The sequence below is a fragment of the Ceratotherium simum genome, chromosome 9, assembly GCF_057802395.1.
Source record: "Ceratotherium simum simum isolate JZ-2026a chromosome 9, ASM5780239v1, whole genome shotgun sequence".
Taxonomy (NCBI): domain Eukaryota; kingdom Metazoa; phylum Chordata; class Mammalia; order Perissodactyla; family Rhinocerotidae; genus Ceratotherium; species Ceratotherium simum.
In genome coordinates, this window is record NC_141908.1 from 11,595,106 (window position 1) to 11,666,939 (window position 71,834).

At 47.5% G+C, this 71,834-nt stretch overlaps 1 protein-coding gene across 1 annotated transcript; it reads right to left on the reverse strand.

Moving 5' to 3' along the window:
- Positions 1–25,366: 25,366 nt before the first annotated feature.
- On the reverse strand, positions 25,367–57,563 carry MARCO (macrophage receptor with collagenous structure). Its single transcript, XM_087434936.1, has 15 exons — positions 57,455–57,563; positions 46,378–46,479; positions 45,303–45,524; positions 43,966–44,001; positions 43,035–43,079; positions 40,808–40,852; positions 40,407–40,514; positions 36,963–37,061; positions 36,821–36,856; positions 36,234–36,332; positions 36,084–36,146; positions 29,217–29,261; positions 28,147–28,245; positions 26,844–27,020; positions 25,367–25,651 (listed from the first exon to the last, which is right to left on the reverse strand). Exons 1-15 carry the CDS (start codon positions 57,561–57,563, stop codon positions 25,521–25,523), a joined length of 1,416 nt encoding a protein of 471 aa, XP_087291062.1. The 3' UTR covers positions 25,367–25,520.
- Between the last annotated feature and the right edge of the window lie 14,271 nt (positions 57,564–71,834).

Below are 71,834 nucleotides of genomic sequence, written 5' to 3' on the forward strand. Positions count from 1 at the left end.
AGCATGGGGGCTACACGGCAGTAGGAGGGTTTGTGGGGGGGTTGGAAGATGTGCCAAAAAGAAGGTAGGTGAGTGGAAGAGTCTCCTACGGTCCATCACAGGGGTCTGTCTTTAGCCAGGCTCTGCTTGACTTAAGAGGTAGACAGGTGAGCACAGAGGTTAAAAGCAGTTTTTGACTTGAATGAACTTTCTACACTTAAATCTTGGCTCAGTCACTTAGCAGGTGTGTGGCCCAAAAACCTTACTTTATTTCCATGAGCCTCAGTGTCTCCATTTGTAAAATGGGAGCTAGCTCTACATCTACTTGCAAAATTATACATACATTCACACATACATGCACATGTGTGTGTATGTGTGTGTATACACATGCATACACAAATATACATAATATGTACATTTTATATATGTATATACACACACCCTGGGCACAGGTGTGGAGTGTCGTGCGTACTGAACCAGTGATTGTTGGGTGGTTGCTCATCTGAGCGCACCCTCACCTCTTCCTCCAGGAGGCAGGGGCAGGAGCTTACGTCCTTGGAGGGCAGGTTTGGGTGGCCCTCAGGGCGTGAATGAATAAGAACATTAAGGACTTTGTGAAAGGGTAAAATTTAAGGTTGGAATAAGTCCAAAACAAAATAATGAATCCTGAACAGATTTGCTAAATGAGAATGCATTGCGGCGCTCTGGCTAGAGGGAAATTTAGGAGTTAGTGCAGCAGTTACAGCCGCCCAGAGTTATAAGGTGCACCGAGAGTCCTTAACCGATGCCCTGAGCCGGAAGAGTAATTCACCAGGCTGGGCTGGATGCCTAAAGGGAAGCCCTGCTCAAGACCAAGTGGTTTTTCCTTCTAGATTGAAAAGCAATTTACACCCCTAAATCACAAGCTGCTGAGTTCTTGCCCCCACCACTATGCAAATCTTATTCTATAGGCAGATAGATGGAGACAGCAGTAAAAAAAATCCCTGCTCCATACATTGAAACCTCTCTGCTCTCTGCTTAGGACAGAGCAGGATGCATGCCCCCACCCCTGCCCACACAGCTTCTGGAGCCCCGCTGTATCTGCCCCGTTCACTCAGTCCGTTCACATGCTGGGCATCTGCAACGTCCAGTCCCCCGTCTGAACTGCTGGCTCAGTACGGGAAGCAGAGAGCTAATTAAGTCCCAGGTGTTCGGCTGGATCCCAAGGAAGAACTAGGTGATCTTAAAATGACATGGAGGAATTTAACAGCTGTTGAGCATCTATTACGCATTATGGGATCTTGAGTGGTGATTGTCACAGAAGACACCCAGTCAGTATCATTATCCCTGTTTGACCAGTGAGGATACTGAGCACCAGCGGGTTGAGAATTCTTCCAGGTTCAAGTGACAGGAACCCAACCCAACCCAGAGTAGCTTCAGCAGGAAACGGGGTATAGAGGAAGGATACTGGGGGAGCTCACAGAAAGGCAGAAGAGCTGCGTGAACCCTGGTGACTGGAACCCCAGAGCCTGGACTGAGGGAAGTGTGTTCCTGGGACCCACCTTGCTCTCTTCCCACCCCTTCGGGCTGTCTCACTCTTTGCACGCTCTTGGCACCCTCCACCTCACTGCTCTGCTTTCTCTGGTCCGCTCTGATTTGTCCAAGTTGGATCACGTGCCCACCCTCTGCACCCCTCATAGCGGTACCTTGATTGGCAAGCAGGTGGTGCAACTGCAATGACGAAGAACAGTTTTCCAAAGGAGAGTGTGCACATGTGTATGTGTGGGGGGGTGGGTATTGTCAGGAGAGAGGAGAGGAGAGCTAGGCAGCCAAAGCCGCCAATGTCACTACATGTGTCCAAAGGTCCCTGCAGCCTGCGGGGAAGACCCTCCCCCTCATATAGTGAAAAAGGGGCAAAGGTGTCCACATGGACCGCTGGCATGCGGGTTGGGCTAACGTGGTGTTTTTTAAAGCGTGGTCCAATGACCGCCAGCATTGGAATCACCCGGGGATGCTTGCTAAGACGCAGGTTCATAGGCCCAACCACAGCCCTAGAGAGTCAGAGTCACTGGGGTGGGGCCCCGGGATGTGTCGGTTTAACGAGTCTCAGAAGGAGCAGAGGAATATGTCCGTAGTTCAGGCACAAAGGGGCTGAGACACGTTTCGCCCACCTCTTTCTTGTCCCCCTAGATGGTCTTTAGGTGGAGCAGAGCCCTGTGACTTTCAAACCAGGACATCCTGAGGGTACCACAGGCCTCTAAGAACATTCATTCATTCCTTCTGCACCTGTTGACCACCTATCACATTCCAGGCACTGTGCTAGGTGCCACGAGATAAATAAGACCAGATTCTCGACTTCAGGGAGTCTCAGAGGCCATGAATTACGTGTGCTGATGTTTAAATCTTCCCAGAGAGCCTAGTAACATATTCACAGATCAAACTCTCAGTAGTTGAGAATGAATGAATGAATAAATGGAGTCTGTAGGACCACTAAGCTTTCATTTACTACCTGTAAAGCAGAAGCACACTCTAAAGAATTTAAAGAAGAACATAGAAAATTGCAGAGAAGAGGGGCACACTATAGATACATGCGTAGAGGGACTTGTCAGTTGGCTGAGGTTATCGTCTCAATTGTGTGAGCATTTAAAGCTCATCTGAGGCCAGCCAGACGCTGCTGGAAAAGAGCTGGCCAGCTGCTGGGTCTACAGGGGGCCGTAGGGCCGCACACATCACAGATCTTACTATGGGACTCTGGTCTATATTGTCAACAAAACCCTTCTGTTAAGTGCCCAATTGCCTGTTAAACAGGACACTTTATCTCCCTCCCTCCTGTTTATTTGCAGCCTACAGCTCATCATGAGGTAGAAGAGAGGGCTTTCAAAGCCACCACATTTTATTACCCTCTTTGTCTAAGAGAAGCCAGGAGCGAGCAGGCTGGGGAGGAGCAAGGAGGGGAGTTGTCTTCCACCAGGGCAGGGAGCGAGCTCTGCAGGAGGGACCCAGTGTCTTCACTGCCCATGGTGGAGGGCGTGCACTCCAGAAATGCTGGCTGAGTGTGTGGCTGGCAGTCCTATCAGCTGACTCCTAATGGGGCAGCCAACCCACCTGGCCAGTCCAGAACCCCAGCCTGGAACCAGAGGCCCCCACCCTGGGTACCCTCCTTCCCATCTGTCTTGCTGTCACCCAGGCCCTCACTGAGCTGCAGGAATCTGCTGAGTCCTGGGTAAGAAGGTGAAAGAACCTGCAGCCATGGCCTCTCCCTTGGGCGGAGCACCTCCTCTGGAGCACCCCAGCTCCCTGACTGCTTTGGCGCCTTTGGCTTTGCAACCCAGTCTCTCAGGTTCTTCCTGGAGGGAGCTGATTCTGACTGAGTATCCAGCCCCTGGTGCCCGCCCCCTGCCAGTCCCCTCCCACATGAGGACGCAGCCCCTCAAGCAGCGTGGAAGGTGCTGCCTGGCTCCAGACTATCTCTTCTCTCTGTGGCCCGATGAGCAACCTGCACATCCGTCACCAGCCAGATGTCACCCATCCACCTGGGCCCCGTCCTGTGCCAGGGGCTGCAGTTTCCAGAGACTGAGAAGACAGAGGTCTTCCCTCGAGGAGCTGGGAATCTCTTTGGGAGACAAAGTCTAGGCACAACCAAGCCATTGGAGAGGCGTGCGGAGCAGTGTGGACTGCAGGCGGGCGGGCTGAGGTCAGGAGGCTGAGGGTCCTGTGGGATGCCAGGTGACAGCGGTGCTAATGTAAGTGGAAATTCACAGGCAGGTGAGAGGGTGGTGTTGGAGCTTGGAGGAGGGGCGTTTGGGAGGCCTGGGGACGTGTCACGCTCCACCACCTACATCTTATGCTCAGACTATGTGCATGGCCCCTGGGACTACACGTGTCTCCCTCTGTCCAAGCCCCTTTCCTCCTGGAATTCCTTCAGAACCCTGCAAGGGGGCCTTCTCTCCAAAGCCCGCAGACTCACTCCTTCCTGTACTACCCCACTCCTCTGCCATTTGCTGCCCTCCTTGAGGACAGGCCACGTCTTACCTTCTCATCTCTGACCCCCAGTGCCCAACACAAGGTCCAGCACACAGGATGTGAGCAACACATGCCAATTGGATCAAACTGAGACCCTGGCCACACTTAACCCAACAGCCTCTCCCATCGTGAATGTGCCCACTCTGTCCAGATGCTGGTCCTTTCCCCTCGTGGCCCCGCGTCTCTGCCCCTGCCCTCCAGCTCTCTTCAGACCCGGCCCCTGGGAGGCACTGCAGTAATGGGACACCCCGATCTTCAGAGTTGGATCTGGCTCTGCCACTCACACCCAGTGACACCTGGGCCACTTGCTTCAGCTTTTGGGCCTCAGGTCCCTCCTCCAGGTCAGTTTGTCATAATGAGATCTCCACACAGAGTTGTCATGATGCTTCTGTGGCCCAGTGCCTGGCACCTTGGAGGCCCTCGAGAAGCATCCCTTTCTCTCCCCATTGCCTGGTTCCCTCACTGGCCCCTGTCCTTCTCCTGCAGCCCCCATCCATCTCCTTCCAGCCTGTCTTCCCATCGCTGACACCTCTCCGTGGCCCAGGTGAGCCTTCCAGGGGCTGGCTAGGCTGGCCCAGACTGGTGAAGCTTCCTTAGCAGGATGCTCTGGCATATTGGGTTAATAGGGGACAATACACTCTGGCAGAGGGAAGCTGGAGTATGCAAAGGTGGGAATGAAGGCTCAGGGAGTTGGACCCCCAAAGAGGAAAACACTGGCTCAGCCAGCACCTCACCCTTTCACTGTTCTGAGGTAGCTTTGTTGTGGCTAGAGGAAGAGGGTCTGCCCAGTCGTGGACACTCCAACCCCACTGAGACCTAACAGAGACTGAGGACAGGGGAACGTGACAGTGGCCACACAGGTGCTAGGTCAAATCCTGCTTTGGCCACCTACTCAGCTGTGTGACTTCCAGCAAGTTAGTCTACCTCTCTGAGCCTTACACTCCCCAGGTAGAAAATGAAGATGGTGCTAGAACTGTCCTCAAAGAGAGTGATATGAAGATGAAATGAAATAATGCTAACACCATGCTTAGCATGGTACAGGGGACATGGGAAGCATGAAATAAATTATATAAATTGGTAAATATGTTCATTTTTACGGCTTGACCAAGCCCAAAGAACAGAACAATCCTTAGGGTATGGGCCCCCAGGAAAACATTTGATTAAAAATGTGTTATAAACTCCATGTGCAGTGTAATGATTTATTGATGAAGATTTCAAATAATGGGCAGAGAAGAGGAATGTGATTGTTTGTTTACTGTCTAATCAGTGTTCATGAAGATTCTTCAGAGTGCCCAGGCACTGTCTCTCCCTGTTCAGGTCCAGGAAACATCTCTCCATATTCTTTATTGTCAAATGCACTTCCCTAGCTAATTTCATATTTCCCAATGCAAGGAAAAGGTGGCCACATCATGTTAACTCACAATGCCTGCTCTTCAGAGCCTGTAGGTATTGAAGCCGTGTAAATCTCTGAGCCTCAGCAGTTCCCTCACGCTGTTGATTTAACGCTGCTTTGCATCATTACTCGTGAAGCTGCATCAGCCATTGTGCCGCCCATGAGACCTGACTTCACTGACTTAAGTTGTTATCGTGCTTTATTACTGATGACCACAGTGCAAGACTTGCCCGAAGACTGCAGGGAAAGGGGAACAATAATTCGTTTTCCGGTCATGTTAAATTTGTCACTTGGAATTTTGTAGCATAAACGTAAAACAACACATCTTTCACCCACGTCTTCTCTTGAACTTGTTAGGCTGTAATCACTCAAACCTTGAACGTGATGGCTTTCACTGAGGCCCAGGTCCCTGGCTTCCACACACAGCCACTGGCGTGGAGGACAGGCAGGGGGGCTGGCGCATTTGCACAAGGAACGTCCCTCGCCTCGCTGGCCTGTCTTAAGATGGGCTGGGGGAGCATGGTGTCACCATGCCCCTAGGCCGTAAGAGAATGCATCAACAGGAAAGTTCGATTGGCATTTCTCCAAAGCCCTTGGCGGAGACAGGCATGGCCACCCCCAGGAGCTGTCTGACTTGGAGCCTTGGGAGGAGGTCTGAGCACCATACTGGGTGCCAGTGGGGGAGCACACGGGGTGAAGGAGGCCTGCCACCACTCCCACCACCCTCAGGTGCTGTGGACCTGGGGTAGCACTGTGTTGGAAGCATGCCCAGAGAGCACCAGCACAGGCCACACAGTGGCTCAGGCCCAAGGTCCATGGTGGGCTGTGGGTAGCTCAGAGCCCCACATTCATCCTCTGTCTGGCGTGAATGGAGGTACCCCAGCCAGCATGTCAGCACCATTCTAGGGGCCCAGGCTTGTGCCATCCAGTGAAAGAGATACCATGCCAGCCAGAGGCTGCGATCCACTCTGCAGACCCCCCTCCTGGAAGCAGGGCCTGGCCTAGGTTGGTCCCAGGCATGAGTCCTGGAGCTCCTTCAGTTGTCTTATAGACCCCACTGCAGGGTAGAGGGTCTGAGAGCACCTGGAGAAGTAGGGCCGGAGGCTCATGCCGCTCTAGGTCTGGACCGGGAGTGCCCTGCACCCATGCCTCTGCCCACCCTGGAGGGTCTCAGCTACTGGAGGGGACCTCAGCAAGTTTCAAGGAGGTGTGTCTGGAACCTGGGCCATGCCCTGGTTCATGCAGGCCCTGCTCTGGGCCTGAGTGCCTGCTGACACAGAACTCCCAGCCCTGACTGGTCCCCACTACCCAAAGGGGACTCAGAGAATTTCAAGGAGGGTACCCCAAGGTGGGGCCCCCTGAGGTACAGGGCCAGGGCAGGGGTCTTCTTGCCTAGACCTCAGGGAGATATTTCCAAAGAAAATATTAAATGAGATTTTAAATCTAAGGTTGATGAAAAACTGAATGACTTAGGAATTTCTCTGCCCTGCCCAGTGTTCACCCGAATTGTTGCGGGCCTGGCTGGGCTGCAGAGGGGCAGATGGGCTTGGCCTGGCTGGAGATGGACTGGGTCCCCCAGGCAGGCTGCTGCTTGCAGAGGGTGACTCAACAGGCCGGTGCTTCTCTCTGGGCCTTTCCCTCCTGGGCCAGGACAGGGTTCTCAACCTGGTTGCACTTTGGAGTTACCTGGTGATGCTCCTGGACCCATGCCAGACCAGTTAAATCAGAACCTCTGGGTGCTCAGGGAATGGATGAAGAGAGGGGATGAGAACAGCAAGGGCTTTGGGATCAGCTGGTCTGAGTCCAAATCCTAATTCCTCCACCTACAAGCTGTGTGACTTTGAACAAATTAATTAACCTCTCTGAGATTCAGTTTCCTCCTCTGTAAATGAGATCCTTATGTCTCAAAAGACTGTCACAAGTGCAGTGACTGAGACTATGGACTCTGAGCTCAGGCAGGTGAGCTTCTGCTCTTTACTGGCTGTGTGTCCTTGGGCGATTACCTAACCTCTCCTGAACCTTCATAGCTCTGTTTTTTAAGTGGGCATCATAGTATTACCTCCCAGGGCTATGGAGATAGAATAGGATAGAGTGTTTTAAATACCTAAAATAGTACCTGGCACATTATAAGGAATTAAAAAAAAAAAGATTATTCTCTTGCCTGTAGTGTACACCTGCATATGAGGAGTGGATGATCCACATCCCCGTCCAGCTTCCGCTGTCTCCACCACTGCCTTCCCGTCCGCCTCCGCTGCCCCCCTGACAACGCGCACCCCATCAATCCTCCTCTCCCCTAACTGCTCCAGTCATATTAATCTTCCCTGTTCGTTCTTATCGCTGAGCCTTTGCTCCTGTCAGTGCAACAGAGTGATCTTCTCGTTCCTCTCTGCCAAACCGGGACGAGCACTCCATTCACGCCTCTGTCAAATTAAAATTTCCTCCATGGCAGAAAACGCTGTGAACAAAGTGAAAGGACAGACCGAAGGAATATGTTTACATATTCATAGCAATGCAGTAGGGAGAGCGCTTACAAATTAGTGAAAAAGAATAATAACTCAATTAAATAAAGAAGGAACGAGCACGTATAGGCCGTCTACAAAAAGGGAAATACAAATGGTCAATAAACATACGAAAAGAAGCCCAGACTCACTTGTTATTAAAAAATGCACATCAAAACAACGAGATGCCATTTTTCACAATTATAATGGCAAAATAACGATGACAATATACACTTGGATAAGCGGATGGGGAGAAAGATACGGCCGTGTTCTGTTAGTGGGAATGTAAGCTGGTGCAGCCTCTTTGGGTGACGGTTTGACAAATTTACCAATATTTTAAGTGCTTATCCCCTTTGAGAGGGCAATGCCACCGCTGGGAGCAGGTGGGATTGCCCTCTCAAATTTCACAGCTGTAATCACACATGCATCTCTGTTCATTCAACAACTCTGTAGTGAATTCCTACTGGTGCTGCTCTTGGCACTGGGAGACAAGGAGGGGAGGGCCAAACACAGCCACGCTGGGGTAGTTTTCTCTTCCTGCTGTAACAGATTACCATCAATGGAGCGACCTGGAACAACATGGATTTATCATCTTATGGTCTGGAGGTCAGGAGTCCTACAAGCAAGGTTTCAGCAGGGCCGTGTCCCTTCTGGTGGCTCTGGGGGAGAATCCATTTCCTTGATTTTCCAGGTTCTAGAGGCCACCTGCATTCCTTGGCTTGTGGCCCCTCATCCTTTCTCTGTCTTCGACCTTCCTGCCTTCCTCTTATAAGGACACTGTGATTACATCTCGGGCCCACCTGGATCACCCAGGATGATCCTCCCATCTCCAGACCTTTAATTTAATCACATCTGCAAAGTCCCTTCTGCGTATTCACAGGTCCTGGGGCTTAGGTCTTGGGCATCTTTGGGGGCTGTTCTGCCCACCACACAGCCTCATGGAGTTAATATTCCAGTGACACCTATGCACAAAGATATGCATGGCAGTGTTATTTGCAACAACAAAGAACTTGAAAAGCCTAACTATTCATTAATAGTGCACTGGTTTAAATTGGTTATGATACATCCATTTAGTGGAATCCCCGGCTGCCAAGGATCTGAACATGGTAGAACTGTATGTAGTCACAGGGATCCGTCTCCCAGACACTTTGTTGAGTGAAAAAGTGACTACAGAGCAGGATGAAGAGTAAGCCAACAATTGTGTTGAACAAAAAGCACATACGCTTTTATACGTATAGAAGATATTTGGAACGATACGCAAGGAACAGTTAGGGAACGGGCACTAGGGTTTGAGTCAGGTGAAACTTACTCTTCATAATATATCCTGTTGTATTGCTTTCCTTTCTTACCATTAATGAAAGTAACTTTTCAATTAAAAAAAATCTAGCTAAGGAAAAGACAGAAATGAGACCTTCAGTGTCTCAGCTATAACCCCCCATCTCTTCCCGAAAGTCTATCCCCATTCCCTTTGTACATGACCTCCCCTCCCAGGCGTCCTAGGGCAGGAAGCTGTTGGTCTGCCCAAAACTGGTGTAGCAGATGCTTCCATCCTGGGAGGGCTGGGTGGGTGCTCAGAACCCTCGGGCCGAGGCAGCGGGCAGAGCACAGAGGTGGGATCTGAAGGGAAGCAAGGGCAGGCCGAAGAACAGCCAAGTATCCATTCACTCATTCATTCAACAAGTATATGTAGGAAGCCAGAGTGTGCAGGGCCTGAGTCAGGGCCCAGGAGGGAGAGCTCAGAGATGTCCCTGGGGAATGAGGAGCCCCATGTCTTAAAGTCCTCCTGCCTCACTTCAGACCCGCAAACATTTGTCAGACTGCCACTCTTTGTCTGGTCCTGGGCTGGAGTTTTGCCCCAGGGAATGATGAAGTCAGATTTGAATTTCAGAAAACCCGTTGGGCTGCAGTGGGGCACAGAGATTGGAAGGCACAAGAATTGAGGCAGGCGACAATCTGGAGGCTGGTTCAGGGGAAAGAGGACAAGGCTCTGGATTAAGACAGTGGCTGCTGGGAAGAGGGAAAGGATCTGAGGATGACTTGGTGACAGAACTGGAAGGACAGGGGGAGTGGAGTGAGCCCCTTTGTTTCCTTTCTGAGAGACTGCATGGATGAAGAGGGAGAAGGAATGTGACGGGAAAACGATGGTCCCAGTTGGGGACTGTGCAGCTGAAGGCACTCGTGGGGCATCCAGAGGATGGTGAAGCTGCAGCGGTGGGCGAGGTGGCCCAGGCAGCAGGGTTGACACATGGGAGGACAGAGCAGCAGCGGCAGTGCTGGGAGGGAGGGGCCGCGCTGGCTGGGGCTGCGTGTGCACACTGCTCTTGCTTAGGTTACGTCAGTAGAAACAGCAGTCTTCTGAGACGTTTTCATTCAAGCTTTACTGAAGAATGAGGAAACACACTCTTCACTGACTTGTTTCTCTCCTCCTCTTTCTTCATCTGCGTTGGAGGTGGCTTTGGGAGGAAACAGATGGAGTCGGGCGGTAACCACCCTCAGCCACCCCTTGGCAGTACCCCCACTAGGACACATGTGGATAGCAAAGGAAGAAGAGGGTGGGTGTCAACTTTGAAGTGACAGGCAGAGAGAAAAGAGCCAGAGAGGAGGGTTGAGGGAGAGTCAGGGAGACAAACGGGATGAGACTCCAACATTGAGAAAATCAAGGGCAGATAATGTTCCAAAAAGCACAAAGTGCATTTTGTATTTAAAAAACATTTTTTTTGAAAGGAGGCAATGTTTAACACTGTTAAGTGCCTCCTCTGTCTGTCTATCTATCTACCTACCTATCTATCTACCTACCTACCTACATACCTATCATCTATCTATCAATCAATCAATCATCTATCTACCTATCATCTATCTATCTATCTATCTATCTATCTATCTATCAATCATCTATCTACCTATCTATCTATCATCTATCTAACATCTATCTATCTGTCTATCTACCTATCTATCATCTATCTATCTATCACCTATCTATCTACTTACCTATCTATCATCTATCATCTATCTATCTATCTATCTATCTATCTATCTATCATCTATCTATCATCTATCTACCTATCATCTATCTATCTATCTATCTATCTATCTTTCTATCACTCATCTATCTACCTATCTCTCATCTATCTACCCTCTATCTATCTGTCTATCTATCTATCTATCTATCTTTCTATCAATCATCTATCTATCTACTTACCTATCTATCATCTATCATCTATCTATCTATCTATCTATCTATCTATCTATCTATCTATCTATCTATCATCTATCTATCTATCATCTATCTATCTATCTACCTATCTACCCAACCACTCATCCATCTAACTAATCAGTAAGTCCTTAAGCCGTGCCTGCCAAGCACAGGCATTGTGTGGGCACGTGCAGGCAACAGCTGCTCAAACACCTTAGACTCTAGTCGGGTGAAAACTGAAACTAGCTATAAAATATTTAAATTACAGCTTAACCCTGAAGCCACAAAGGAAAAGACTGATAGATTTGACTACACAAAAAAATTAAAAGCTTTAGTACAGAGAAAAAAATGTCTTCAGGACAAACTCTAAAGGTATTTGTAACATATATGACAGACAAAAGACTAATTTCCTTAATTTACATTGAAAGAATCATTGAGAGAAAGACCCGAAATGAGCAGATGTGAACAGGAAGTTCTTAAAAATGAAAACCAATATGAAAGTATTCTCAACTTCACTCATAATTAAAGAAATGAAATTCAAAACAGCAATGAGGCTTCATTAATCACATCTCAGGTTGGCAAATATTGAAATGCTCGTTACTATCCAGCACCATCCGGGGTGCAGGGAAATAGCACCCCTTACTACCCCTCTTACTCCTTGTGGCAGTCAGCCTGTACAACCTTTGGGAGAGCTAATTTAGGACTACATCAGCATTTAAAATACATATCCCATTTGACCCAGCAATTCCACCACCAAGAATGAGCCGCACAGGAGCCCTTGCAGACGTATTCCAAGGTGTTCCAGGAAGGATGCTCATGGCAGCACTGTTTGGAAGAGCAAAGATTGCAAACAACCTAATGCCCATTGATTGGAGACTGGAGAGATGCAGTCTGCTGTGTCTGTGCTGTGGAATATCATGTAGCCATTAGGAAGGATGGGCTCTAAGAGAAACCAGCTCAGTAGAGAACAGTCTGTCTAGCATTATGCCCTTTAGGTTGGTAAAAAGCATATATAGTGGCGGCTGGCCCGGTGGTGCAGCCGTTAAGTGTGTGCGCTCTGCTTTGGCGGCCTGGGGTTCAGATCCCGGGTGCACACTGAGGCACCACTTGTCAAGCCATGCTGTGGTGGCGTCTCATATAAAGTAGAGGAAGATGGGCACGGATGTTAGCCCAGGGCCAATCTTCCTCAGCAAAAAAAAGAGGAAGATTGGCATTGAATGTTAGCTCAGGGCTGATCTTCCTCACTAAAAACAAAAAAAAAAACAGATGCAGGAGCTGGTCTTTGGGTAGAAATCATGAGGCTGGCTTTCGACTACTGAGTTTAAAGTACATTTGGGAGGAAGATTGAGTGGGGTTCAGTGTCAAAAGGAAGGCTGCTATTATCTGTTTAATGTTTTCAAGTACTATTTGGACTTTTATGTGCATGTGTTACTTTTATTTTATAATAAGTTTTATTTAAATTTCTGAACCTCGGTTTCTCCCGGAATAAAGTACCTTCAAGGTGATGGTACAGATTAGAGAGGCTTCATCTCAGGGGCCTGGCACATAGTTGGTGCTCAATAAAAAGGGAAATTCTTACAACTGCACCAGAAAGTAAAGATAGGGGAGCATAGGATGCCTCCTCCCTTGCCTCCTGCATGTCTTCTCCAATGCTCTTCCTCGGGCGTTTATACAGCCCCCCTTGACTGTATATGTCACGCTCTATTGAAATTGTTGATGTCTCTGTCTCCCCACTAGACTATGAAATCTCTGGGGTCCTGGATCATGACTTGAATCCCTTGATCCCCAGTACCTGGCACGGTGCCTGGCACGGAGAAGCTGCTCCGTATACCTTTGTCAAGTGAGGGTACCATGTGGTTTCCTGCCACAGGTAGGCCTGCGAGGCCTGCAGGCTTTGGAGCGTCATTTTTCCTCCGGCCCAAGCTGTCATGGGCCCACATGCGTCAGCTCAGATTGAGCCAAACTAGGAGAGTTCCTGTATGGATGGGGATGGGGAAGGCTCTCTGGAGCAAACTGATGTAAGCGGTGACTCCTCGGCCCCTTGCCTGGTGTGGATTCAGCGGTCAGCCAGGAGACTCTGGGAGAGGCAAGTCCATTCATCCAGGAGATAAAGAGCCGTCAGGTGCTGAGCTGGAAGCCTCTGTAAACACGCTCACCAGGGGAGGAGGCTCATGTTTAATTAACTGCAGCCTCTTTCATCAATGACAGCAGGGGCCACAATCAGCACCGCAGAACCACTTTAACTGCCTCTGAGAACTCTCCACACTTCAGGTGCCTTGGGAGGGCCTCCTCAGCAGGCCCAGGCAGCCCTGATGGGTCCCTCCTGTTCATGCCAATTGGACAGCTCCTCTGGGGCTCCCACGGGTCAAACCCAAGCTTCTCTCTCCCTCAACCTGTCCTCCTCCCAAATTCTCTGTTTTGGTGACTAGCACAACTGCACTCCTGGGTACCCCAGCCAGGAACCCAGGAATCGGCTTGGAATCCACCCTCCACTCCAGGCATCGAGGGCCCCCCCATGACCTTTGCCCCTGTTCCGGCCTTCACCCTCTCTTAGCTGGGCTGCTATACCCGTCTTCTCACTGGTCTTGTCCCCTAAATGTCCAGCCCCCACATCCCCCTCATCCAGCCCCCTTTCCCTGGAGTGTCTTCTCTCTGCCCTCACTCTCCTTGCTGACTTTGCTTAACCTCCCAGCTCAGGTGGGACTCCCGCAAGAAGCCACCAATGACCTCCAACACCCCCAGTCCTCCTCCACCACACTGTCTTCCTCTGTGCCCCTGAACCATGTATTGGATCTTCTAGTGGTCTGCTGATGGTTCTGTCTCCCCGGCTGGACCGAAAGATCCTTGAGGGTCTGGCTGGCACAGGTCGTCTCCATCTCCATGCCCAGCATCTGCTGCAGGGCCCAACACTTAGAATGTGCCTGAGCAGGGTTTGTGGGAATGGAATTAAACCCAACATGCTCATAGGGGAAAGAGCCCAAGGAGAGAAACAGCTTCCATCAAGGGAAGGGTGGGCTGTCAAATGCTGGGGGCACTACCCAATGCCAGAGGGCATGAGACAAAACCAGTGGCTGTGGGCCCACTGAGACCATGGGTGACTACCTGCTGGCGTGGGCATTTACTGCCCTGCTCCCCTGCCTTCTCAGACCAACTCGCCACCCTCAGGCAGGCCTGGGGCAGGAGCATCTTTCAGGGCCTCTGGTCCTCTGGTGCCCAGACCCCACTTCACAGATGGCACAGCCCTGAGACAGTTTGCATGAAGGCCGCTCTTGGCTCTTTTCTGTCCTCACTGGCCAGCCCTTGGAGGAAGTCCCTAGTTGGAGAGTCCTCCGTGTGCAAACTGTTGGAGATATTAGGGGTCTTTGGAATGACCTAGTCCCACCCCTCCATGTGTCCCTTCTGGGCCCTGGAGGAGAAAGACTTGGCCTGAGGTCACAAACCAATATTTGACTGAGTAGGGACTAGGACTCAGCTCCCCTGACTACTTTGGTGCTTTTTCCACTATAGAACCCTCAGTTTCCCCCAAGCTCTTCAGGAGTCCCTCCAACAAACCTCCTGGAGTAGCTACCCCCTCCTGCCCAAATTCTTTACCAGGGGTGTGGGCACAGGAAGGGGATGGCAGGTATAGGGGAAGGACATGGGTTTCTGGGTCAGCTTTGGGTTTGGACTGTTGGCTTTGCTGCATACCAGCTCGCTGTGTGGCCCTGGGCAAATAACTTAACCTCTCTGTGCTTCAGTTGTCTTCTCAGTTATATGGGAGCTATAGAATCTCATGGGATTGTTCTTAGGTGTTAATATATATAAAGAACTTTATGCAGTACCAGTTCACTGTCAGTTCTTAATAAATGGGAGCTTTCCCTAAGGGTGCTGACCCTCTGAACGTGCCCTTTTGAATGCGTTCTGTCGAGGGCCAGCGGTAAACTGGTTATTACTGAGGATCAGAAGGAGAGAATGAGGAGGGAGTTTAGTGGAGGCCCGGACTGGGCACAGATGAAAGGGGTGTACTTCTTCCGAGGCAGGTGGGCAGGTCCAGACGGCGCCGGCCCTGGAGCCTTCGCGGCAACCGCAGCCTCCCTAGGTCTCGGCCCTGGCAGAGCCTAACGGAGCCCGAGGCCGGCGCCTGGCGGGCTGAGCACGGCCTGCAGCGCCCCCGCGTGCCCGCAGCGAGAAAGCGACCTCCCAAACCGCCCCCGCCTCTGCAGGTACATGTCCCCAGGCCTTGCCCTCTGAGGGGAGAGCGGAGTCCGGCCAGCAGGCGTGGAGGGAGAGGCAGTCAGGTTACATTTGTGGGGGCGGGAGGCCTGAAACCCACCCTTCCCCACACCGTTCCTCAGTCGCAGCCCCGCCACCCCCTGCAATGGTCAGTCATCGCCCAGTGTTGACCACGTTCTCACGGGGGCGCCGGGAGCCTGTGTACCAGGCACCTGCTGTGGTCCATGGTGCGCTTGCTGTGTTCTTCCCAGCCCCCACCAAAAGGAGAAGGGGGCCAGAGAAGAGCTCCCATCAGCTTATCAGAGGACTGCAGTCAGAAAGTCTAGGAAAATGCCGTTTTAACAAACAGGCAAATTTCGTCTTATCTTTTGATGATTTTGAGTGCAGTTAGTGGGGAGACACCATAAAGCTGTTTTGTGTGAGTTCATTACAGATTTGGGAAGAGGAGTGAGGGAAGGAATCCCAGCCCTGCCCTGAGCCTGGTGGGGCTGAGCAGAGACCCTGCAAGCCCCCACATTTCTGGGCCAGCCCAGCCCATCACTCTGTGCTGAGACTGTGTTCATGGTGGTTTCCCCCGTGGACCCCGACATCAGGGGACAGGAACCGGGTCTTTAATCTTTGTGTCAATGGCTCCCAGCACAGCGCCTCACACGCAGAAGGCACAGGTAAATATCTGCCAAGTTGCAGAGGAAAATGAAAGTGTGAGATGGTGAGGCTGGGAACAGGGTTGTGACAGGTGGAAAGGAAAGCAGTGGAGAGGCACAGGATTAAGCACAGAGAGTGGCCCTCATTAAAAACACCCCTGACCTCTCTGTTAGGACATTAATGTGTTAGAGCCCCCAAATTTGCTGGACCCTCGGGAAATGGGGCCTGACCGGGAGGTGAGCAGTGGCGCGTGGTGGTGGCCAGCCGGGCAGAAGCAGCATAGGCATCTTCAGCAGGGTGTGTGGAGGACCCTTGTCTCTGTGATCAGATGTACCTGGGTTCAGATCCAGCCTCTGCCTCTTGCTAGCTGTGTGACCTTGAACACACAGCTCCTCGTCTGCACAGTGGTCCCAGGAATCCCCACCTTGCAGGTTGTTCTGAAAATTAAATGAGAGAATGTGTGCCTGGCCCAGAGTAAGCCCTCAATGGATGGTTGCCTGGTGACTCCTAACGTTTCCGATAAAGGCAGCAGGGCAGCCCTCCTCCCCGCTCCAGAATCAGATCCTCCTCCTGTGACACCCCCAGTACACGTTCCTGCCCCCCACCCCAACCCCTGCTCAGCTGCTGACCTTGGCTCGAGCCCTCTGAGAAAATAGAAGCAATCAGTCGAGAACTTGCCCTATCCCTCATGTTCCCACCACCACATCCACTGACTTCTGCATCTTTATTCGTGTTTTCCCCTGCCTGCCTCCCTGCTATCATGGAAGAACTTGCTCCCACCAACTGCTCAGAACCCCTTGCTCTCTAGTCCTTGTAAGGACTTGACTCCTGAAATCCTGCCCTCTCCTGAATTATTAATTTCTCCCTCTCTCTGGGGTCATTCCCTGCAGCATGCAAACAGGACTTATTATATCTTGTTATAAAACATAAAGTCCTCCCCTGCACTCCACCTGTCTCCCTCCAGCTGCAGCCCCCTTTCTCTTCACAGCCCACACAGCATAGGCATTCTCTGGACCCTGTACCTCCCATCCTCTGAGGGGCATGTGCACCAGGGACACACAGGGGGACCAGGACTGAAAGTCTGAACTCAGGAGGGGCTCTTTGATGATAAATATTGTACTTTTATTATTTACTTTAAATAACAATTTCTTTTCTGCTTATAAATATATACTCATAGTAGACAACTCCCCAAACATGGAAAAATACAAAAAATAAAATAAAAATCAATCATAATCCTCCTGCCAAAGAGAAATATTTTTGTGTTTCCTTCCAAATTTTTCCCTAAGCATATTACATTTTTAAAAAATTATTCATTTATTAAATATATATATATATATGCTGCATGTCATGCGCTGTGCTCAGCAATGGGAGTACAGCAAGGCAGACACAGTTCCTGCCGTCAGAGCAGGGAGAGGCAATGAGCTCCTTAACTATGCTGAGTGCCAGCAGGCTGGCTGATTCCAGGTGTGTGGGGCTCAGAGGAAATGAGGATGAATGGCCACAGCTCTTCTCAGGGATGAATGCGATTCTTCAGGCTGGAGAGTAAATTTAGGCTAGGTGGCAAGTGGCAAGTGACAATTCAAAGACTGAGCAGTCAGCTGGGACCGGATGACCTGGGGTCCCTTATACCACGGCTGGGAGTGGGGACTTCCTTGTGATGGCAGTGGGTGATCTTTGAAGGGTTTGAAACAAGGAAAGGGACCAGACCTATGGCCACTTGGGCTGTTTTGGGTGAATGGCTAGAAGGCGGCAAGACTGAAGGGAGAGAGACAAGGTCGGAAGCGATTGCAGTCATGCAAGCCCCTGTCGGTATGGCTCAGGCCTCGGTGGGGGTGGGGATGGGCGGTGGAGGGACGAGTGGACACACCAGCAGGCATCTGAGGGAGAACACACCCGTCTGTGTTGCTTGATTGAATCTGGGGTAGGGATGGTGAGGAGATTGGGGAAACTGTTTTTATAAAATGGTGGTCCTTCTCTACAGACTGTTTTATAACGTTTTTATCTTAAAATAAATATATCATGAATACTTCTCCATATTCCTGAATATCGTCTGTAATATGGTTTATAATGGCTGAATGGTCTGTAATTGCATTTTATGTACTGTCATTAATTAACCAAACGCTGCTGTAGGCCATTGGCTATTTCCAGTTTTTCTTGACAAGAGAAGCAAATCTCAGCTCATAAGGGGGAAATCACATACAGTCAAAATACCTTTGAAAACCCCTTAAACTGCCGGTGATGTACTGTCTTCGTTGTTTTGCATACACAGTTGTGTATAGTAATGTGTGTGTGTAAAAATATAATGTACAACATCTAATAAAGAAGATACATGCAAAATATAACTTTAGACCACGATTTAAAATGCCATTTTTCTGTTAGTTTTTCTGAACTCAGGTAGTTGGATTTACATAAGTGAAAGGCGGGTCTTTCGCACTGTGCGACTCCACAGGGTTGTACACAGTGCTCCGAAGAACTTGGATGCACTTCTGTGGGTTGGTAGATGCCTCATTGGCCCCAGTCCTGCACCTCCCACACATGCCCTTTGCCCCTCTGCTCCCACCAGAGGTGGAGGGAACTCCCTGCCCTATGACTGCGGGCTTGGCCGTGTACTTGCTTTGGCCAATGAAACGTGGGCAGAGGTGACAGTGTACCACCTCTGAGCTAGACCCTAAGTGGTCTGACGAGTTCCTGCTTACCCTATTATGCTGCTGCCTTCATCAGAAGGCAGGTTCTAGAGGGAATACAGGTGGAACAGCCAAAGCCTGAAGCACAGCAAGGAGCCAAACCCAGCTGGACCTGCCGCTGGAAGCAGCGCCGCCTAGTTGAGCCCAGCCTAGGTCAGCCGCTCTCAGGCCCACCTGCAGATACGCAGAGGAGCATAAATGATGGTAACCTACCAAATCCTGGTGTGATTTTTGATGCAGCAATAACTAACCAATCCAGTGGGCATTTCTCATCAGTTCTTTTTCCTGTTTGAAAAAGCTCACATCACATCTTGCCAAATCCCCACTACCCCTGGGAAATCCGTCTACATTTCTGTTCACAGTGGGCAACAGTGCCTGTTTCTCTCCCCTCTGACCAGCACCAAGGATTTTTTTTTAATCACCAATTTAACATGCAAATAAATGATCTTGCTTTTTTTGCATTTCTTTTATTATAAGTGAGGATGAATTTTTTGTTTTAGGATGAACTTTTTTTAATATGTTTACTGGCCTATGGTCTCTCTTTTGTGAACTGATGTTTTATATTCCTGGGTCTTGATCTTATTCACCCCGATCACCCTGCCATAAAGGGGAACTGAAGAGGGTTTGAATGAACGAATTCCTTGAGTTCTGATCCACTCCTCGGCCCCATAGACTCAGAACAGCCCTATCAGGTGAGTGCTGTTCGTGTAATACTTTAATAATGAAGATTCCTACATTGCAACAAGACTCATTTTCTGAATGCTTCCTGAGTCCAGTGTGGTCCAGCACATGAAAAAGGATTCAGAACTAGAAGACCTAGAGATGAGTTCTAATGACCAAAGGAAAATCGTTTTATTTCTCCCAGGCTTAGTTTTTCCATCTGTAAAATGGAGATAATAATGGAACTTTCCACTCAATGTTGCAGTGAGGAATAAATAAGACCATGGGTAACCAGCACAAAAATATAATGCATCTAGCATGGTGCATACCACACAGTAGGCCCTCAGAAATTCTTATATTTTGCTCTGGTTTTTCCTTCCTTACATGAATGGGCTATAGGGATTGAGAGAAAGGAAAAATTTCTCTGGAGTGACAGCAATCAGGAAAAGTTTCCTAAAGGAAATACAATTTGAATTGGGCCTTAAAGTGTAGAAAGGATTCTGGAGTGGTAGATAGAAGGGAAGATATTCTGGGTGTGGAGACATGGTTAGAACGAGGCTTCGAGTCAGAAGCTGTTCTAATAAATACTGCTGTTATTCAGTCCCCAGTATGTGTCAAGAGTCCACCAGTAAATACACATAAGGGAGTTTTTTATTTTCTTTTCATCATCATCATCATCATCATTCCCACTTTACAGATGAGGAAGCAGAAACTCAGAGAAGTCACACGATTTCCCCAAATCCGCACAATTGGTCATTGGTGCTGGGATTTGAATCTGGTCCCAAATCCCAGCTTCTTTTCAGCAAATCATCTTAGCAGCCGTGGAGGTGCTTCTGGGTCTCTGGCTTCAAGAGAGAACTTGCTGTTCAGCTGTGGGAGCGCAGGAGCCCCCGGCCTCAGCACAGCACCTTCAGGATCCACCTCCACTTCTGGGGCAGGCCCCTGCCAGGCACTGAGTGGTGTTGTGGGGGCAGGGACTAGGGCCTGGCTACTCCTGCCCAACATGGGACTCCTCTGAGGGGCAGCCTTTGCTCCGGATCTCCCGCAGAGTTGGCTGCGACTTCGTCATGTCTGTGTGTGGGTCTGAGGCTCTCCTGCACAATCCTGCTCCCTCCACCTTGTATTTGTCATAGGCTTACCTCCAATAAGCTGCTCCCACTCCTAACTCCACCTCTCTTGGCTTCCAGAAGACCCACAGACACACCACCCTAGTCCATCCTACCTCCCGGGCCTGGCGTGGATGGGAGGGCCCCAAGAAGACCCGTCCACCTTGTGCAGAGGGCTCAGTGGGGCAGTGCTGGGGGTAAGCGGTGGATGTGAAGGGTCTTGAAGGATCATAATAACTAACACTGAGCATTTACCATGTGGCAGACACCATTTTAAATGCTTGTTTTAACTTATTTCAATTAATCCTCACAAGAACTCTGAGAGGAAGGAATTATTACTATCTTTATTTTACAGACGAGGAAAGCGAGGCCCAGAGAGTTTCAATAACTTGACTATCCAGGTAAAGGTCTGTTACATGGCAGCATCAGTATCCTAACCCAGGCAGTCTGGCTCCAGAACCTTCTTTCTTAGCTGCATCTCTACAGCTGGATACTGGGAAGCTCTCTGGGCCTGCCCTGCTGGGCAGGAGAGTAATGGGGGGACTTTTGCACAGAGGGTCCTTTGTGGGCACTGCCATCTCTGTCCTGCACAGCCAGTCTGCTTGGTGCTGGGGTCTGTCCCATGGGCCATAGCCAGGGCACAGTGTTTCCAAGAAGGGGAAGCAGGAGGGGGGAGAATTATTTCAAATGGACAGCAGGGTCACACAAGCAGGAGGTCATGGCCGACATTCAGAGACCCCAGCCCCACCCCAGCCTGCTTTCTGGCAGTTGAGGATGCTGTCGTGGTAATTTTACCCAGTTCCCCTTCAGCCCCACCATCAGCCCCTGATCAACCACAGAACCAGCGTTCCCACACTCTGCCGGTGTGGGATGTGGCCCCTGTGGTTCTGAAAGGGGAGTGTTCTCATCCTAGCTCGGCCTGAGAGCTTATCAGAGGACCTGCCTGGCAGAGGTGGCAGCTACTGTCCTTTCTCTCTTAATCTCGCTGGTGTCAGACAGACCTGGGTTCAAATCCCCCTCTGCCTCTTACTAGCTGTCAAGCTAATTTTATCAGGTGGTTATTGCTGTACCACAAACCACCCCCAAACCCAGTGGCTTTAACCACAACCATCTGCCATTGGTCATGAATTTTTGGGTTGGTTGGAGGTTAGTTCTTCTGGTGTGGGCCAGGCTTGACCAGTCTCGGCTGGGCTCACTAACGTGACTGCGGCCAGCTGTGGGTGGCTGAAGGACAAGGGCCTCAGCTGGGGCAACTGGGCCCTGCGCCACGTGCTCACTCAGCCTCCAGCAGGCTAGCCTCAGCTTGTTTGCATAACATGGCGGGAATCTGAGAGAGACAGAGAGAAGGAGCACCAGACCTTCTTCTGATGAGAAGAGCTGCAAAGTCTCATTGCACAGGCCCTGAATGTGAGGGTGGTGAATTAGAGCCAACATTCCACATCACGTCACCTCTGTGACTCAATGTGCTCGTTATAAGATGGGAGTGCTCTCCCTTGTGTCGTGTGATGCTCCAGTGTTCTGTGTCCTTTTAGGGGACAGTGAGGTGCAGCCACAAGAAAGGACACAGGAGAGGCGCAGGAGAACAAAGTTTACTATATCACAAGTCCTAGAGCCACAGAGTCACTGTAGGCCAAGAGGGGGCCCCACAGGGAGAGCGCCAGGGGAGGGGCTCAGCCAGGCATGCGGGGAGCTGAGAGAGGGCGAGGACCCATGGGCAAAGGCGGGGTGGGGACGGGACCAAAGGATGAGAGGGGGTTTCACTGGTGCATTTGAATGTCACTAAGTCACAGGAGGGGGAACTTGTGGCAGGGGCCCACCTTATCACACTGGGGCACATGGTCACCGGGGCTGGTGCTCATAGCCTGTTTGTGGGGATACGTAGGCAGCAGGAAAATATGAACTTTAAAAAGATGTTTAAAACTACACCCAGTAAAACTTGGGCCCCATGATTCCATTTTGAAAGCTAACCTTATAAAATGTAAAAGGCCGAGGATTAGATTTGCCTTTGGAGGAAACCATTCTGTGGTATTTGGGAAACTGAGTGGGGGCCTCTAGTCACAATAACGAGAGTATGATGTACCACAAGCACGCATCTCCTGAGGAAAGACTAGGAAGCAATCCCAGGACAGAGAAGCTAAGTGCTCTGCTTAGCATTCCTCAGTTTCTTCATTTGTTCATGTAGCCATTCATTTATTCAGGAAGTGAATCAGAAGATATTTATCACGAGCCTATTGTGTAAGAGACATTGTATAAGAGAAACTGCATGAACGAGGGACTGGATGTAATAGAGATTAAAGGAGACATGAAGGTTGCTGGAGGACTGTGTGAGATGGATTGTCGGGGGCACTTCTTTGTAAGACACCGTGATGAGTTTGGCCCACTGCCTGAGGGAATGGGGAGCCATTGAAGGTTTTAGTCCTGGAGTGACATGGTTAGCTTTGTCATTTCTAAAGGTCTCTCAGGCTGCTGTGTGGTGAATGAACAGGTGGTTGGTTGGTGGAGCATGGTAGAGGGAAGAGACTAATTAGGAGATGTTCCAAGCATCCAGGCCATTGATGCTGTGGCCTGGACCATTGTGGTGGCAGAGATGGAGAGAATTGGATGGACTGGAGAGATATTTGGGAGGTAGAATGTGGGTGAGGGGTAAGTGACATGGAGGCATGGCATCTGACACTCAGTTTCTGTCTTGGGCACTGGATGGAGAGAGCCATTGGCTGAGATGAGGAACAGGAGGGGCAGATGATGAGTCAGGCTTTAGCTGCCTGGCCTTGGAGGTACCCGGGCAGAGGCAATTGATAGACAGATACCTATGACTAGAGCTCACGAGAGAGGTCTGCACTCGAAGTGTAGTTTGGGGAGTCAACAGCTGAGAGATAAAAACCAAAGCCATAGAAGGGAAGTGTTGGGTGTGGCTGAGCCACAGCCCTGTCTCCAAGCTTCCTTGCTATGGTGGTGGTGAGGCTGGGGTGGGAGTAGGGTGGCGGATGGTCCATTCTCTGCAAGGATTTTGACTATTCTGTGCCTGTAAGCTGTTGTTTGTTCCTATGGAAAGACATATGTGTGTCTATGTGTCTGTGTGTGTACGTACATGAGAGAGAGTATGTGTGAGAATGTGTGTGTGTGAGAGAGAGAGAGACAGAGAGAGAGAGAGAGAGAAAGCACGCGTGCTGACACATCCCTAAGGATGGCGGAAGGGATCCAGGCAGGAACCAGTCCCACAGTCCATCATTCTTGGAGGAGGCACATCCTAGGACAGGAAATGAAGATGGGGGAGCTGGGCCTGAGACTGCCAGGGAGGACCCTCCCCTCTACTTCTGTCTCTTCGTCTCCTTTTCCCACCATCCACTGGGAGGAGGCAGGGAGGATCTCGTCATATGACCTTCCTCTTTGCTCTGCTCAGACTTCTCTTACTTAAAACGCTATGTCAGCCAGGCTTGGCTTTTGATAAGCTAAATGGAAAAAATTAGGAGATTGTTTCTGCTTTCAACACTATTTTCATGGCTCTCATGTTTCTAAAGAGGTTCAGGAAGTCAGCTTCGAGATTCAGATGGGAGAGATGACATCTTTGTTTCAGGCAGCTCCTGCCCTTTCTTTCCCTTAGGCAAAAATACTTCTTGGGAGATAAGGAACAGGCAACAGGATTTGAGAGATAAGGGGCGCTGATAAGACACATTAGTTACACATTTGCAAAATATTATATCCCAGAATGCCTGATATGGCTTAAAATGTCTTCTTTCCTCCCTGACCTACCACTCCCCGATCCCAACATACCAGAAAAAGGTGCATCATTATTAAAATTAAATTTTAATTGCCAAATTAAAACAGCCAGCCCTCCTCCCATGCCCCCTACCCTGCCGAGAGCCAGAGCCCTTCTGTCCCACAGCTCTGACACTTGTAACACCTGGAGAGAGAGGGAAAGAGAGAGAGCACGTGATCACACTTAGAGAGTATATTCCAGGGAAGACTGAGAAGGGAGAGGGAAGCCAAGTTCCTCAGAGAGGGTGAGCTGCTGTACCTTCTTGGTTTAATTCAGTCGTTCATTCAATAAATATTTACTGAGCCCCTACAGGAGTGAATAAAACAGACAAAAGTCTGCATTTAGGGAGCTCACATCCTAATGAGAACTAATTTTCATGCTTAAAGGTACAATTCCTATTTATCATGCAACATGGTGCTGTGGGAGATCAAGATTTGGCCACCCTGAAATATATCTCTTTACCTTGATTGTTTTCTCTGAAGGACATTTGACCTCCCGCACTAACTGCCTAAAGAATTTGACATGGTGGCTCCTTCCTGGAACAGATCTTCTATCATGATGGCTATAAAGATAATGTAGGATAGAGGTTACAATAGCAAAGACACCAAGCCTCTTTTATCAAAAAACTCTGTCTCTCCCTGACCACATTATCTATAGATGACCCCGAAAAGAATTGTCCTCCCGCCCTCTGAAGTCCCAGGCCACTACCCACCCCCAACACGCTCCTCACCTTTAGCTGCAATACTTAAGCAAGCAGCTTAAACAGAGGGACGAGTTGCTCATTTCTGAGCTTCTCCCATGTATACACGTTATTAAAGTTGGTATTATTTTCTCCTGCTAACCTGTCTTGTTGATTATTTGGCCAGCCAGAAGAACCTTAAAGAAAAGGGCAGAGGGGGATTCTCCCTCTTCCCCCGACAGTGCCAATCGCGGGCCAACCTCTTTACTTGCTGGCAAACAGCTCCAACGCTCAACGGAGAACTCGCTGTGAGAGGTGCTATATCTGAATGACTGAAGGGATGGTCGTGACTAAATTTGACTACGGGTGGTCTTCACTTTCTGCATCACATTTAGACCCCCCTCCACCCCTCCCCTCCCCCTGGCTATAAGCTGAGACTCCCCGTCCCTGTGTGCAGGGGCAGGTGGGGACTCCATGAAGTGTTGTGTGCATTGAGTGGGCACATCAATATGGGATGGGAGGTATGAACTAGCGATTTCCGCCACAGACAATGACCTTGCCAGGTAGCACTTTGAGCTTTATTGGTGACCCCACCCCAGATGCTGCTCAGCTGCTCCCAGGGAACTCCTCCGAGATCACTGGCCTTCCCCGGGTGCTTGAGCATCTAGGCTGCAGATGCCTTGGGAGCAGAGCGGTGAAGGGGCTGTGGGGGTCAGCGGCAGCTCACGCCAGCGTCCTCATTGTGGTTGCAGTTGTGAGTGCCCCAGTTACTCTTGTTGCAGCTCCAAAGGGTCTGCTCTGTCCCTCGACATGCAACGTTATCCAGCCAGATGGTCCCAGTGCCTAGATACAGAGAAAGCAAGGAGGAAGGGGGAAGTAGCACTAGGGTCAAAGCAGAGCACCAGTTTGTCCTGGGGGCTTCCATTTGGGGTAGACAGGCCCAAGGTGCTGACTGCTGGTTTACTCTCTTATAATGACTCAGCCTCCATTCTGCTTTCTACCCTTTGACAAAAGTCTCATCCGAGTATTTAATACTTAATCCATGCACTATTTGAAATCCCTCCTAGGGGCCGCCCAGCATTTGTCTCTTCCTCAAATGCCTTTTTAACCAGCACATTCACACCTCCCTCAAACTCCCTTCCTTCTAACATAAGTGACTTCAGATCAAGATCCCAGAGGAAAACAGTTGGATTATTTGATTACAGTGATTTATACTAGTGTGACAATCTATGGAGCCTTAATCTATACAAGGAAAATGTGTATTTTAAAGGTGTTTTACAATCCAACTGGACTCAGATTAAAAAGTACGTGTGCACTTTGTGGTGGAGTGAGGGGAGAGGACATTTGGGGGTGGCAGCAGGAGGAACTGGCCTAGGGTCCCTGCCAGGTCAGCTCTTATGGCCAAAGAAATGGTCTCAGCCTGGGGACTCAACTGCTTTGTTGGAAGTTTGAACCAGAAGGTTCAGCAGAACTGAAAGACGTGGGCTAAGTCTCTAGCACCCCAGGACATCTTTCCAAAACTGGTTTTAGGGAGTCCCTGCTCTGATTTGGTTTCTCTTCCCTTCACACCTTCTCCTTACAGATGACAAGAGCGTGGGCAGTCCGGGCCTTTAGCCTCCAGACAGCTGCACTGCACCCCCGTGTTTGTCTGCCTGCCCTGCGTCTTTTCTCTCCTTCCAGCACCAGTGCCTCAGTTGTCCTTCGGAGAAGTATGCCCCACGAACGCCCGCAGCCAGGTGGCATTCTGCCTTCAGGGCTGGACCGACACTGACCCAAGCCAGGCCAGCCAGAGCCCCAAGCAAGCCTTTGCTGTCACTGTTGGGGGAGAGAGGTCATCTTTCTCCTGGGACTGCCAAACTGGAAGGATGTAATCCTGGGTCCTGAGCTGCAGAACTTTTCAGTGGCTTGAATCAATCCTTTTCTTTTAACCCAAACCATGCTGAGTCGCAACCAAAAGGTGCCAACACCCCACCAGGGAGAGAAAGCCCATGTTAGCACCTCAAGGAAAGAGGATCCTGGTTGAGGACTCACTTACCAGCTCCCACATTGTAAACGGCCGTTCCCGAGGAGTAACCCAGCATGCGGCAGAAGACAGTGGCATCCGAATTATCCCAGTCATCATCGCAAATTGTTCCCCAGGCACCATTATAGTAAATTTCAGCCCGGCCTCGGTTCACAGAGCCAACAATCCTCACACTTAACAGGGCCTCTCCTGGGTGAGAGCACACGTGTGGGAGAGGTGAGGATGGCAGCCCAGGGCTTTGTGCGAAGACAAGCTCTGCCTTTTCGTTTTTGGAAGTTCTACAGTTAGGGAACAGAAACCCCCTGCTTGGCTCTCACCAGAGCTGAGAAGATCTCACATTGTGGCACCAACACAACCTGGCCAGCAGCTTCCGTGCACCTGGGCCTGCAGGCATGACGCCCTTGGAGCAGGTGCCTCTGTGGCTGGTCCTGCAAATCCAGCCACCCACGTATTGTGTTGTGGAGAGAAAAAAAGGAAGAGAAGAGAAAAAAGGAAGGAAGGAAAGAAGGGAGGCAGGGAGGGAGGAACGAAAGGGAGAGAAGGAGGGAGGAAGGAAGGAAAATGGCTGCACTCTGGCTGTATGCCATGGGCAGGCTTATTCAAGAGACAAGCGCATTAGCTTTTCCCCAAAATGAGGAATTTCTCTGAGAACAAAGGCCTCTCCCCCCACCACACATACAATTTTCAAGTACAGAAATGACTCTAAAGCACAAATTAAAGAGAATAGAAATAGCAATTACCTTTTTGACCTTTTTCTCCCTTTGCTCCTTGTAGCCCAGGAGATCCTGTCACGAGGAGAAAAACCACACAGTTTGCAGTAGACCAAGCCAGGGTCCCCTCGCCCTCCTTTGCCAGCAGTGGGGATGAGGGGGGAGGGGTGGGGAGGAGGTCAAATTCTCTCCTCCAGCTTTGCCGGTGACCCGGCGTCATGGGGACTGGATGTGCCACGGGCACCAACAGTTGAGCAAGAAGAAATAGGCCTAAGCTACAGCAGGAAGGATTTAAGATAGATTAGTGAGGGACATGAGAGACACGGAGTGGGAGCATCTCCTTCGTGGAAAGATCTGGTCAGTCACAGGAACTGGAGTGGCCGGGGGCATGGCTGGGCACGGTGCAGGCACATGTCCACCAGTCTGCCTCTCTGAATGCCCGGCCATGGCCCATTCTCTGCTGTGTGCTCAGCGCTGAGGGCAGTCCCAGCACAGAACTTGTCCACTGAACCAATAAACCTCTGCCCTTCTGGTCCGGAAAACTCCCAAACTCCTTACAACAGGGCCTCTCCTTAGAATGCACAAATCAGAAACAGAGGCCTTACCTTTCGCTCCTGTGTCTCCCTTTTGGCCACCTGGTCCAGTTGCACCCTTGAGGCCTGCCAGGCCTGGGCTTCCCTTTTCTCCCTTCAGGCCTGCAAATCCTGGAGAGGAGAGAGACCGCCTCCATCAGGTGCTCTGCTCTGCTTTCCAAGGGGACCAAGGGCCTCGGTGTCTAACGAGTGAGTAATCCTTAACTCCCAGGTCTCCCCCAGGAGTGGGCTGTCTGGATGCTCAGCCTGTGTCTTTGGTCCAAGTAGGGGTGGGGGTGGGTGCTGCTCTGCTCCCTTGACTCCCATGTGAATGCTGGTTGAGAACACGCGGGTGAAAACAGCTGACGGGATTCCAGAGGTTGTTGGTCCTCACCAGACTATAATCGTGTGGAAGTTCTAGCCATCCTGGGAGAATTTGCTAGGATGTTTCTAGGCCTCCATTTCTCCTATTCCTATTTAATAAATTAGGAATAGAACATCCAGCTGATGAGGAAGAAAGACTGCTCAAGAAATTGGTCTGAGAAGTTGTGTTTCAGCGTTCCTCAGGGTCGGGTGTCGGGTAGGCTAGGGAAGCTGTGTGGAAGGTGCCGATCTGAGTAACCAGCCCAAGGGCTTAGTAGACGAGGAGGATGATAAGAGTCTAGTGAGAAGAGCAGGAGGAGAGGAGGGCCTCGAGGGGCCAAAAGGAAGGTCGAGATGAACCAAAGCAGGTGTGCGGAAGCAGATAGAGATGTTGCAACCCACCTGGGGGTTGGAGAGGAAAGATGCACAGCTCGTGGCTGAAGCCACCACCTGACCCCCAGCTCTCCCGACACTTCTTACCTGGCCCCCCCGCCCCCCGCAGCCCCTGCCCCTCTCCCTTCATGCCTCAGGTCACTGACGTCCTGTCATTCCCCAGGTTTTGCCGGGGAAGAATCTGAGGCGTGAGTGACAGAGCCTGGAGTCTTAGCCTCAACCCGGCCTGGGCCCGGGACACTGCAGGAAGGGCACAGCGGAGCGCTCAAAGTCAACAGGACCCGCCCTCCGAGCACGCGCCTTTCCAGTCATCATTCTGAGAAATTAAAATGAAGCCGGCCCTTTACCTGGAACTCCTGATTCTCCTTTTGTTCCTTTCTGTCCTTGAAGTCCTAAGATCAAAAGACAAAAAAGGGGAGAAGATAATAAAACTTAGATATTAGACACTTTTAATCTTAGACAACCTCTACCTTTTGTCTGATTAATGCAGATGGAAAGATACATCGGTTCTCCCGGGTTGTTTAAAGCCTCTTTCGCAGACCATAAAAGGAGACAGACTGCAGATAAATGGGGACGGTGTGTGGGGCAAAATAGAAATGTATCTGGTGAAAGTCTGGGTTGGATAGGCAGACCCCAGACCCACCGCTGGCCTTCTCTGTTCAGGGAAAACCTGATGGGGAGTCTAAATCCAATCCCGTTCCTTCCTGTTGCATTTTATTGGAAAAGAATTGAGAGAGATTTTGACAATAAAGTTAGCTTTATTTACAAAAGACTGTGGAAGGGGCTCAGTGCCACCAGGAGCTTTGGGGGGTCCTCACTCATAGTAGATGTTACGTAGCATCTGTTGGTTTATTTCATTGTGGCCCCCAGTGTGGCCAAAGATTCGTGTGGCTAAAGGGTCTCAGGTCCAAAAAATGGAAAAATAATCACTGCAATCGTTGGTGATGACCCTGCCTGTGGTTCTGATGTGAGAGATCCTCTCTCCCTTCCCCCTTTTGTCCTTCCTTCCTTCCTTCCTTTCTTCCCTCCTTCCTTCTGTCCCTCCTTCCTCCCTCCTTCCTTCCTCCCTTGCTTCCTTCCTTCTTTCTCCCCTCCCTCCCTCTTTCCTCTCTTCCCTCCTCCCTCCCTCCCTCCCTCCATTTACCCCTTTACTCAGAGAACATTCAGGGAAGCCCACTGTTCCCAGCACCATGCTGGGTCACTGTGTGGGATGATTATTTGTTGGTTTAGCAACATCATGGTCTCTCGATTTTAAGTGCCAATATTGATTTCATTTCAGAGAAATGGGACTCTCAAAGTTACACAAACTTGGGGAAATGAAAGCTCATTACTGACTGTGCAGTAACAGTTACTAGAGGGTAACAACAGGAATTCGAACGGCTCTTATGAGTGGCTGTGCTCATCGCCATGCCCTTGCCTGGTGTCCCTCCCATGGCGCGAGCCCAGCCTTAACCAAAGACCACCCCTGCTGACCACCAGAAACCACAGGGAACCCGACTCCCCTCCTTGCCAATTCCTGGGAACGTTCCTATCTGAGGGAGTTCCTGCCTCCCACTTCAATTCCTGACTTTCCTGAGCACCTATTGTGTGCTGATCAATGGAGGGCAGGCGAGGGGCCTGGCAGCCTCTTCAGGCCCCCTTCTTGGAATAATGAGCAAGGGAAGTCCTGGCTCCTGGCAGCCTTTCAGATGACTTGCCTGAGGCCAAGCACTGCCTGGGGAAGAGGGTCAGAGGGCCCAGGAGCTAGGAGCTGCTCCTGCAGGCCTCGGCACTGAAAGAAGCAGGAAGCGTTGGAAGGATCTGAGAGGATGACTAATTCAGCCCCTCATTTCAGGGAAAGGGACAGGATTGAGGCTCAGAGAGCTTCTTTTAAGAGCTGAAGGTACCCTAGAGTCAGACCCTGGCAGACAGGCCCCAGCTCACCCCAGGCCATTTGTGGGCACGCTGGTCCCTTTGTTTAGAATGCCTCCCCGCCGTGGTCCCCTGGAGATCTTGGATCAAGCTGCTAAAACCCACTAAGATGTCAGATGTTGCTGACTGTGAAGGCCTCTCTGGCCTCACCCATGTATGGTGCCCTTCCTCCCAAGGCGGCAAAGCGGTCCAGTGTCAGCCGCCTGGGCTTGTTTCTGCTTCTGTGACCTAGAGCAAGGTGCCCCTCTCCCTGAGCTTCACTCTCCTCCTCTGAGCCTCCTCGCTGCCTCAGAGGACTGTTGTGAGACTGAAATGAGGCCGTCTATGTCAGTGCTCAATAAATGGTACCACAAGGACCCAATGGACCCTGTTCGCGCGTGTCTGTCTCCCCTCCAGGAGAGGGGCGTCTCAGACACTGAGGCCGAAGCCCCAGCATGAGCACCAGCCTTGCTGCCCAGCAAGCCCCTGTAAATGTTTGTTGTTGACCTGGGGTCACTCAGAAGAGGTGGCAGACATTTCCTCTCTGCTCACCTGCATCTGAATCGCCTATGTCAAGATCAGGGAGAGAAGCCACATTCAGAAATACGTCTTTGCTTGTTATTAAACAGAAAAACAGTCCATATCTAGACTCTTGGCCCTTTCTGTTTGCATCCTAGAGGGCGCCATATTGTGGAAATCTCTACCTCAGCGGCTATCCTTAGAAGGTTCAGGGACCCCAGGAACTGTGACCTCCCCATATTGCCCCCTGCAAAGAGGTGCCCCTCTCCAGCTGTCCTCCAAAGTATGGAATGGCAAACACCCTGTACAAGACAGGAACCACAGGGAAGCCCCTGTTCACTGCGTGCATGGCACCATGACCAGACCCTCCCTTCCCAGCCCCTCGCTTCCTGGGCATCTGCTGCTGCCTGCACTGTGCCAGGCACCATGTCAGGGGCTTTACGTACATGGCCTCGTCCCATCTCTCAGCTGCCCTGCAAACTAGTGCCGTTTCCCTCTTTACGAAAGGGGAAGTCCACACTCAGAGATGCTAGGCGATTTATCCAGGGTCACACAGGGAGTGAGTGGTGAAGCTGGGGTTGAAACCCAGTTTCAGCCTCCTCTTGAGCCCTGTAGCTGCCTACCAGCCTTCCAGCTCGCGCCTCCCTGGAGTTTCACTCGGGCTGTCTACCCCATTCCAAAGACACTCCCAGCCCACCTTGAGTAGTCAAACCGGAGTGTGCATCAGAATCAGCTGCACAGGGCTTGTTAGAAAACAACTTGCTAGACTCCACCCCAGAGCTGCTGATTCAGTGGATCTGGGATGGGGACCTGAGACTCTGCATCACTAACAAGTTCCCAGGTGATGCTGCTGCTGCTGGTCCAGGGACCACATTTTGAGTAGCACTACCCTAAACACACTGTACTCAATCTTCAGGCACCAGCTCCCAGCTGGCATCCTCTGGGCAGCATTTGTGTCTCTGAGGAACTCACAGCCCCTTCCCCATCTAAGCTCTCCCAAAACCTGACAGCTCTTGATAAAACGCCCTCTGATATGTGTATGATGGATGTCGGTTTTGTCTTTATAACTCCCCTTTTCAGGAGGAGGAAATTGGAATTGAGTTTTGTGTGATTTCTCTCCAAGCCTCACCGAACTCTAAGAGGGTGCTTGCTGAGTGGCTGTGCAGTGACTAATCGATGGAGGGGCCGGTAATTACTATAAATCAAGGCAGCATCCTGATTGGATCAGGGAGAGGGAGAAATGGCTGAAAACAGGATCTAGAAGTGCATGTTGTAAAGCAAGTGCGGACAGTGAACGAATGCTGGGGTTTTCCTCTTCACCACGAGCAAGCTGGCTGTCCCTGGGTATCACAAACTTCTCAAGCTGAGAGGGCCTAAAATATTTATTTGCATTGTGTTTATTTAGAGAAATGATTTTCTCTCAAGAAAATAGTTTATTTAGAAAGCACATGCCTTCCTATTGTTTGGTGTTCTGCCTAAAATCTTAGAATGTTTCTGCTCCAAGGGGAAATTGCCTATTTTAGGCCAGTGCTGTCAAGGTGGCAGGGAGCTGGATATTATTCTAGGCTGCTCCTCACACTCCACAAAATAGGAAACCGAGACCCAGGGAGGTTAAGTCCCGACCCACTGTCACCTAGCTAGTCAGTGGCAAGTCCAAGTTGAGGTGCAGGTCTGCTAACTCTGATTTAATGTGGAAATTTCCAGTACCTTAGGAAACTTCCTTAAATACCATCCTGACTTACAGGCTAACTGCAACCTGGCAAACTTAGGATTAATTTAATAACTGACAAATTGAGCTGTGTGGCAAGATGTAAGATGGTGGGTAGGGTATCCGAAACTGGGATGTATGCAGACTTCTGCAGATGTGTCTAAGAAAGTTAGAGGAAAACAGGAAAAGTTTTATAAGTGACAATTTAGTAACATGATTTGATAGAATTTAACAAATTTTTGGAATAACTCGGTACTTAGACATGAGGAATGGAATTAACTGAGAAATTATATTCATGATATAGGGCTTAATTGCGATTACGGATCATTCTTTGTTGCTTATCTTTAAAAAGTCTTAAAATACAGATAAGAAAATAGAGTTCAAGTGATTTGTGCTTTGGCTTTGCCTAAGAGGAAAATAAAAGGACATAGAAAATTCAGATTCTAGTTATTTTTAGATACGAAGGCTGTTAAGATGCAGAATTTCTGATCAGATTGGTGTTTTGGGTCTTAAATGTGCCGGCTGCTTCTAACATCACTTCATCAGGTGGAAATGGTAGAAAGAGAAATGCCATGATTGGAAGTGGAAGTGAGCCCTTCCTCATGTCCAAACAAACTTTACTTTTCAAAATGGCTAAAGGATTTAGAGCTAAAATAAGTGGTTTTTAGAAAACACTAAGTTTTGGGGGTTTGATAAAACCCTGTTTTGTGAAAGGTGAAGGAAATTTCCTTTAGAGAAAGTTGTGCTGAATGATAATGCCCTACTTAATAAACTATGCAGTTTATCTTCCCAATAGAATGGAAGGAGTTTCCTCTTCACCATCTTTAATCTTCGATGGCTCTTCTCTCTCAAGAGGTGTGAACAAGGGGAAACATCCCACCAGAATGGGTTGGAGTGTGGTTAGCGACCGTTGATGACAGCAGGAAGACTTGGTGACCAGGTCAAGATTTACCCATCCACTGTGGGGTGCAAGGTGTGGGTGATTCTGATTTCTTTTGAGTCCTATGCTCTGTTATTCTATACAACAAAATCTGGAAAAGCACAACTTTGGAGTCAGGCTGTGGGACTAACTCCCAGATTCAGCATATATTAACTGTGAGACTCTGAGGAAAAGGTTTATGCGCTGGGAATCTTTGCTTCCTCAGCTGTAAGGTAGGGATGATGAAACTCAGGTGTGTGGGTGGATGAACTAAGATCATGGGAGAAAAGTTGTAAGCACAGTGCCCGGCCCAGAGGCATCGTTAATAATAAACGGACCTCTTACTTTTTTATGGTTAATGCACAATAATGAGATCTAGCTGTTACCCAGGTCAAGCCAATGCACTGTAATTTCTCTATTTTCATCCAGTACAGCTAGATATTCTCTTGAGAGATTAATGATTTTATTTACAAAATGGGAAATATATCAGTTTGAAAAGCTGGCTTGATATAATCAAAACAGGACCAACACCACGGTACCTCTAGCTTGGGGAATACCAACACCCTGACATTGAAAAGTACGCATTATCTTCTATGATGAAAAGGTCTGTCTCCCACTCACCACCTACCCTTCCTTCTCCCACTTTAGAAATCTAATCTCTCCAAAAGTTCATTAACCTATGACTTCAGGATGAAGTCTAGACCTGCCTACAGTCAGCCAGATCACGGTCCCATGGGAATTCCCGTCTGAGATGTTCATGTGGACCATCAGCTACTTGATCAAGACAAGCATTTGGATTTGTGTGGGAAACCTCTGCCATTTTACGTAAGTTGTAACTATCACATGCCCCAAATTGAAAACATAATTCACCATGTTTACTTGGGCAGCTGGAATTAAGGAATAACTCCCAGAATTGGCCTGGTTAGCATTTATCCCTAGGCCTGATTGATGGAGATCCCTGTAAAGGTGCTCGACAAATACACAGGGACTCGATGGCGGAGCTAAAATGATTCCCAGACTGTGGGCCAAAGGTGTCTGTGCTGAAATGGGGGCAGGATCTTGGGTAAATAACAAAAAGCCATCACAGGGCCTGAGAGCTTCGTGTTTCCTTCTATGAGTAGAAGAAGCTGCTGTAGCTTCTGCTCTGATCCTTCCTGGACTGGGATGGAGGGAGAAGGTGTTGCTCCTCAGAGTGCCCTGATAGGGGTAAGGGGCACGTTTAGGCTGCCTGGGGAAGAAGATGGCGTGATAGATTGTAACGGATAGGTCCTCGAGCTGTGGGTTGGCCGGGCCTGGATTCCAGCCCTGGCTGCATCTCTGTCTGTGAAACAGCACTAACAAGAGCGCTTATCCCATTGAGTCGTCGTGAAAACGTCCATTGTTGGGAGCTGCTCTTATTACGCAAACCCTCCCAGGATGCAGAGCGCAGGGCAAGATTCCCTATCCTCAGACAGTGGGAGACAAGCTGGGGGCCTGGGGAGTGGGCACAGTGCCCTTGTGGGTAAAATCAAGTTTTACCTTCAATATTCTTGTTTAGTCAAGAACCATTAGTCTGGCCATGAGGGGCGGGTGGAGGGATAGGGAGACTCCTCGTTTATAACTGAGGGAGGAAAGCCCTCATCGTCATGAAGGCAAGCAGAAAACTCAGGGGCGAGACAGCCTCAGGGCCCAAAGTCAGACACCCTAAAATCTGGGACCAGGGAATATGGAAGCATAAGATCAGAAAGAGGCAGCCAATAGGTCAAGCACACCTGACCACCACTCCCAGGCGGAGCCTTTCTGGAAGGCAAGACCTTGCTGGTGACCTTCAGGTGGCACCTACATGGCATCGGGTAGCAGAGCCCTTCCCACACTGACACACAATCCATGAAAAAGAAATCAGCTCCAAGGCTGGCTGGATCGGAAGGACAGCGGGTGTGGGAGCTGCCCATGCGGCGGCTCCCAGTAACCTTCAGGAAAACCCCAAGGGTAAAAGGCCCAGAGTCCACAGCCTACCAGGAGGTGGCCCCACCTACCCCTGGCAGAGGAAAGTGTCCTCTTTAATCAGAGTGCCTCAGAGGCAGAGCACAGGAGACCCTCTGCCTCCTTCTGGTGGGCCTGCTGGGAGGCTCTCCTGTCCCCTGTCCATCTCTGACACCCAGCAGTCCCACTCACCCACCTGCCCACACCCTCTGTTACCTGTGTCTCCCTTGCTTCCTTTCATGCCTTGGGCTCCTGGGATCCCGGCTGTCCCTGGTTGTCCTGGACAACAGATGCCATGGAGGGCATAAGGCTAGGTGGATCTTCAGACACCATTCCCCACGCCCACCACAGGACTGAGGACCTCACCTGCTGGCCCAGTGGAGCCGGTGCTGCCAGGCTCACCCTTGGCGCCTGGGGATCCCGCCACGCCCCGAGGGCCTGGAGGACCCATCACTCCAGGTTGTCCTGAAAGTTAAGACAATGACTGCAAGCTGGGGGTGGTTGGCAGAGGGCCTGGCTGCCCACCCCCTCAACATACCCCTGTTCTCAGCAGTGAGGCATGCATCTCCTAACATCTTATATGTTCCCTGGGAGCTTTAAACATCTCTCTTTAGAAGCCAGGAAGTAGCCTTATTAGCGGGAGGAAAATTACAGTCTCAGTAATTTGTTAATTACTTCCCTTCACTGCTGCAGTCTGGGGCTTGTGGACTTCCTAGGAACTCTGGGTTGTGAGTGTCCAGCTCTACACCCCTGGGTGGCAGAGTTGGGTGAAGCTCTAAAGAGGAATACCAATTAAGCCTGTCCTGCACACTCTGCTCTGCAGGCTTAAGAAACCCCAGATGCTCTGGGTTAATACTACAATGAAATAAAAGATAGTGGAGTCAGGTTCTGAACTGGACTTTGCCCAGGGACAGTGGGAGCTGGAATGATGCCCAGATTCCCACAATTCTTACCTTGATCTCCTTTGATTCCAGGAATTCCAGCCACACCTAAAAGGAAGAAGGACTTTAGGGATTTGTTTCCCTCTAGCTCAGACTGCTGGAAAAAAAAAGGGAATACCTACAGGCCAATGGACCTGACCGTGCAGTCTCTTACCTGGGGTGCCCGGCTTCCCCAAGTCACCTTTACTTCCCTGGGCTCCGGGGGGTCCCATGAGCCCCCTGTCTCCTTTCATGCCCATGTCTCCTTTGCTTCCTGAAAAACCAAGGAGTTGCTGTCAGCCATGGGAGAAGGGCAAACCGTGGGCGCCAGGTCCACCCTGACACTTCCCGTCCCACTCAAATTCCAAACTCAAACTCCTTGACCTCCTCTTTGGCATCCAGAAGTGGAAGATATGATAGCTGCCATCAAGCAGCACACCACCTTGCCCCAGAGACAAGACGTAAGCTCATGAAAAATGGACGGGGTGACATTGCCTGGCTGATGGGCAGTGGAAGGCCTGGAAGCCGGGATCTCAGGGCCCTGGTCAGCACCCTGGTCCCCTTGGGAGGGACTGCAGCCCAGGCTCAACCAGCGGTGCCTGGCTCATTTTAGTGTTTGCATTTTTGGAATCATTTTTTCAAGCTTCCCAAACTGAAATCTGAATATTCCAGAAGACTGATCCCAAATGCTGAGAATAGAAACTTTGAGGCATCGGTGGAAAGAAAAACATTGCAGCAGCTCATTCTCCTGCCAGTGGCTAAGCTATGGGCTTTCCTGGTGCCCAAGGTTTCAAATTTTCCACTTGTCATCAGCATTCAAGGCTTGTCCCAGCCTGTCCTCTTCTCGGTCCTCCCTCCTCCATTCTGCCACTGCTCAGTGCATAGCAATTGAGGGACGCTCCTCACAGGGCAGGGCTAGGCAACTTCTTCCCAAACTGTGAGTTTGGTTTGGGAGCAGGCTGTACGGGCCCTGCCAGCTGCACCATGCAGGGCCTGCTCATCAGCAACCTGCTGGCTTAGGTGGTATTCAGGAAGCCGGTGAAGTCCCACCACCAGCCAAGTCCCATCTGGAGCAACTCCCTCAAGCCTTGGGGCTGGCTTGTTGGGATGGAATTTGGTTAAAAGGCTCCATGCCATTACTTTCATGATATCAGAGCCGGAGAGGACTCAGAAGGATGCCAGCCTTCTCTCTAGTGAGTTAGGAAAGGAGACAAAACAGTTTGAAGAGGAGGGAAAGAAGCAAACCTTTCTGGGTCTAAGCTTTGAGTGACATTAGGGGGAAGGCTTGGGAACTGGATTCTTTGAGATGGTTTGGATACTTAAAGAATGATTATTCCTTCTTGGAAGACAGAACAACCATAGAGAACTTGGTGACAGTTGAGTTGGTTACAACAGGCTTGGGAGAAACAGCACAGATGGCAGTTCTTGGTCATTCAGAGTGTCCACTTCGGCAGAAGGGCTGAGTGGCACTTGTTAGAAGGGACTAGGAATTATTTCCCTAGAAGAATTTTTTGGTGCCCTAAAGCTCTGGGCCAGCCAGGACCATCACATTATGGCAATTTTGTGACTGAGGTTTCTCGAGAGTGGTCTCCATCAAAGGGGGCGACCTTAGGAAGCAGAGCAGAATCAGTGGAAGGACCAGAGTCTGGAGCCAACTTTAGCCATCATAGCTAAAGGTGGAGTGTGTCCCCCAGAGCTTCACCACTATGGCCCTACCCCTCTGTTGGGACAAAAGCAGAAAACCTCAGTACCACTGGGCAGGTCTCTCTTAGTTGCTAGCCCTGTCCATGGGCAGCAGATTGGGCAAGCAGTGGGTAAAAGAGATCTTGTGGTCTTGGGAGAGGAAATCTGGGAAGAGGAGGGGTAGATTTGAGCCCTAATTTCTGAGGAACTGAAGCTGCTGGATTTCCCCTATTGGCCACAGCATTTCCAGGCCTGAGTCAGGATGTGGGCTTGATGGCCTCAAATGTGGCAGTGGGTGAGTATGGGATGGGAAACTCCACGAGAAAGGACTGGAGAGCAAAGGTCTGGCTGTCATCCCTTCTGTAGGGCTGGCAGGGCCACCTCGAGAAAGTCTGGGCCTCTCTTTCCCATCGCAAAGAGAACTGCAGAAGGCTACCTTTGGAACCATCCTCAGAGGTCATCTGTCTTACCATTTGCCTGGTGCAAGGATTCCCCTTCAGTCCTACCAAGGAGAATTCTGCAGCACTCTTTCCCTCCCCAGTAGCAGGCTAGCCCCTAAGACCCACAAGTTTCGGCCCCTTTCATCCTGGGGTGGCCCCAAGTCCTAACCCGTTCCTCCTCCCTTACCTCGGTATAATTGGTTCTCCTGAATCATTTGCCCATTGGTCCTCATTCTTCTGCTGGGAGCCACCTAGAGCAAGTTTATTTTCTCTTCCACAAGTGCCTTTCTAATATCTGAGGATGGCTGACACGTCCCTGCAAAGGGCTGTCTTCCTGAAGGCAAGAACCTCAGTTTCTTATCATGTAAATAATTCCTATTGGCAGGTACAGTATCACACATCTTGTATGTCTCAGATTCCTGTTGTAACTGATCCTCATTGAAAGTTGCTATTATTATCCCCTTTTTATAGGTGAGCAAATTGAGTCTCAGAGAGTTTTAGTAATTTGCCCAGGGTCACACAGCTAGTGAGCCACGTTAGAACCCAGATCTGTCTGATCTTGGAACTGAAGTCCTTTCCTTTCTACTTTACAGGATTTCTAATACTACTACTACTAATGGTTATCACTTATTTAGTGCCTACCATGTGGCAGAGTTTAAAAACATGCTCTCCAACCCTTATAACTGTCCTGCAGGGTATGTATAATTTAATTATCATTCTTTTAATTTAATTACCTTTATTTTTCTGAAATGAGGAAATTAAATTTCAGCAGGGTAAGTCATGTGCCCAGTGTCACAGGTGAACAGATGCAAAGCAGGGATGGCAACCAAGCCCACCAGCTCCGCAGCCCTCATTCTCCGTTCTGCACCCAGAGCCACCCCAGGGCCACAAGAGACCAAGAGACAGGAGCAGGAAGGTGCTCAGTCTTGGCCAGAGACCCTAGGGCAGTGCCTCTCAGAGCGTGCCCCCCAGATCTCCAGGGTCAGAATCATCCAGGGCCTTTGAAATATAGACTGTTGGGCCTGGCCTGCATTTGGAACAAGCACCCCGTATGGGTCTTATCCACAGCCCCTAGCTTGAGAAGCTCTGCTCTAAAGACAGCACCTGCCATCATGGGGGGATTCTAGGTGCCTGAAGTCCCCCTTCTGGAATTTAGCCCTTAGCCCTCACTGCCAGCCAGTCTCCGTTCCTTCCCCAGGCCCACCTCAGCCCCCTTCTGTCCCTCATCTTCCTCTCCTCTGAGCTCCTAGCACTGCCTGTGTCTCCACTTGTCACAAGTTGTGCCTGGCATGAAACTGTTCCCCCCTCACGTAGCTCTTAGCTTGCACGTTCCTGTCCTCTGCTCTCTGGACAGAACGGACTGCATCAGTGCTCCCGGGAAGCCCGTGAGCAGAGCACAGCCCTGCCCTCACGAGCACTGCATAGACATGATGCACAGAGGTGGGGCGCAGCCCCTCAGGCTCCCGGCAAGCATCGACCCCCAACACAGCCCTTACCTGGGAGGCCTAGGTCTCCTTTGTCTCCCTTGTCTCCTCTTTCCCCTTTAGGGCCAACGAGACCTCCATCCCCTTTGCTGCCCTTCTCTCCCTGGGGTCCTGGGGTGCCTGCGAAGGGAATGGCCATTGAAGTGGGTTCCTGCCATCCTCCTGGGGACAGGTTCCCAGGCAATGGGACAGGGGCATTCTGGGGAGAGGGGAAAGGGGTCCCCAGAGGAAGTCTGGGGGATGTGTTAGCTCCTCTCTCAAGAGGTCTGGATGAGATACCAGAAGACTCAAGAGAAGAGGACTGTGAGAGGTGTTAACCCCTGAGGCTGGGTGTGGGAGGGGATGCTGGGGGTGACTGGCTCACTGCCTCGGCCAAGGCCTCACTGAGCCCAAGCAGAGGAAGCACAAGTTACCAGCAGCGCCTTGCTTCCCTGGAGTGCCCTTGGGTCCTTCAAGGCCTGTGAAGAAGGAAAGGAGAGCTGAGTCACTGTGGTCTGGGCTCTGCCATCCGCCAACATTCTAGACCCTGGACTGGGGCAAGGTGCCTGCAGAAGCTCTCTCTCTCTCTCTCTCTCACACACACACAGAGGCATGCATGCACACTCATGCACACACACTGTGGAGTCCCCAGCGATTCCAGGCAATGTTTGCTCTATTCCCAAAGGGTGGCATAGCACCTGGGAATGCACCCCAGGTGGTGGTGGAAGGAAGGTTTTAGACTAAGGCAAGGTAGTTGGAGTCGTAGCTCTGTCACTCAACAGGCTGGATGACTTCGGCAAAGTCACTTCAGCATTCTGTGCCTCAGTTTTCTCATCTGTAAAATGGGGCTGGTAATGACTGCCTGGTCCTTAGCAGGTGCGTAATTATGCTCCAGTGCCCGGGAGAAAATGGAATTGAGAAACAATAGTTCCTTCCCGCAGGGCACAGGGATCACAGGCTAGAGTGTGGAGTACAGACTGGAGGTGCAGGGTGTCCTGGAGGTGGGAGGAAGTCAGGGAGGGCTCCGTGGAGGGGGAGGGACAGGAGAAAGACAGTGAAAGTGTGAAGGGCAATTGAGGGGTCCAGGAGGGAGAGTGAGAAAGGAGGGGAGGGGGAAGAGAGACAGGTGGGGAGGGTGGAGAGAGAGGGCCTAAGGGAGTTTCTGAATTACATGACTATTCCCGGGGCTGTGTTGGAGGGCACAGAGAGGCTCTGACTCCGCACTCCCTGTGGAAGCACGGCAGCCTTCTTCTTTGATCTGCGTGATGTGTGCGGTTCCAGGCGGGGTCTGGGTTGGAGAAAGGGTGGCCCGGTTTTAATGAGATGGCACAGACATGCTGAGTCCTCCGACAGGGAGTGTGATGTGAATGCCAGCAGAGTCCTGAAGAGGGGGACACTCCAGCCTCGTCCCTTCTCGAAGGAACGATGGAGCAACTCGGGTTTCTGGCTTGTCCTTTCAGGCAGGCCTGCGTGGGGCTATCTGGTGAGTCCCGGGAGCCCTGCCCATTCCCTTTCTCTCCGGGAGAAGAGAGCGGGGAGGGAGACCCACCACCTTCCGGGTGACCCGGCCCTGCCCTGAGCTCCACAGGCTGAGTGTGAGTGCGTGTGAGTGTATGTGTACGTGTGAGTGCATGTGTGACAGTATGTACATAAGTGTGTGTGCACACGTGGGTGAGTGTGCAAGTGCCTGTGCCTGTCCCTCACTCAGCATAAACTCTCCTCCTATCGTTTGCACATCCTCCCTGCAAAAACTCCCTTGGAAAAACTCCTGCTGGAGACTTAGAACAATAGACTCTTTGGGATCCTTTCTATTAAATTCCTTCCAAAAATTAGTTCCTCGAAAAAGATTTTCCCTCCTCACAAGTCTCCCTTCTGTAACTGGTGGTGTTTTCTTTCTGACTCAGTGGCCTGGAGGCTTAGAGACTTGAGGTTTTTTACTCCCCGCTTCCTTATAAATCCTGTCATTCTGCTCTTTCTCTAGTAACATCTTATTGTCTTTGCATCTTTATGTCTCAGCAGCCTCAGCCCCTCTGGGGATTGAGAGGTGGGAGAGTCTAGGTGGAGCGTGGAGCGGACTGTGACAGCTGAGGGGATCTGGTTTGGGTCTCCTTGCCCCAACCCTGGCGGGGCAGCTGAGCGCCCCACATTCTCTGACCCAGCTGTGCCATGGCCATTTGTAAGATGGCTGGGCAGGTTTAGGCTACAGCCTAAAAGGCAGAAACTAACATGGGCTTTTAATCATTATGTGTTATCCCTCAGAGACCCTCTGAAGTACTCTCATCCCTATTTTACAGATAAAGAAACTGAAGCTTGGAAAGGTAAGGGAACGTTCCCAAGGTCACAGAGCTAGTCCATGGTGTCAGACTCTAGAGTCCCTGCTGGACCAATGAGCTTGACTCTCTCAAGTGATGCTCACAGGCTTGGACTCCTGAGCACCGGAGAGATTGGAGCATCCACACGCTCCGGCCCTGCCTAGATGCACTCCCCGTGATGCAGGGGACTTCCCAGCATCCCCAGCCCATCCAGGGTCTCGCACGGGGCTGGGCTCCCTCACACACAGAACCCCCTGGGTGCTTAGACTCTGGAGTGGGGCTGTGTCGGCAGCCCTCTGCACTATCTCTGAGAAGCCTGCTGCATGTGCACACACTAGCCCCTACTCACCTGCCTCTCCCTTGGTTCCTGGAGGACCTCGGGGGCCTGGTGGGCCTGGAAAGGAAAACAAATTCAGAATGTAGTCCAGACTAGGAGGGGAAAGAAGATTAAGGGGCCAGGAGACAGAGGCTGGCATCTGTGGCTCCGTAGTGTCCCATGGCCTCCTTGTCCCCCTTCACAGCCAGCGGCCATGGCAGGCTCCCTATCAACCAGAGCTGTCCCTCTTCCTGGTCGATCAAGCCCAGAGGCTTCTGCCCCAGGCATTTCTGGAGAAGTGCCCCACTCCTTGACAAGATGGGTCCAGGCCCCTCGGAGGGGCTTTCCAGGGCAAGCCCCTAGGATCCTGTGCCCATCAGCATGGTTCCCTCCCACCACAGGCTGTCCAGGCTGTCCCAGCTCTGCTGTGGTGGCCTGGCTCCCTGGGGCAGGATGGGGCTCAGCATCTGAAGTCTAACTCAGGACCCACTACGTTATACACCCTCCCCAAGTCATTGTGGTCCTCTAGGAGAGATGAGCCGTGCACCGCTGGAAATGATCACAGCCGGATGGGGTGACAATTGCTAAGTGTTGGGTAAAAGGCACCTGAAAAGAGCACTTATGGGAGACAGAGGAGAGCTGTGCTTGCAGCTGGAGGCCTGTGGGAGAGGCTGGCTGTGGGAGATGCGCTTGGCCTGGACTTGCATGGGAGGGATGGGAGGGGGAAGGCATTTCCTATTTCAGGCAAGGAGCAGGATAAAGGCCCAGAAGCTGGCGGTCAAGCATGGTCAGGGGACAGAGAGGAGACCCAATGGAAGACCAGCAAGTTTGTGGGGAGGCAGTGGGGACCAGTGGAAGGTAAGCTGGGGTCAGGTGTTGAGGCCCAGCAAGGCACAGGCCAAGGAGGCCATGGGGGAAGGTTGTGGGGAGAGGGCAGGGCAGGTCAGAGTGGAAATGAACCTACCTGGAGCACCTTGTTCACCTTTGATCTGGAACAGCTCTGCAAGGGAAGGAGAGCGGGTTGTAGGCTGAGCTGTGGGGGCATGCACCGAGAGCTCCCAGCCTGGTGTTGGAAGGCTGAGCCCTCCGGGGTGAGGAGCAGAGGTTTCGGGCAGATGTGGGGGGTTGGACGACAGGGCCCAAACACCTGGGGCTTCCTGGGAGCCGCAGAAATGTGGAAAGTGAGTTGAGACCCCCGGAGCGCACCCCACATTGTTAGAAGACTACGGAGCCAAACCAGCTGAGAAAGAACCTCAAGTTAAAGGAAGGGCACCTCGTGTTGATCTAAACGAGCCCCTTCACGTCTCAAGGGAGAGAGAGACACCCCCTGTGTCCGAACATCCGAGCCTGGACTCTGCCTGCCTGCCACAGCTGTCGCCTCTCCTGGCATCCTGACTTGGCCTGCATCTGTGCTCACTGGGGAGACCGCAGCATCTTGGAGGGGTTTTCCCTCCTGGACCCCATGTCCCGCACGTGCTTCCATGGACACAGGACCCCAGTCATGAGACCATCTTCTTGAGCCTCAGCCTGCCCCAGACACAGGGGCCAGACCGAGGAATTGGAGCTCCATGTAACAGTGTAAACCCTGCAACAGTCAGGTCACACCTAGGAGTTGGTTTTGCCCAAATTAGCCCTTCCTGTTCTGGAACAGCCTGAAAAGGTGGCCGGTGTAGTCTCACTTGGCCCAGCAGCAAGGCCCAGAGGGGACTGAGGTAAGGGGGACCCCTGTTGTTTCCACGTTTGGCTCCATTTTCTCCTGCCTGCAGCCCTTCCTTCTAAGCCACCCCCAGTAGGTCCAGCTGTCCTCTCCCCTCCAAGGCCCCTGCACCATCTGGACAGGCTTGGTGCCCACCATTTCTCTCTCCTCAGCCTTGGGCCAATATTGTTGGTTGCACGGGAGTGGTTCTGGGAATCACCCCAGGCTCTGCATCTTACCTGCCCTTCTAAACATTCTGGATTGGTCTGAAGGCTTTGTCATTCAGACCTGGCCTTGGGCTGGTTGCTCCAGTCCCTGGCCCTTGCAGGTCACACCCTACTTGGACAAGGTCCTTGGTTCCTGACCCCACTGTCTCCCAGAGACCTGTCTGCAGCCACTCCTGGGGCCTGTAACTTGACACGCACCCCATAGAGCTCTCACCCCCCGTCTTGGCCACTACAATCCCATACCAGTCCAGGGTTCTCGAAGCCCCCTTTGCCAGGGAAGGAGATTCAGGCCCAAAGACCTCCTTGCCCGTGACCCAGCAGCTCCTCCTTTCCCATCCCCCTCTGAGGAGTCCCAGGCCAGAGGGGAGGGGGCCAAACCTGGGCTCAGAGTGAGGTTGTCCATCTGTTGCAGCAGGAGCTCCTGCCCGGTCTGGAGCTGGGTGAGCTGGGCCTGCAGGGCTTGCAGCCTCCCTGCACCCACAGACAGTTGCGGGGCTGGCGCCGAATGGAAGGAAAAGAGGGATGGGCTGTCCTCGGTGGCCAGCGTTTCATTGGTGAAGTGCATCTCCAGGGCCCAGAGCCTCTCCTGCAGATTCTGAACTGGACACCCCACCCCCACAGCGTTCTTTTAGGGACCTCATTAAAGCCTGAGGCATTGGAGCATATCCTTGACATTGTTGTGTCATATTTGCATCACCTCTGTAGGTCCTGAATACGTAAACACACATTTCACGTGCTGTGAGGACCCAGCGCCAGCGCAGAGCTTTGTCTGCATCTTGCACGTGTGCACTCCGCACTCAGTCATGATGTTACATGTCCATATGACATTCCTGCCTGGCCTAGAGATGTACCCACTGAATCCACGATCAAACTCAACCTGTGCAGTTAGGAGCTTTGTGCATGCTCTGGGCATAAATGCACGACAACTAGTATGCTGGTCTGACCCAATCCTGTGTGACCTTAATATGCATGTGACGTGTTTATGACAACCGGGCACACAACACTCTTGAGTGACTTCAGTGTCTGCTGATGGAATTGCTTCATGACCTTAACATTTGGACTGGGAACACATAGAAGGTAAAATTATGTTAAAATGAACACTGATCAACAAAGCTCCTTCCCACGCAGAGGTTGGGAATTCTTGATGTAAGATGCACATGGCATACCTAAGTGAAGTCATTGCATATTTCACTGCCTTAGACACACACAGGCTCACATGTGCATTCTCTCTCTCTCTCTGTCTCTCTCTCTCTCACATACACAGACACAACACACACTCCTCTCTCTGCTTCCCCCCCCACCCCCATCGCTGTGGCTACTCAGGGACTGAGAACTGTCCCCCAGAGGTGGGCAGCAGTGGCCCCAGGGCTCTCCACTCAACCTGAGCCCTGTGTTAGACGGGGCCATGTTCAGTCACCCCAGGAGGCACCGGACACGACCAAGACTGGCTTACCCTTCAGCGCCAGCAACCCGGCACCCACAGTGAGCAGAACTAGGTAGACGACCACCATGGCCAGGAAACAGCTTGTCCCATTTTTCTTCTTGGGCTTTGGATCTGAAACACAACCCGGGAAAAAGGCGGCTGCTGCAGAGGGCAGAGAGCAGGGGACTCCAACCGGTGCTCGAATCCCCTTTGTGTGAGCAGAGGGCTCCCTGTGAGGTTGAGGGAAAAGACACAAAGGTCCACAACCCCTAACTCTTCCTCCTAATCCCCCATTGCTACAAGGCAAGAAGTGCCATTGTTGGTCACTCATTTGTGCGGCTGGGCCAACAAACCCTCGTGCCACATAGCACCAGCTGGAAGAGTACTGTCTTTAAACCAGGTGTGATGCCAGCCTTGTTCACTGTCGAAGCCCCCACCGGTGCCTGGCCACAGGGGGCTCTCAACTACCTATTAGGCAATAAAATGCAGATGTGGAATTCACGTCCCAGCCTTTGTTTTCTTTTTCTTTAAATTTTATAATTATAAAAGTAAAATGTGCTTAATATAATTTATTGAACAATGCAGACAGCATTACAAGGGTTAATAATCTTGTAATTGGGGACCTCAGGAGACTTCCACCCCTGAGGTCCTAACCCGCTGAGGTAAGCTGTGTTAGCATTCTGAGCCGTGGCCTTCCTCCTAGCTCCCTTGCTCTCAGAAACTTACAAACCCATATACTCCTAGATAGACTTGTCTTCTTCTTTTCATTTTACACAGATGGTATCATTTTACATATAATACAGCACATTGCTCTCTGCAATGAATGATTTTCCATGGACATTCCTCTAGTTTTCTTTGTAAAGATTTAACTATTCATTTTAATAGCTGCCTAATATTCCTTAAAGACAACAACCACAGTTCATGGGAATACTTCCCTCCTGACCAGCCGTTTCCAGTCCGGGGCATTACAAAGAGCTGCGGTGGCTCCAGCTTCAGTCTTTCCCATGCTGGCTGTCGCTCTGTTTAGGAGCGTCCGAAGGCAGGGGCCCGACCTGCAGAAGGCCCTGTGGTTCCCTCACTGACATTGACTGAGCACCCACCCTGCTCCAGGCAGTGACCAACGTCATCTCTGGTCCTTGCAGCAATCTCGCAAGGGAGGTGTGAACCCCTTTCTATAGAGGAGGCACCTGCACTTCAGAGAAGGTAAGCTGATGCAGCGGGCACACAACCCCTGTTCCATCTAACTCCAAGGCCTGAGCTCACCTCATGTGGAGTGTTCACCAAGATAGACCATATCCTGGGTCATAAAACAAACCTCAACAAAATGTAAAAGAAATGAAATCATATAGAGTATGTTCTCTGACAATGGCATCCAAATAGAAATCAATGATAGACGGACAACAGGAAAATCTCTAAACACTTGAAAATTTAAAAAAAAAACTTCTAAATAATGCATAGATCATAGAGAAAAATCTCAAAGAAAAATTTTTTTAAAAAAGAACTGAATGAAAGAATGCAACATATCAAATTATAGGACTCAGCTAAAGCAACACTGAGAGGGAAATTTAGAGCATTAAATGCCTACATTACAAATAAGGAAAGGTCTCAAACCAATAAACTAAGCTCCTACCTCAAGAAACTAAAAAAGAAGAGCAAAATAAACCCCAAGCAACCAGGAAAAAAAGAAATAATAAAGATCAGAGCAGAAATCAATAAGATTTAAAATAGGAATACAAAAGAGAAAATTAATAAAACAAAATGCTGGTTCTTTGAATAAAATTGATAAGGCGTAGCAAGACTGACAAAGATAAAAAGAAAAAAGACAGAAATCACCAATATCAGGAATGAAATGGGATATTACCACAGATCCTGCAGCCATTAAAAAAAATAAGGACATACTTTACTAACTTTATGCTCACAACTTAGAAGAATGGGTCAATTCCTCAAAAATCACAAATTACCAAAACTCAACCAATATAAAATAGATAACATGAATATCTATAACTATTAAATAAATTTAATTTGTAATTAAAATCTCCTGAAAAAGAAATATCCAGGACCAGATGATTTTATTGAAGTATCCTAACAAACTTTTAAAAAAATAATTAACATCATTTTCATACAATCTCTTATAGATAATAGAAGAGCAGAGAGCACTTCCTAACTCATTTTATGAGGTCAGGATTACCCTGATATGAAAACCAGACAAAGACAGTACAAAAAAAAGAAAACTAAAGATCAACATCTCTCATGAACTTTGATGCAAAAATTTTCAACAAAATATTAGTAAACCATATCAAGCAATGTATAAAAAGAATTTATATGCCATGACTAATGGAATTTCCAGGTTTGCAAGGTTGGTTCAATACCCCAAAATCAATCAATATGATCCACTATATCAACAAGCTAAAGAGGAAAAATCATATAATTGATGCAGAAAAAGAATTGACAAAAATCAAAAATTTTTGACAAAAATTCACAGAATTGACAAAATCCAATTCATAATAAAACTCTAATAATTATAATTCATAATTACAACTCTTATAATAAATAACGAATTCATAATAAAAACTCTCAGCAAAGTAGAAATAGAGGAGAACTTCCTCAACTTAAAAAAAAAAGGAACATCTATGAAATGTCTAAAGCTAACATCATATGTAATGGTGAGACAGAATACTTTCCTCCTAAGATTGGAAACAAGGCAAGGATGTCTGTTTTCACTTTCTTATTCAACTACATTTCTATATGCTACTGGCAAACAAGTGGAAATCAAAATTAAAACATAATGGCATTTAAAATTGCCCCAAAGAAAATGAAATATTTAGATATAAATTTAACAAAATGTATACAGGATTTATATGCTTAAAATTAGAAAACAGTGATTTAAAAAAAAGACCTAAGAAATGTAAAGACATACTATCTTCATGGGTTGTAAAACTCAACATAGTAAAGATGTCAGTTTTCCTCAAATTGATCTATAGGTGTAATACAATTCCTACAAAATCCCAGCAGGGTTTTTTGTATGTATAAACAAGCTTATACTAAAATTTATATGGAAAAGCACAAGCCATAAAACAGCTAAAATAATCTTGATAAAGAAGAGTAAAATGTGAGAAATAACTACCTGACGTTAAGGCTTACAATAAACCTACAGTAATCAAGACAGTGTGGTTTTGGTGGAGGGATAGACATATAGGTCAACAGAACAGAATAAAGAACACAGAAATAGACCTACACAAATACACCCAATTGATTTTTGACAAAGGTGCAAAGGTAATTTAATGGAGGCAGGATAGCCTTTTCAGCAAATGGTGTTGGAGCAATTGGACATCCATAGGCAAAACCAACAAACCAACCAACCTTGACCTAAACTTCAACATCTTACTATCAATCAACTCAATGTATAGGTCATTCACCTCCTTGGTAAGATTTATTCCTAGCTATTTTATTCTTTTTGATGCAATTGTAAATGGTATTATCTTTTTGAGCTCTCTTTCTGTTAGTTCATTATTAGCATACAGAAATGCAACTGATTTTTGTAGATTGATTTTGTACCCTGAAACTTTGCTGTAGTTGTTGATTATTTCTAGTAGTTTTCCAATGGATTCTTTAGGGTTTTCTATATATAAAATCATGTCATCTGCAAATAGTGAGAGTTTCACTTCTTCATTACCTATTTGGATTCCTTTTATTCCTTTTTCTTGCCTAATTGTTCTGGCCAAAACCTCCAGTTCTATGTTGAATGGGAGTGGTGAGAGTGGGCAGCCCTGCCTCGTTCCTGTTCTCAGAGGAATGGCTTTCAGTCTTTCCCCATTGAGTATGATGTTGGCTGTGGGTTTGTCATAAGTAGCCTTTATTATGTTGAGGTACTTTCTTTCTATTCCCATTTTGTTGAGAGTTTTTATCATAAATGGATGTTGTATCTTGTCAAATGCCTTCTCTATGTCTATTGAGATGACTATGTGGTTTTTACTCTTTGTTTTGTTGATGTGATGTATCACGCTGATTGATTTGCAGATGTTGAACCATCCCTGCGTCCCTGGTATAAATCCCACTTGATCATGGTGTATGATCTTTTTAATGTATTGCTGTATTCGGTTTGCCAATATTTTGTTGAGGATTTTTGCATCTATGTTCATCAGTGATATTGGCTTGTAATTTTCTTTCTTTGTATTGTCTTTGTCTGGCTTTGGTATCAGGGTGATGTCGGCCTCGTAGAATGACTTAGGAAGTGTTCCATCTTCCTCTATTTTTTGGAATAGTTTGAGAAGGATGGGTATTAAATCTTCTTTGAATGTTTGGTAAAATTCACCAGAGAAGCCATATGGTCAGACATTTTTGAAAGAAATCGATGATGACATAAAGAAATGGAAAGATATCCCATGCACGTGGATTGGAAGAATAAACATAGTTAAAATGTTTATATTACCTAAAGCAATCTACAGATTCAATGCAATCCCAATCAGAATCCCAATGACATTCTTCATAGAAATAGAAAAAAGAATACTAAAATTTATATGGGGCAACAAAAGACCCCGAATAGCTAAAAGCAATCCTAAGAAAAGAGAACAAAGCAGGAGGCATCACAATCCCTGACTTCAAAACATACTTCAAAGCAATAGTAATCAAAACAGCATGGTACTGGTACAAAAACAGACGCACAGATCAATGGAACGGAATTGAAAGCCCAGAAATAAAACCACACATATACAGACAGCTAATTTTCGACAAAGGAGCTAAGAACATACAATGGAGAAAGGAAAGTCTCTTCGATAAATGGTGTTGGGAAAATTGGACAGCCACATGCAAAAGAATGAAAGTGGACCATGTGCTATCGCCATTCACAAAAATTAGCTCAAAATGGATCAAAGACCTGAAGGTGAGACCTGAAACTATAAAACTCATAGAAGAAAATATAGGCAACACACTATTTGACACTGGTCATAAAGAATCTTTTCGGATGACATGCCTACCCAGACTAGGGAAACTAAAGAAAAAATAAACAAGTGGGACTTTAATCAGATTAAAGAGCTTCTACAAGACAAACGAAACCAGAATCAAGATGAACAGACAACCCACCAGCTGGGAGAGAATATTTGCAAAATACACATCCGACAAGGGGTTGATCTCCATAATATATAAAGAACTCACATAACTGAACAACAAAAAAACAAACAACCCGATCAAAAAATGGGCAGAGGAAATGAACAGACACTTCTCCAATGAAGGTATACGCATGGCCAATAGGTACATGAAAAGATGTTCAACATCACTAACCATCAGGGAAATGCAAATCAAAACAACACTAAGATATCACCTCACACCTGTTAGAATGGCTATAATCACCAAGACAAAAACAACAAATGTTGGAGAGGATGTGGAGAAACAGGAACGCTCATACACAGCTGGTGGGAATGCAAACTGGTGCAGCCTCTATGGAAAATGGTATGGAGATTCCTCAAAGAATTAAAAATAGAGATGCCCTAGGATCCAGTCATCCCACTACTGGGAATCTATCCAACGAACCTGAAATCAACAATCCAAAGAGGCTTATGCACTCCTATGTTCATTGCAGCATTATTCACCATAGCCAAGAAGTGGAAGCAACCTAAGTGTCCCTCGACTGACGATTGGATCAAGAAAATGTGGTATATATATATACAATGGAATACTACTCAGCCATAAAAAAAAGACAAAATTATCCCATTTGCAACAACATGGATGGGCCTGGAGGGTATTATGTTAAGTGAAGTAAGCCAGAAAGAGAAAGACAAACACTGTATGATCTCACTCATATGTGGAATATAAACCCACACATAGACAGAGAAAACTGTATTGTGGTTACCAGGGGCAATGGGGGTGGGGGATTGGGGGTGGGCACAAGGGGTGAAGGGAGACATATATATGGTGATGGACAAACAAAAATGTACAACCCAAAATTTCACAATGTTAAAAACTACTAAAACATCAATAAAAAAATACTAAAAAAAAAAATCAACTCAAAATGAAACATAGACTTAATTATAAAATGTGAAACTATAAAACTTTTAGAATTAAACGTACGAGAAAATCTTCAGGACCTAGTGCTAGGCAAAGAGTTCTTAGACTTGATACTAAAAGCACAGTCCATAAAAGGAAAAACTGATAAGTTGGACTTCAATAGAATTAAATACTTTTGCTTTCAAAAGACTGTTAAGAGGAGGAAAAGACAAGTTACAGACTGAGAGAGAATATTTGAAAACCATACCTGGCAAAAGACTTGCATTTCAAATATATAGAGAACTCTCAAAATTGAACAGTAAAAAACCAAATGATCCAATTAAAACATTGGCAAAAGACATGAAGAGATATTTCACTGAAGAGGATATGCAAGTGGCAAATAAGCACATGAAAAGATATTCAACATCATTAGCCATTAGGAAAATGCAAATTAAAATTATGAGACATGACTATCATACACCTATCAAAATGGCTAAAATAAAAATAGTAATAATACCAATTACTGGCAAGGATGCAGAGAAACTGGACCAGCTGTACATTGCTGCTGGAAATGTGGAATGGTACATCCAGAGTGGAAAAATAAATCAGCTGCTTCTTGTAAACCCAAACATACAGTTAGAATCCTGCAGTTGCACTTTTGGGCATTTATGCCAGAGAAATGAAAAGTTAGGCTTACACAAAAACTTTTACATAAATGGTTATAGCAGCTTTATTTGGAACAGCCAAACACTGGAAACAGCCCAAATGTCTTTCACTGGGTGAATGGTTAGACAAACTGTGGTATATTCATATCATGGAATAATACTCATTAATAAAAAGAACCAACTATTGATATGTGCAAGAACTTGGATGGATCTCAAGGGAATTATACTATGTGAAAAAAGCCAATCTTAAAAAAGTTACAAACTGTGTAATTCCATTTATATAAAGTTCTTTAAGTAACAAAATTATAGAAATGGGGAACTGATTAGTGGTTGCCAGGGTTAATGTTTGCTTGAGGGGGGGAGGGAGGAATATGTGTGGATATAAAAGAGGAGCAAGAGAGATATTTGTCGTGATAGAACAGTTCTGTGTCTTGATTTTGGTGATAGTCACACAAATATATACATATGATAAAACTGTAGAGAACTATATTCATACACACAGATGAGCACTTGTAAAACTAATGAAATCTAGAGCCAGCCCTGATGGCCTAGTGGTTAAAGTTCGGCCTGCTCTACTTCAGTGGCCTGAGTTCAGTTCCCAGGTGAGGAACCACACCAGTCATCTGTCAGTAGCCATGCGCTGGCAGTAGCTCACATAGGAGAACTAGAAGAACTTACAACTAGAACATACAACTATGTACTGGGGCTTTGGGGAGGAAAAAAAAAGAGAGGAAGATTGGCAACAGGTATTAGCTCAGGGCGAATCTTTCCCAGAAAAAAAAACCAAAGACAGGGGGCCAGCCAGGTGGCGCAAGCGGTTAAGTTCGCGCGCTCAGCTGTGGTGGCCTGGGGTTCGCCAGTTCGGATCCCGCGTGCACACCGACGCACAGCTTGTCAAGCCATGCTGTGGTGGCGTCCCACATAAAGTGGAGGAAGATGGGCATGGATGTTAGCCCAGGGCCAGTCTTCCTCAGCAAAAAGAGGAGGATTGGCAGATGTTAGCTCAGGGCCGATCTTCCTCACACACACACAAAAAAAAACAGACAAAAAACTAATGAAATCTAAATAAGCTCTGTGGGGTGTGCCAACGTCAGTTTCCTGGTTGTGATATTGTACTATCTCTGTGGAAGACGTCACTGGGGGGAACTGGGTGAGGGTCACAGAGACTTCCCTGTACATTTTTTTGCAACTTTCTGTGAATCTGTAATTATTTCACAATAAAAAGTTAAAAAAAACCCCAAACTCTAGGGTAAAGCCAGATGTTTAAAAGTACTGTGAAAGAGTGACGTGACAAAGAATCAAGTCAGAACAATGACATGAAGTGACAGTAGTTGTGTCAGCAAGACTGACTCAGAATGGACTCCAGGGTTTAAGAGTCCCTGGAGAATGTTTAAATGTTTGGAGAATGTTTAAAATTATCTTTAGAGCAGGAAGAAGGGACAGCTAGGCCCACTGCTGGGAGACAATGCTTAATGTTGATTAAAACAAATAACAACGACAACACCCATAACTTCTCTATCTGTATTTTTTGGGGTCTTCTCTGTCAGGAAGAATGTTCCTTGGACTGAAATTTGTGGGAAGAAATATCATGCAGAAAGATGTGAAGCCTGAAGTAGCTGAGGGCTCAGGGTGACAGGGCCAGACAGATTACGTTCCACAGACCTGGAGGAGCTTGCCAAGGGGGTAGCAGATCTCCTTGAGAAACCAGACACAGCAGGAGAGTGACAGGAAGACTCCAGCAGGACAAATGTTCATGATTTTCAAAAAGGTGGGAAGGAGCACATCTCAGAATGATGTCATCAACAGGGACAAATGTAAAGTCTCTCATTCAAGCTCAGATACTGCACTGTTGAAGGGGCAGATGGACTGATACCTGGGGTTCATGAGGGAAGACCTGGGGTTTGATTGGACCTTCAGGGCAGCAAGAGCCAGCGCTATGTTGAGCCTCTTCAGAAAACTAAAGCAATCTTCAGCAGACATGAATAAATAAGTAAAGATGCCTGGAGCCATTTAGTGCTGAAGCAACTACAGATCTGCCTCGATTTACGTTGGGGTTACGTCTCAATAAACCCATCATGAGTTGAAAATATCAAGTCGAAAATGCATTTAATATACCTCAGCTACCGAACATCGCAGCTTAGCCTAGCCTACCTTAAACATTCTCAGAACACTTACATCAGCCTAAGGTTGGGCAAATCATCTAACACAAAGCCTATTTTATAATGAAGTTGAATATCTCACATAACTGATTGAATACTGTACTGACGGTGAGAAACAGAATGGTCGCATGGGTCCAGAATGGTTGTAAGTGTATCAGTTGTTTACTCTCGTGATCGTGGGGCTGGCTGGGGGCTGTGGCTCGTTGCTGCTGCCCAACATCAAGAGAGAGTATCGTATGCATATTGCTAGCCCAGGAAAAGATCAAAATTCAAAATTTGAAGTACATTTTCTATTAAATGCGTCTCTCTTTTGCACCATTGTAAAATCGAAAAATCGTTAAGTCGAACCATCATGAGTCAGCGACCATCAGTACTTTTATTCATCTGAGTAAGCTCTGAGCGGGTCACTATGTTACAGCTCCTCACAGTAATTACTGTCCGTAATGGCACTCATCTAGAAAGTTCCATATGTTCCATGATTGTATGACAAGAAAGAAAGTTGTGAATGCATTTAGGAAAATGTTCCATCCAAACTGGAATGATTCGGGTTTTGGGTTAGATTTTTAGTTAGCAGCATCCATAACCCAAGTCAGGAATCTGGGCTTCACCCCTGACGCCTGCATGTCCCTCACTTGCCTGTCCCACCATTATAGTCCTACTGATTTGACTTCTAATGTCTCTCCAGAGCGTTCTCTCTTTTCCTTCCTTACAACCACTGCCTCTCCTCATCTCTTGCTGCCATGCTCCTCTCTGTCCTCAGCATTGCTCTTTCCGGCTGGTCCCCCACCTACGATGGTGAGCAATCTCAAAACCAAACCAATGCCTCTCAACCCAACTTCAGCCCCTTAAAAGCTTCCCATTGCCCTCAGGATAAAGTCCAGATTAATTGACCCTAGTCTCAGTCCCCACTGAGCCTCCTCACTCCATTTTGGCCCAACAAAATGGAGCTGTTTGTATTACTCCAAATATTCCTTGTGAATATATCATAAATATGTGGTGCTCTACTCCTGCCCCAGCCACCCCCCTCCTTTCTCTAACTAATCTCCTTTTTCCATTAAACCTTAGAAGAGGTCTCAGCTCTGACCTCCAGGGCCCCACACTAGGTTACATCCATCCAAAATGTCCTGCGCAATATCAGTCAGAACCGGTGATGAATTGTATAAAAATGGGTTATGGGTAGGCTCACCCTGCCGTCCTCCTGTCTGTACCGACATGACTGTGGGCTCCCTGAGGCCAGAGGCCGTGTTTCTTCTTGTCTGTTTCCCTGGTGCTGAGTGCAGATCCTGGCAGACACTAGGTGCTGAATGTGTTTGATAGCTGACTTTGCTTGAACATTTTCAGCATCTTAGAAAGTCATAATCCAGAATGCTGCGTTCTCCAAAGTTCTGAATAGCCAACAATTATTAAAGTCATTTGTATGCATGCCTTCTCTGTTACTACACTGTAAATTCCTTAAGGCAGAGCACCAAACCCTTCATCTTCGTACCCCCTAAATTCCAGCCAGTGACCTGAACAAACAGATGCTGGATGAGAGGGACAGTCAGGCAACGGGACAGAGCTGCAATTCTTCCTGAACATACAGCTTCCAGAAAAGATTGGGGGTGGGAATGACTGATCGACTTGGAAGATGATTCCAAGAGGATATTCTAGAATGGAAAATAAGAAATCCCCTATGGCAAGCATTCACTGGTGACTTTAAATGCTACAAATTCTAGATTTAAAAAATGTACCACCTGTGTAACGTTGAGGGAGAAAATAAAGACAACAGTGTTGACCAGATTTTTAAAACCTGGGTTTAATCTACGAGAAACTAATTATGAAGCTATGAATGTATCCTAGGCAATACGAAATGGAGAAAGTGCTCCCTGATGCAACACAACAGTTACAACAGAAGTCACATTAAAGAGTTTTAAAGGAATTTCGTTAAATAAATATGTGGCACTTGGCTTCAGTTTTGTGGAACTTTTTCACCCCTCTTGTTTTGTATTGCCATTTCATCACAGAACCTGTATGTCAGAATAAGACACCAATAAAAGGGAGGGTAAATATTAGCATTAATCTAAGGAAAATATTTAAATACAATTTAAAGGAATGGTGAAGCTAAAAATAAAAAACCCAACTATATGCCAAAGATACAGCATCTATTGCTAGCATTACACAAACTCCAGATCGAAGCATTCTAGAAACGTATTAGTGAGAGGCTATGGTACAAACCTAGGCTTTCCACACACTTGTCTACTCTTATGTCGCCAACAGACACACTACATCAGCAGGCAATGCCATTATTGGGGAGCAGTACTTTACCGTTGATTTCAAAGGTCTCCATGGCAGAGAACATCGTTTGGTTGAGAGCCGCTCCTTCTTCAGTGGCAGTCAAGGTCTCTTCCTCCTTTAAAATTTCCTTATTTTCCATTGCTAAGCTTTATAGATGGCCAAAGTCCTGGGGCCAGCAGAAATGCTCCCCTCAAGAGGAACCACTAGGGGAAATATTGTTTCCATTTAAGTACTGCAGCTAGTTGTAGACCACGCAGCACTTCCTTTTGGCTCCGATTTTGGAATCTGCAAAATGTTTCCTGACGTGATCAGGGTTGGGCATTTCTCAAAAACAGACTATTCGCCTGTGGAGCTCCTGCTCAATGCAGATGCTTGTTAAGGGGAGGGGTGGAGGTGGATTTAGGGCACAAGTCACAGGTACTTGAAACCACTTTTACTCCCAAGCCCCGCAGAGCAGACAGCTGGATGACCCCGGGGAGGATGTTTCTCTCCTTCCCTCTCCCTATTCAGGCCCTGCCATCATCCCAGGCTCAGCTCGCTGTCCCAGGACCTCTCCAGCCCACACTGATATCTCCCTCCTCTGACCTACTTCTACTCTTAGGATTTATCCTTGCTTCTCAAAGTGTGGTCCCCAGGCCAGCAGCATCAGCATCACCTGGGAACTTGTTAGAGATGCATTCTCAGATCCCAACCTATATAGACTGAATACAAATCTACGGTTTAGCAGGATCCCCAGGTGATGTATGTACACATTTAAGTTGGAGAAGCACTGCTCTGTACCACACATTTCAGCATCTAATTATATTTCCTATTATAGTTTTCCCAAGTTCTGTGTGTTCACATGTGTGCTTGCTCTGGCCACAGTAGGATCTGAGCAACTTGAGGGGAGAAACCGCCTCCCCACCTCTCTCATGCCGGGCACTCCCTACCAGGAGGTTGTGTAGCGTGGTGGGTAAGACACAGACCTAAGAGCTACGATGCCAGGGCTCTGGTTCCACCTCCTCCATGGAGCAGCTCTATGACCGTGGGCAAATCACGCAAGCTTTGAGTGCCTCACGTTCCTCCTTTGTAAAATAAGGAAGATGGTACTAATTGCTGTGTGTATTAGATGAATTAAAATACGTAAGGTGGCTAGGGTGGCACGTGGTTAGTGAGCACTAAGGTCGTGTTGCTGTTATTCTCACTAGAGACATTGTGAACCTACTGGGTGCCAGAGAGAGGAAGGCATCAGCCTTTGCCTTAAAGGAGCTCCCAGTCTATGTGCAGAATGGATGTGGATGCAACCGAATTCCAGAAAATTGCTAAAGGCAGTGGTGATTAAAACACCTGAGATGACAGCAGAGGCCTGGAAGGAACACCATCACGAGCTCTACAATCAGATCTGGGTTTAAAGGGATGACTGGGAGTTTACCTGGAGGGCAAGATAAAGCGAGGGCCTTCCAAGTGCAGCCCCACAGAGGAAGGATGGCTTGGGGGCTCCTTGGAACATAAGAGGCAGCCGGAAATGAGGTTGGGCCCAGCTAAGTCACTTTCTTTGGCCTGTAATGTGGCAGAGAACAAAAGGGAAAAGAAACTCAGGAAAGTGAGTTACTGGCAGCGCCCCACTAGGCAAAGGTCCCCAGTGGCACCCACAATTTCAACATTCAGGAAGTCACTGGTTTGGGCTGAAGGCTAGGAGCAGAAGCCAGGACAGAAAAAGTTAAAAGGAGAGAGTTGGAAGTGAGGAAATGGAGGCGGCTGGCAGCTCCCATTTGGGGAAATTTGGGGTCAGACCACACAAGAAAACAAAGGCTGCAGTGCCTCCTCTCTCGGCCTGGTCAGCTCAGCTCTGACCAAGGGCAGGCCTCATTCAGGGGGGTGGAGGAGGGGCTCATTGGAAAATGCTGTGGCTAATTACCTAGTGCCACCATCCTTGGAGGGAGCATTTAGTGGATGCCATGTGTAGTCATTTTGGCTCTCGCTGTGGGGCCAGACAGACCTGGGACCCAAACCCAACTCTTTCATTAACTTGCTGTGTGACCTTGGGTGACTTACCTAACTTCTCTGAACCTCAGCACAAAGTAATAGCTCGTAGAACCATTAACCATTATCCAGGATTTATTAGGTGCCGCGCACTGTGTTAGACATTTACATACATTACTCAACACTCACAACAACTTGTAACTTGTCTCAGATCTTGTGGTTAGAAAGTGATGACATAGAATTCAGATCCAGGATCCCTTGCCTCTATAGCCTCGTTTAAGCCCAATTTAATTTGGGTTTAATCCAGGAGCTGTAATCCAGAGGTTTGCATCAGAGTAGCTTTGTGAAAACACACCTGCCAATCCCCACCTCCAGTCCAAGGCTCTGGTTTTAATAAAGCCCCATGGCTGGATCTAATGCACAGCCAGGCTGAGGACAGCTGCGTAGGACAATGAAGTGGTCACATGCAGCATGGAGACCCGTGTGAGCCCTCAGGATTACACCCTGGGAGGATCTGTTAGGTTGAACCGTATGAAATTACTGATATTTGTCCATTTTTGACATGGGATGTGAGCTGATCCATCCAGCCTGCCGGGCCGGAACTAGAGCAAGAAGAGTGAGACAACTGAGGCACTAGCCTGGGGTGCAAAAGACTCAGCAATCAAGATAAATATTATTTTAACACAATATTTTAAAATTCAAAGTTAATGCAAAAAGCCTGTCATGAACAAAATACCAACATTTTAAATAAATATAGGATCCCGGGCTACACTTTCAATAACTCTGCTCACTTGCTCACCCTGGGCCAAACCCTGCTCATTGCTCTGTGCTTCAGCAACCCCATTTGCAAACTGGGGTACCAACAGTTGCCCTATTTGCCCATAGAGTGGTTGGAGGATCAAACAAAATAATAAAAGTGCGTGCTTGTAAATGAAAGGGCTTGTAGAAGAATAGCATCTTCTACCAAGCCAGCATGCCATGTGAAACTCCTGCATTGTCAATGTTACCAGAAGAAATCCCCTAAATCTTCCATAAAGTACAAAACACACAACTTAGGAAATATTGTACAATTTCTTCCTAAGTCCCACTCAGACACCTTTATCTCCAGGAATACAGATCTGGCTGTTACTTCCCTGGAGCACTAGATAAAGTGGTCAGCTTGCATTTCGGGACCGAGAAACGCAGGGTTTGGCTTTATTTTTCTAGCAGAGTGCAAATAATTGGATTGGAGAATTTAAATGTGTGTTGAGAGTGGCTCCGATGTAGTTGTATCAAGTTACGATGTTCTCCAAAGTGACCGCCAAGTGGCTCACTAGACTTTATTAGACAGAGGTAATGGTGCCAGGCCAGTGCGACTCCACTCCTGGTGGCCTCTGCAGAGCTTGACTCTCTATGAACTAGTTGGTCCCAAACTAGTTTAGCTGATGGGCCACCTGGCAAATCACCAAGAATTCCTGAGTAACCCCATTCCAGCTTAAAACTGGGGCAACCATGTTAATGCATCATGTGAAAATCACCGACACAAACCCAAGGGTTCCAAACAGACAAAGAAAATCCAACAACAAGCAGGCAAGTGAGGTCTCTGTGGTGGTGCCTGAGTCCCCGTCACACCTCACTGGCTGTTTGGCCACTTGTTGTGCCATCTGCTTGAGATCACCAGCAGAGATGATGGAAAGGGGACCCGGGCTAAAGACAATGTATAGGAGACAGATGTTAAAAATTTCTACCTAAATTGACTTCATTTTTCTTACCAGTTGTGCATGACAGCAGTGGTCATTGTCCCCAGGCCTAGCTCAGTGTTTACTTAACAAAGTAATCTCATTAATGGTACTTAATGAAGCTTAATAAGTGCTGATTAATTTTAAAAATAAAATAATCAAGAACACAAACGACCATCAACAAGTAAACAGATAAACAAATTGTGGTACGTCCGTTCAGTGGGATACTACTCAATAAAGGAAAATAAGCAGCAACATGGATGAATCTCGAAAGCCATAATGTTGAGTGAAAGAAGCTAGACCCCAAGAGGACATATTGTATGATTTCATTTTTATAAGGTTCCAGAACAAGCAACACTCATCTATAGTGTCAGAAAACAGAGCCATGGTTTCCTGGGGTGGGGATAGCGGACAAATGACTGCAGAGGAGCACAAGGGAAATTTCTGGGGCAATGTTCTGTATCTTGATTGGGGCGTTGGTTACAAAACTCATTGAAATTTACACTTGAAATGTATATATAGTATACAAAGTATACCTCAATAAAGTTAATTAAAACAGAAATTAAAGGAGAAAGATAAAAGGAACAAAATATAACAGGAAGAAGATAACAAAAGGAACAAAAAATAACAGAAATTAAAGGAAAAAGATAACATTATTGTTGGACCTTGGCCCAACTCACAGGAGTTCATCCTTTGAGAGCCATTGGAGGGTGATGGTGCCAGCCTCCTAGCAACAGGTGTACATGTAGGGGGAGGTTCCCCAGGTGCAGCACATGTGAGGCTTCACTGAGCCACCCACACCCTCTCTTCCCTGTGTTGGGATCCTTACACACACTTTGGGATTGCCAAGTCAGGACTGCAGCCCATGCTTTCAGAACAGAGGAAAGAAAAGGGAAGCAAAGTGGTCTGTGGTGAGACTTTCCCATTGACCCACCCCTTCCACCCAGGGCCGACCCAGGGCAAAGGCCAGCAAGGCAGCTGTGCCTCCCTGGTCTAATTTCAGGAACACAAGTTCCCCTGACCCCAGATACCACTCTCTTCCTTCTTGACATAGGCAATGTTTTCACAGGGGCCCAAACTTTTATTCCCCAAATTAAAATGTATCCCCTCCTAGGAGAGGAAACAGTGACTTATTCACACTGAAGTATAAATGAGCAATATTATTTCTTTCCCAGAGCAGGTTTGGGGGGTTGGAGGAGATGCAGAAGCAGGAGACAATGGGACCATCCTGGACCCTAGAAGTCTCTGCAATAGAAGGTGTTAAATATGCACTGAAAGAAAAGCAAGAGCCACCACTAGAAACTTTGCAGGTTTCACAGTTGTGCCAAGGGTCACCTGTGCTAATTCCCATTGATCTGAAACAATTTTGCCTGAGCAATCCTGGGCCGAGAGCAAATGTGATGGAACAGAGAAGATAGGACACCAATTAGAATTGCTGTGGAGGTAGTTGTCAGTCATGCCTCGTTCATTCAACAGGTGTTTACTGAATGCTTACTGTGTCCCAAGCTCCGTGCTGGTAAGAAAAGAGAGCTGTTATCCTTTCTGATGAGCTTGTGATTCATCCTCCTTTGTCACGTGCTCCCAGGGTCATACTCTACCTTGTCGTTTTTAGTAACTGTAAATCTTTCATAATAGCTCACCCTTTCCACTCTCGGGCCACACCTCCTATCTTTCCAGCTATTCCTTTAGTGTACTGCTTCCGACAATCTTTTGCCTCTAGGACTTCTGATCTATTATTCTGCCACTCAGCCACTGTCCATTACCCCATCATATCTTCTCTCTCCTACTTAATCAACTTAAATTTATGATCAGTCATTATAATCAGCTCCTTGCACACATCCTCAACTCCCTTGCCCCTCTTTTGCTTCATTGTACTCACTTGACAACAACCATAACAGGTTAGATCCAACCGTCCATGCAGCTGAGTGTAACTGGAGAAAACAATGTGACCATGTGGATGGTCTTATTTTAATCCTTGACATGAACTGCAAATGAACCTTAATGCCGTCTGGCAACTGTACTATAGTTCTTTATTCAACTCACTTTCCCAAACAACTCTTTCATGCTTGTCTTCACTCATCTTCGCTTCATCTCTTGTCTTCACTCTCAGCTGATGACTTTGCTCTCCTCTTTACTGAGAAAATTCAAGCAACCAGAAGTGAAATTCTCTGGACTCCCACCACCACCGGCACCTCCACTGAGGATTCCACCTGCCTTCCTATGACTTAGATGAATTTTCTAAGCTCCTATCAAGAGCCAATTCCTCAATCTGGGCACTAAATCCCATCACCTCTCATCTTCTTAAGGACATTCCCCAGCAGCAGTTCTTCCTTCTCTCTCCTCCACAGTGTCAATTTTATAGTCTCTATTGGATTATTCCCAACTGCTGAACATACATACTTTTATTTCTCCATCCTAAAACACTTACTCTTGAACCACTTCCAACAACCAGCTACCCAATTTTTTACTCTCTTTGTAGAAAACTTCCTCAAAATTGTTGTCTATGCTCACTGTCTGCAATTCCTCTCCTCCCACGCTCTTTTAAATTCACTACAATAGAGCTGTCTTCCCCATCATTCAACCAATACTACTCTGGTTACCATTGCCAATGAACTCTACACGGTGTCATACTATAGTCAAGTTTTAGCCCTCATTCTACTTATTGAAGCACTTCATAGGGTTGCTCACTTTTGAAGCCCTCTCCTTTTGAAATAATCTCTTCAGTTGCATTCTAAAACATAGCACTCTCTTGATAATTTTCCTACCTCACTGATCACTCTTGGTTTATTTTGCTGATTCCCTCTCTTTTTCCCCTGCCTCTAAATGTTAGAGTGCCCCAGGGTTCTATTCTTTGTCATCTTTTCCATCTACACTCACTTCCTTGGTGATGTTATCTAGTCTTACAGTTTTAAATTCCACCTATGTGTCATTATTCACAAATTTATATTCCTAGATCAGACTTCTCTCTTAAACTTCAGATTCCTATTTCTACATGTATGTGATAGAGACATCTCAAGCTCTATATGCTAAAACTGAACTCCTGATATTTCCTCCATCTGATAGCAATTTTATCACTCCAATTGTTTCAATAAAAAATCTTGAAGTCAACCTCGACTCCTTTATCTCTCTCACTCTTTTTCTCTCCCCATATTCGATCCATTAGGAAATCCTTTGACTTTGCCTTCAAAATATATCCAGAATTTGAAACTTCCCATCATCTCCCTGCTATGATTTTTGTGCAAGTCACCATGATCTCTCACTTGAATTACTTCAATAACTTTCTAATTGGTGTCCATACTTCTGTCCTTGCTACCATATACAGTCATGTGTTGCTAACGATGAGGACACATTCTGAAAAACGCATTGTTAAGTGTTTTCACTGTTGTGCAAACATTATAGAGTATACTTACACAGACCTAGATAGTATAGCGTCCTACACACCTAGGCTTTATGGTACTAATCTTATGGGACCATCATTGTATATGCACTTCATTGTTGACCAAAATGTTATTATGTGGCACATGACTGTAGTCCACATTCAATTTAACAGCCAGAGTTATCCTTTCAAATATAAGTCAGGAGTGATGGCAGGGAAGATGATGGAGGAGGAGGCATCAGGAATCTCTCTCTCCAGCTGGACATCAATTATACTTGCAGAAACGATCTGAAGTGACTATTTTGTAACTCTGGAGTCTATTTGAACACTTGCAGCTTCCAGGGAACAGATTGGCTGGTAAATTCCAGTTAATTTCTATCAATTTCAGCCATCAGCATGGTGGCAGCTACCCATCTCCCACCTACCCCCAGCCCTATGGCAGGCATTTGCAAAGATAGCAACCCATATTTCTGGCATGACTTGTTAGAGGCAATAAGGACCTTGTCCTCCAAATACTGGGGCTCTGTGTTCTGACTATGGATTGCTGCTTCAAATTACTGAGGGGAAGACATGGAGGCTATATGTTATTGTTTCAATAGCTGAATCAGCTTTCAGGAGATTTAAAGGAGCAGCACCTTTTGTTTTGGACATTCAAAAACAACCCTATGTACGGTGAAATTTAGAAAGTATGCTGAGTGAAAGAAGTAGGTTCAGAAAAAACCTGAGAAAACCTTAAGCTTTTATCTCAGGCTGATCCCCAGCACAGAGACACCCTACAGCAATAATAAGCAAATGAATAATAATAATAAAAAAAACCAGCAAACTTTGTGGAAGAGAGAGAATCTGATTTACAGATTTACCACATTATAAGATTCAAATGTCTAGCTTTCAACAAAAATATCACAAGGCATATAAAGAAGTAGAAAAGTATGGCCCATTCAAAGGAACAAGATTAATGGGCAGAAAATGTACTTAAGGAAGCCCAGATGTCAGACTTACTATACAAAATCTTTAAAACAATTGTCTTAAAGATTCTCAAAGAGCTAAAAGAACACATGGACAAAGACAGGAAAACAATGTATGGATAAAATGAGTATAGCAATAAAGAGATAGAAAATATAAAAGCAGACCAAGAAGAAATTCTGGAACTGAAGGGTATAATAACTGAAATAAAAAATATACTAGAGGGGTTCAAAAGCAGATTTAAGCAAATTGAAGAAAAAATCAGCAAAATGAAGGTCTAATCATTGAGATTACTGAGTCTGAACAGAATGAAAAAAGAATGAGGAAAAGTGAACAGAGTTTAAAGGATCTGTGGGGCACCATCAAGCAGACCAACATACACATTGTGGGAATCCCAGAAAAAGAAGAGAAACGGCGGAAAGAATATTTGAAGAAATAATGGCTGAAAACTTCCCAAATTTGATGAGATACATGAATCTACAAATCCAAGAAGCTCAACAAACAAGTAGGATAAACTCAAAGAGACCCATGGTGATACACATTATAATCAAGTCATCAAAAGGCAAAGACAAAGACGATGAGAGAATCTTTGAAAGATTCAAAGCTGTAAGAGAGAAGTGACTTGTCACATACAAAGGATCCTCAATAAGATTTCACCTGATTTCTCATCCGGAACCTTGAAGACCAGAAGGCAGTAGGTTGATATATTCAAAGTGCTGACAGAAAAAAATTGTCAACTGAGAATTCAACATCCAGCAAAACTGTCCTTCAGAAATGAGGGAGAAGTTAACACATTCGCAGATAAACAAAAGCTGAGGGAGTTTGTTGCCACTAGACTTGCCCTGTAAGAAATGATGAAGGGAGTTCTTCAAGTTGAAGTGAAGCTAGTTAGTAACTTGAAGCCATATAAAGAAATTATTATCTCAAGTAAAGGTAAATACAAAGGATATTATAAAAGTTAGTATTATTTTAATTTTGGTTGGTAACTCCACTTTTAATTTTCTACATAATGACAAAGGTATAGAAAATTAATCTATGTTGATGGCCACACAATGTATAAAGATGTAATCTGTAACATCAATAACAGAAAGAGCGGACAGACACTACAGGAGCAGAGTTTTTGTATGCTAATGAAGTTAAGTTGGTATAAATTCAAATTATATTCTTATAACTTTAGGATGTTAAATGTAATTCCCATGGTAACCACCAAGAAAATATTTATAGAATTTACACATAAGGAAATGACAAGAGAATCAAAATGTTTCACTACAAAAAATCAACTCGACAAAAAGAACGCAGTAATGGAGGAAACGAGGGACAAAAAAGCTACAACTTGTGTAGAAAACAAATAGCAAAATGGCAGAAATAAATTCCTCCTTATCAGTAATTACTTTAAATGAAAATAGACTAAACTTTCCAATCAAAAGAGTTTGGCAGAATGGATAAAAAACATGATTCAACTATATGCTGTCCACTTGAAACTTATTTTAGTTCCAAAGACACAAACAGATTGAAAGTGAAAGAATGGAAAAATATATTCCATATAAATAGCAACCAAAAGAGAAGAAGTGGGTATATTAATATCAGACAAAATAGACTTTAAATTCAAAAAGTATACAAAAGACAGAGAACATTATATATTAATAAAAGTTTCAATATAGAAAGAAGATATAATAATTATAAACATTTATCGACCTAATAATAGACTCAAAATATATGAAGCAGAAATTGACAGAATTGAAGGGAAAAATAGACAGTTCTACTATAACAGTTGCAGACTTCCACACCTCACTTACAACAATAGATAGAACAACCAGGCAAAAGGAAGGTAAGTAAGGAAACAGAGGACTTGGACAACACAGTAAACCAATCAGACCCAACAGACATCTATAGACACCCCACCCAACAGCAGCAGAATGCATATTCTTCTCAAGTGCACATAGGACATTCTTCAGCATGCACCACATGTTAGGTCACAAAACAAGTCTCAATAGATTTTCTAAGATAGATATACAAAGTATATTCTTCAACCACAATGAGATAAAGTTAGAAATTGGTAATAGAAGGAATTCTGGAAAATTCACAAATACATGGAAATTAGACAACGCACTCTTAAATAATGAATGAGTCAACAAAGAAATTACAAGAGAAATTAGAAAATACTTAGAGATGAGTGAAAACAAAAGCACAACATACCAAAACTTACGTACACTTACAGATGGTTAAAATAAATGTTATGTTATGTATATTTTACTACGATAAAAAAAAAAAAGTAAGATTGACCAGAATGGCCTAATATCATGCCTTGCTGTGTAACAGGCCATTACACACAGTAAATCTGGAGGATGGGCATCTATCTTCCCCTTTTCTCCACCCTCAAGCCTTGTTCCTGCCCTACTGTCTCCAAGAAGTCTGGGTACAGAGGAATACTCCCTTTGGGGAGAATCAGGGTTCATTCACTAGCTATTCAATGTCATATGACTTCCTGGGAGACTCCAGAAATGAATGGAGTGAACTGAACCGAAAAAATGGAAGTGGGTGCTTGTGAAAGACGAGCTGAGGCTGGAGTGATTGCTTAGGTTTCTCTTCTCCTCTGACTCTCATTCCTGGACACCACCAGCGGCGAGCCTCTGGCAGTGAGAGGGCTGAATGATCATGTGGACTGCAAACGCAGGGTGAAGAAGGGGTCCTTTGCAATCTCATTCATTCCAGAGAGCACCTTGAGAGCTTTGGAAAGGAAGGGAGTAGTGAGCTGCAGTTTGGGGTGAGTGACAGATGAGTAGATAGATGGTACATGATTGTTGCATCATGGAAGACAGTTGGCCTCACAGATCCAAAGAGAATTCTGCGTCACGTTGTCTCCATGTTGGCTGAAGCAAGGATGGCAGGTGGCCCCCAGGGTACAGGGTAATGTAGCCAGGCTGAAGTCAGGAGAGATGAAATCGGAGCTCATGAGACTGTTTGACCTGAGCTAAGCTCAGATGCAGGTGGAAGGAGGGGGCTTCTCGGGTCACTCCAGCCATTCAGAACTGTTGAAGCTGTGCCACATACTTGCTCAGGATTGCTAGTGGACACTGATGGGTTTAGGGGATGTCTAGCAACCATTTTCCCTTCTTAGAGTACCCCAACTTCCTTTGTCCATAGTACTCTTCCCTATTGTCATTCAGTCCACCCCAGTTATAATCAGGGGACCTCCATTACCCAGCCAAGGGATAGGCAAGCAAACAAAGCCAGGCCAAGGGCATGATCCCTTCCTGGTACTTAAGTTATAGGCAGAGGGACAACAGCCTAAAAAGAGTTGGGATTTTACTCCTTCCTAACAGTGTTGTCCTGAGCAGGCCATTCCTGCCACCTGACCTTAGCTCTGCCCTGCTTCCTACTCTCCCGAATTGCCTGTTTCTCTCTTTTCTAAGAGAGTTCTTTCTGTCAAATGTGGAAGTCTCCAACACTCTTCCAATAAATTTCCTCTTGCTAAATTGGCTAGATTTGGTTTTGATTGGGCATAGCTAAAGAAACCAGACTCCCCTAGTTCTGCACAAAGGGCTTCCAGGGCCTTCTTCTGACCTTCTTTCTGCTCCGCTCTCAGGTCGATGTGCCCTGTGATTCTGGATTCCCATTGCTTTGGATCAGGTACCCTTTTCATCAGCTTTAGCCTCATGGGACCCAACCAGCCCAAACTCAAGCTGGAGGAGGGGAGGCTTACAGTTTTCAGAAATGATATAGTTGATTCACTCCCCAATAACTTGATTCACTCCCCAATTCAAATCCAATAATTACCAATCCTTTTTCCCCAGTTCTCAATTTTACCTGTTTCTGAAGGAACAACTTTTTCAACAGTAAAATAGCAACAAACAAATTTTTTGAACAACAACAACCCAGAAACAACCAGCAACTGGCAGTGAGGAGAGTGTCCCTCTCAAAGAGGCCCTAAGAAAAGACTCAGAGGGAGCCCCCTACCCTCTGGTAGCTCATGACTTGATACTAAGTCAAGAATGCTCCAAAGGCTCTGGATGAGGCATTTTTCCTTTTGTTTAGTTATGACTGACCTGCATTTGAGTCCCCTTTCAGTGTTTGGGGTCTTTCTCACCTTTGGAGAGATGGGAGGCAGAAACTACGTTCTACTAAAGAGGCCGAAGAGTCTAGTTACTTGAGTTCCCAGCCTCGCTCGCAGCTAGACATGGGCATGTGGTCAACCAGACACATCCTCCATGTTCCTTTAAAAGAGAAGCAGGGATACTGCACACCAGAGAAGGGGCAGCAGCTGCGGCAACGCCAACGGTCCCATCTCAGCCCTCCAGGGCAGCATAGGCAGCAAAAGGGCGGCAGCAGCAGATGGGTCCTCACTGGATGGGTTCTGTGGCATGATTTTGGCTGTGGCCTGGTATCCCAGTCCCTGACCTTTTCCCAGGCCTGGTTTAGCAGTCTTATCAGCAATTCTGTGAGCTCCCAATAGTCTTCCAGTAATTTCCTTCTTGACTTAAATCAGCCAGATTTCCATTTCTGTTGCTTACAATGAATATTACAGACTGGTATAGAGAGGAAGAGATGCAATCAGCAAGGCCCAAGTGTTCAGGGGAGAATAATGAGGTCCAAGTGCCTTATTTGCTTGGCAAATAAGCCTCTGTGATGGTGCCAGCACCTCCCTCCTAGGCTCTTCCTGCCTTCTCCTCCACTCAGTCATTTTTCTCTGGTCGTCCTGATCACTACAGTTTACCAAGGCTGTTCCTTTAGTTTAGACAGACTTTCCCACCTCTAAATCTCATCTGGAGAATGACCATCACTTAACCCATGGGCACTTTCTCTATGAAGCCTACTGTCAAGTATAACAGACCCCCCACACTCCCTACCCACCTTTTCAATGTATATTCTGCACAGACTTGTCGATAGCACAAATAACTCTGCAGTGGTTGTGTTTATTGGTCTCCTCCCAAAACTGTGAGCTCCCCAAGAGCAGGAACCATGCATTATCATTGCTTTAACCCCAGTTCAAACAAGAATGAAGAAATAAAGGAATGATTGGGAAACATCCAGATGCTGAGGGGCAACTCCCACACGGCATGCCAACAGCGCCAGGAGTTGTATGTGTCCCCCAGCCACATGGGGAAGGAGACAGGAGGACAGGGAAGGAAGAGGCCCTCTTCTTCTCTTATGAACACTGTTAGATTTCACAAAGAATGGTGATCCAGAAAGGCTTGTGGGGACCTGTAGTTTGTTTTTATTCAGCACAAAATGTTATCTTGTGAAGACTGTAAGGAATTTTGTGGGCAATTCCATCTCAGATTCATTCTTCAGGGTCCTTAACCTCAATGTCTAGACATTAACTGCTGCCGACTTTGGGTATTCACCTTCCCGAGAACTGGAAACCTTAACAGGGAACCTAGACTATCAAGTGGCTAAATTTCTGCAGAGAGGAGACTGGGGCTTGAGGCCTCTGCTGAGGCTGCCCCTCTTTGTTGCTCTGGCCTCGCTGAGAAATGAAGCATACACATAATGGCATTTCTGCCCATCCAGAGCCAAACTCTGCCCATCTCCCCATTTTAACCCCTAGTCTACAAAATTCCCAGGCTATTCTTATCTCTCTGGTTGTGTCATTTCTGATCACACAGACAGGAGTTCACTAATGACAATTGTGCAAACTGGATACAAATTAGACGGGAAGCAAAGTCCTGATGCAGAATTTTTCAGGACTGGATGGAAGGGAGCTGAAGAAATTGCATTTCCGTACACTTCTCCCTGAACTGGGTTTACTTCCAAAATGGTCGATTTTATAGAATCAGTTCTCCAGGAAGGGGAAGTGAGAGTTTACATTTTAGTACCTATTCTGGGCCTGGCATAGTTGGCATTTACAGGGGTTCATTCTTCACAACCATCTCCCTGAAATGTAAATGTCGTTGCTCCTTTTTTACAGACGAAGAAACTGAGGCCCAGGGCCATTAAAAGACACATGCTGAAGAACACACAACAGGTTCATCCGACTGCAGAGCTCAGAAGTGTCCGGTATGGCTCCAATGGAGGCTGGAGTCCCTGGGCACCAGAGTTATTTAAATGGTGCATTCCCGAGACGATTTTTGTCTGAAGCAAAGGAGCTAAAGTCATCCATTGTCAGAAACACAAAGAACCAGAAGCTGGTGAGCCCACAGGAAAATCCTGAAATATATAACATACGTCTTTGATGCTGTTTCCTCTGCTTGAGGTCCGTGCTGTCTCTCTGCAAGAGACTCTGCACTCAGCACTTCCACAGCCAGAATTTACCCTAGGGAGATACTCACAGATGCACTATGACCCAAACACATTGCCTCGTTGTTTTTCACAGCAAAACGCTGGAAGGAGTCTGAATGGCATTCAGTAGGGGACAGAATCAATAAATTATAGAATATTACACAGCCATTAA

Excerpts from the sequence above, each read along its gene's own strand:
- MARCO (XM_087434936.1), bottom strand. The coding sequence starts at position 57,563 with ATGGAAAATAAGGAAATTTTAAAGGAGGAAGAGACCTTGACTGCCACT. Across the intron at positions 40,853-43,034 it reads AGGAACCAAGGGAGAGGCAG|GCCTTGAAGGACCCAAGGGC; the intron begins GTGAGTAGGGGC and ends CCTTCTTCACAG. Across the intron at positions 28,246-29,216 it reads AGGAGAATCAGGAGTTCCAG|GATTTGCAGGCCTGAAGGGA; the intron begins GTAAAGGGCCGG and ends TCTCCTCTCCAG.